Here is a 60,948-nt window from a genome sequence, read left to right on the forward strand (position 1 = left end):
ACTACACCCTCCTTGATAGATGACAATTCAGCCTCTAAATACACAGAAATATTGGGGGGGGGGGGTTTACTAGAAAATTGATATAAATTATCTCATACTACTATAAGCTTCTAACAATATATTGAAATATATTAATTTATGATAGTTCAGATTCGTTGTTTATCTATCTGAATTTCAGTATCTGTGCCTGAATTGCTTTTTGTGCTATTTGTTCCTTATATTCTTTTGAATATAAAATAAAGGTTTGACATCATCATCATCATCATCATCATCATCATCATATAATTGGAAACCATGTAGAAATATAATAACAATAATATAAAAATAAAAAGTGAATTGGGAATAATTTCTAAACGGTTTACAATTCAACTAGTAGTACTATTACATCTTGCATGGTGAAATTAAAAAGAAACCAGTTTAAAATATTTAAAATGAGTGTGAAAAATTCTAAATTCAAAGTTAAATGGTGAAATATAATCAAAGCCATAAACACATAGGAATATCAGTAATCAGATATGTTGCTGATATGGCAAACTGGACCCAGCTTGAATTAGAAAATTTAGATAAATTTTCTGAAAAGTGATTACATTGAATCACACTTTATATTCACAAAGTGATATTGATTGACTATCCTTAGTATGAAAAAATGGATGCTGAGGTTTACTGCAGATAAAACAAATAGTTGAAGAAGGAAAAGATGGATTAAATGATTGCATCAAGGCAAGCAAAGAGAAAATGCTCATTGCCATTTACAGAAGAGACTTCCTGAAAGTAGCAGAAGCAAAAAATGATTATAAAAGTGAATGGTTGGAAAACTGCTTAGAAAATTGGGAAAGTAAACCTTTACACAGCCAAAGGAAACTGAAAATAGTGGAGAAGACCAGCAACTGGCAATGACTAGAAGCTGGCATTTTCAAGACGGAAACAGAAATATGCCTACAACAGTCAAAGATTAGCAACATCAGCTTCAAACTTGCAGTGGAAGCAAATTTCAGCCTGAAAGCCAGCCTTTAAAAAAATAAGATAAAATAAGGCATCCCTTGGATTTCCTGTCCATGCAACCAAGCAGGCAGCCTAGACTTCGATAACATTTAAAATATCATTTCTACAGAAGATTGCTGCCATCTACAGATCAAAATAAGTATTTGAATGTCATAAATTACCTTTCCAAAATCTATAAAGGAAGACATAGAAGCATCTGAAGAAGACCAGCTTTCTGGTTTAAAATATATAATTGAATATACAGCTTTAAATATAGTTATTTTAAAAAATAAATGTCATAGTAAGAGATCCTACCTTAATCCACATTTCACTAGAGTATTACTTGTTTCAAAGTTGCAGAAAATGTATTGCAAGCAGGTTAGGCAAATGGAGAATCTTGAACTGCTGATTTATTATTCTTGTGGTTTTCCTTTTCTATCCCAATGGAGATGGGTTTCTTGATAAATTCATGATTTGATAGTGCTGATTTATGGGAAACTGATAGGTTATGGGTATTATAATGTAGCCTTCCTTATTGTAGAGGCCTCCAGTCCTTTTGGACTATATCTCCTACATTTCTCAACTAGCGTGGCCAACAATTCCAGCTAGGAAACCTAGAGATTGTAGTCTGGCACATCTGAAGGAAACCAGACTGGGGAAAGCAAATAGGTAGACCGGACACCCTTTTTGTCTGTTTCAGTTCTATCATTGTCATTCATTTTTATCCTGTCTATAATAAACAGTCTGATCAGTAATACTGGGATGTGGTAAATGAAGAATCCATAGAGATTATTTTAAATGCAAGAGATTTATGACTGACATCCTATAAAATCAAAAGAAAATGAATGCCGAATGCAAAAGTTTAAGAGAATTGGAAACAACCAATATTAAAAGATTTATGCCTCAGAAGTATTATTCCCCACTCCTTAAATAAAACATTTCAAATTAAATACTTGTTTACAGTTATATTTTCTATAGAAATCCAGTCCTGATAGTTGTCTTTAAAATGTAACATATGTTTTAAACATATCCATTTATGTCTAACTATGCGGCCATTCATTATAATTCATTCTGGAAATGATAAAAAATATTAGATATTAACTATCAAACCAAATGATATACACCATAGATTTAATCTATATACACATCCAGCTAGGAGACGTTGAAGGAATCCTGTTTCTCTGCCCCCCTGCCCCTCCAAATGGGAGGACAACCATTTGGTACCATGAAAAAAGGCCAATTATGGGTCTGTTACATTAAATTGATACAAACTGCACTAGTAACAATTGATTGGGGAGTTTAACAGACACCTCTTGTTTGCCACCTTATTTGAAAGCATGAAGAGATCCATCCTAATCTCCCACTGTTAGAGCACAGATAAGCTCTATTCTTTATGAAATAGAGCCATTTGCTCAACCTAGTCAACTGAATGCAAAATTCCCAGCTCAGTTATAATTTGGGCTGGCACAGCCTGCTTTCCTATGACTGGCTCAATCCTAGGATTTGCCCATGCACTGAACACAAGCTTCCAGTCATATACATTTATTGTTTTTATTGTCTTGGATTTTAATTGTAAGCCATCCAGAGTCACTCTGTGGGGTAGATGGGCAGCATATAAATTTAATAATAAATAAATAAATAAAATACAATACTGACTGCATCAGATAAAAGAGCACTTTATGGGATTTAAAACACACCTAACCATGGTGGGGGGCACATATCTTGCCCCTCAACATACTGCAGCCCATCACATGCACAATTTCACCCAATGGATAAGTGACATACTGTGAAGATGCAAGCGCCTGCTTGGAGTGGAAGCGGACCTACACAAATGTTTATAAATACAGTTAGCCTAACCTTGATAAATAAGTTATTTAGAAATGGATTTATGATAACAGCAAAGTAATTCATAGTTATAGATATATTATCATCTCTTTGGGGAGGTTGTCTCAACTGTACAATGGAACACCTGAAGGATTCCTGGTACGTCATGACTTTTGGAAGAATTACAAAAATGTTCATCCTGTGTATTTGATTTAAATAACTCAGAACACATTTTGTTTTATTCATGGCAAGAAAATAGTTCAACTGGCAATGCTTACACGCTTAAATAGAATTATTTCGATCAAATACACACACTCACAGAAAGACCTCACACAATCTCCCATCTCTCCCCTTACCTCCATTTGTTTGTTTTCAAAAATTTTCCCTGAATGTTACAGGTCATCAGTAGGTTACCCTGTTCACTCCAGAATGAAGCACATTTCTGGGTTTCTTTCTTTAAAATGTTCAAAATGATCCAGCCTGAGGGCACAGACTGAAAAGAATTCTTCTCATTTATAAATACTGAAATAAAATATGACATGTTTCTATTTGCACATCAGCTTTATTCTTGAGATAAAAAGCCAGCCTAAGAGATGACAGTGAAGGATTATTTAAAAGAAACAAAGCCTGAATTAGAACCTCTACCAAAAGTGAAAAGTGGAAAATTGTGCTTATAACCTCAAATACCTAACAGGCCAAGGCCCTCATAATTCAGGGATGTCTGTCTCCATGTGCAGTTGTCATCTACTTCACATGAGAAATCATTTTTCTATGGACTGAGGAATGAGGAAATCACAACCCATGGTTGTTCTTCTTTCAGCCTGCAGAGAACCCACGAGATCTGTATACATTTTGTACCAGCTAGATGATCACCATGCAGTTGAACTGCGAGGAGCAGCTACCTGGAGCAAGATCACTGGGAAGGATGAATGAGGCTCTTCCTGTGACACTCTCGCTCCCATGCATGTAAGGCAAAGCTCATCCACTATGGAAATCTACTCTGGCTCCAATTTAACAATGGATAAGAAAAAATCTGGTGGGGAATCAGCAACCACATTGATATTAGTGGAGCAAAACTCAAGCAGCAGATGAGGGACTGAAGAAATGTACTGGGTATAATGCAAAACAGACGGGAGCTAATAGCTGTCCAAGAAGACTAATTTACATAGAACAGATGAAAATGGAGACACTATGGCAGTGGTAGGGAAGTGGTAATGGTGGTAAGAAAGTACGTATCAAAGACTCCCTCCTCTTAAAATGCCATTAAAGCTTCTTGTATATTCTTGAGTAAGGCAGCTAACACATTCTAGCTGTAGATCAGTTCTCCCTCTGATCAATGTAATGTCTCCTCTATTTATGTTGACCAACCCCTTTGTGCTTCTCCCCATAATTTTTGAGCTGTCTTGAGTACTCACATGAGTAAAAAGGTAGGGTATCAATCAATCAAACTAACAATATTCCCTCTCTATTCCTCCCCTTCTTTATGCCTTGCTGCTGTGCATTCTGCATGGCTGTGTCCTTGAAAACTATTTGGAAAGTATGTACATAAAAAATAAAGTTGATAGATTACTAACTGGGTTGAGCATGGGTAGCACATTGTGCAAATGTTCAGAGAAATTCACAGGTCCTCAGCCCATATCAGAGCACAGTTTAATGAGCATCTCTATATCACTTGAGAGGCTGAAGGAGTTCCTGATACAAATTGGATTTTCATCTAGAGGCTTCTCTTGAATAATCCTGCAATCTGAAGTCTCTGAGATGGAATAAGAGTACCTTGTTAGTACTAGCAAAATCCATCTGGGATTGCATCCCCAAAGAGGGTCATTGGCTGCTCAAGCTTCAGTTGCTTAAAGATGCCTTAAGCTTGCTTTTTCTCACTCTTTTTGATAAATTGCTTCATGTGTTTCCATTGTTATGTTTAATGCTGGCAAGCCAGCCTAGAAACTTTGTTATTGAAGACATGGCATCTACAAGTGCTTTTACTTTGCTTAAAGGGCAGAACAGAAGTATCCAAAATCAACACCAATTCCTAAGACATGCGACTGGGAGAAATGAAACATTTTCTCCCAGAATGCATAGCAAGCAAACAACTACGTGGCATGCCTAGCAAAGCTACCCATTTCTTCCAGTGACATTAATATTACCAACACATTATCTAATCACTCAACTAATACTGGATCATAGAGACTCAGCTGTGTCAAATATATTAATTTTGGAACCAAATTCCTGGACCCAAATCAAACATTTCCTCATTTATTTGCAATTCCAGTTAACCATAATTGGTCTTGGTTCTTGCAGCAGCCAAAAGCGCTTGAATGAACTTAGAAGAGACCCACACCTATTCAAGCAACTGAAAGATGACAAAAATAGAATTGTGTTGCAATTATCACATATAGCTGGACTTTTTTCTTCAACACAAATGCATAACTGATGCATAAGTCATAGCCCCTTGGTTGCAGAGGTTTGGCTGAAGAGATTATTTCATTGGCAATCTGTTTTTGGGCATTGCTTGCTTTTACACTGACAATATACCTTACCACAAAGATCCTATTTGCAAAAGCAGAGTGGATGGGTGGGTGGAGTGACACCTAGGTATACACTTTGGGCTCCCAGGACAGTGGAGAAACTGTCTTTGACTGCCCCAAATATTTCAAATATTGTGAAATGTGTGCCCCCCAGATGCTGGAAGATGACTTGTTCCTATCCTTAGGAATCCTTTGTCAGGAAGAGCTGTGGAACAAGAGCTGTTGCTGCAAAAAAAAAAAAAGCACTTGGAAGTCAAGTTGCACACATGGATTCCCACAGTGATCCATCTCTGTATCTTTGCATGCAAAGCTTTTTGATTCAAACACGTCTAATTAAAACAGTCACTTTTTTAAAAACAAGATCCTCATGTTTCATCACTGGTACAGTGTCCAAATTATGAACAAGAAAAAGCACTTCAAAGGGAAGGAATGCTATGCTCATCGCAGAATAATTCCTTTTCTGTCATACCAATACAGAGGCAATACTCAGAAATCTTGGCCAGTACATTCTGTTCATTTTCTTTTGCAGCTTTCTCCTCATGCTTCATCCAATAATTGATACTAATTATTTTCATAATGTTTGTTAACTCTTCATATACTCAGCAAACCAAGAGAGAGAAGAAGACTTTTTAGGAAAAAAATGTTGCCTAAAACTATACATCTAGCCGCACACATCTTCTATTACTGAAACCAATTATCCTTTTCATAACAGGATCAAGGACAGCAGATTGTTCTGAGATCAGGATCGCTGGACTACTTTAGTAAGCTTCAGAAATGTGTTTTACAGTCTGTTGCTAAGTCACTCAGGAATGCCAAGAACAAAGTTCTGAGATATGCAATAGGAATGTCAGCTTTGGATTTTACAAGCAACATTTAGTAGGGCCTGGATTTCAGGGTGGATCTGCCTATCAAGGGCAACTTTATTTGGCTCCAGCATCTTAGGCAGGATATGCTGGTTAAGATACAGAATTAGGATCAGGGAGATCCAGGTTCAAGGCTGCCTTGAGTCATTAAAGCTCATTGGGTGATTTGGGGCCAGTTGCCCTCTTTCACCTAGCCCAACCTACTCATAGGGTTGTTGTTGTAGTGAAAAATCAAAGGAAGGAGAGCTATGCACATTGCCTTGAACTCCTGGAGGAAGGGCAGTTTCTAAATTTAACCAAAAATAAAATAGGCAACACATTTCTCAATATCAATTGCTAGAGAAGATGAAATAGGGATACTATTGTGCACCTATACTAAGATGCTTACTATAAGTGTCTAGCTGGGAGCAGATTAGATAAGTCAGTGGTCTCATCCAGAAAAACTTTCCAGGTGTCAGAGAAGAGCCACCCAGAATAATGGCAATATGAAAGCATTTGCTAGAATTGTTCCTGCCATATTGCTATATAATTACTTATACCCCACCCCTATCTCAAGAAAGCTTATTAGGTGTCACATACAGCCAGAGGTGGAAAGAGGATTGTGTTCTCTTTCACTGAATTAATTGTAAGCTAATGAAACAAGACAATACAAAGTGAAATGTGCAGCCTGTCTCTAGAGAAAAATTCTGGCAGTTAGACCAAATTTCTAGTTTCTATATAACATACTGCAGTGAGGCTTTAACAAGAAGCACACCCCACCTCCACCCCAAGTAGTGGAGTTTGTAGTAAGAGAAAGAACCTAAGAGATTGCAAAAATATTGGAAGCACAGAACTTTCCCAACTGACTGATGGAAAATAGCCACTGGGGATATAGACTGAAACCATCAGAGAAAGTGGAGTTGTAAGTACTAAATATTATTTCACCAGAACTGGCTGGGAATTCTGGGGATTGTAGTCCAACATATTTGGAAGGCAGATGGGGAAGACTGGTGTAGAGTGTTAGTGTAAAAAATCACAATAGCACTGGCATTGTATATGAGCCCTGAAGTGCAAAACTGCAAAATAAATCTGCTTTATACTTCATAAAGTGAGCTGAAGTACACTTCCATAGCTCCTTCTTTGTTTCAGTTCAAAATCAGAAGACAGGCAATTACTGCCATTTAAAGTTCATTTTTCAAGTCTTTTAATGTAATATCCCATTTGTTCCTAATTAATGGTGCCCATGTCTTGAAGCATTATGAAATTGTTCTTGGTATTTCTTAGTATAAAAGGGTTGATAGCAATATTACTGTTAGTTAGCTATCTCACACACACACATGACAGAAGACCATAGGAAGCAAGGGTTAATAGACAGATGTTTATCCCAACTATTTCAATGTATCCCATGTGAAGTATCCATGGCTATACAGTACTGGCCACATTCACTAATCCTGTTTATTTTGGGTGAAAACACGTTTTACAAAAATAGTTTTGGTAGATCATACACAAAAGGATTATCTCCATACATTTCCTACTTGGCCTTGGAGAAATCACTTAACCTCCCTTGGCTGCAGCATCTTTTCTATCTCAGCAGGCTTACTGTATGTTTCTGCACAAGATTATCTGACAGGTCTTCCTTGCAGGTGTCAGGTCCTTTATTTCCAAAAGTTTCCACAAACGCACCATCGTGCTCTTCTCTTCTCTTCCTTTTTCTGCACGTGGAATGTGAGATCCTCTCTCACTCCCAGCAACAGAATATTGTTGGCACCTACTGTATGTGTCCCATCTCTCCAGGATGACTCAGACTATAGAATGATTCAGCATAATTCCTAAATATTTTCAGTATCTGTTAATAAATTGAAAATGTAAGGATATAAATGTTTGGGCATAAAACTGTCATACTGCATTTGTTATAGGCTACTTACCTCTCTCAGAATATGAGATTATTGTTGCAGTTTGCATGGATTCCAAAAGAGCAATCTGTGGATTAACTTTAATAACTGAAGGGACAGCTTTCATCTAACAAGCATGCAAGATGTATCATATCACACAATGCTGTCAAGAGCCAAAACAAGACTGATACCATCTATTCAGAACCCTTGGGACAGAATGTTAGACAGGATATAGATCCAAGCCTTGCCACAGCAGGGCCTATAGCCAACAAAGAGGGGGGTTTTTTGTTTTTTGTTTTTACCTTGAAAGAGCCTATTAGTCAAACACATGCAAGAGCTAAGCAGAAACACATGGAACTCCTTTATTAGAACCTGCCACAGAAGCATTACTAGATTCTAAATCCATGCCTGCATTAGCAACATTAATAACTGTAGTCATGGGAATATTAGTGGAATAAACCAATTTTCTTTTTTAATGTAAGTCAGATGCTGGTTCATTGCTTTCAAGAGAGTTCAATTAAGAGCTGTACTGAAGTGTAATGTAAAGGCAGACTAGCTTGAACTGTCTACCTGACAGAGAATTCCTTGTTTTTTCACTCCAAAAGCAGTAATGCAGCTATTTTGTCTTCCTTTCTTTAACCGGCTTTTTTGGTGTGTAAACTAAGAAGAATCAGTAGATAAGGGTGAGGACTACAAGCAGAATATGATTGAATGATCTCTCTTAAAATCCTCAAATGAGACACAGTTGAGCTATCATTTTGAACTTTCTGAATCTCCTGAGCCATCTTTAATGGCAGTACCAAACTACAGTCATCCAATTAATTTTTCATACGTTTCTGCTTTTTCTCCCCCTTTTGCTATTAGGCATCAGGATAGTCTTCTAAATCAGGGTTTTTCAAATGCTGTTCCAAGAACTTGATGGGATTCTATGAGAGATTAAGGGGAGAAGGAAGGAAGGGAGGGAAAGAAAGGTCATTCTAATACAGCTAATTTTCTATTACTAGAACTTTGCCTCTGGATCAAGGGTTCTGGGATTTCTTTTTTTAATTAAGAGTTTTTGCAGCCTAAAAAATCAAAAACCTCTGCTCTAACCATTATGGGAAAATTGGTTAAAATGTGAATATTTTGTAAGTTAGTGGCTAGGTTCCCTTATTTTACATAAGAAACTTCTTGGGCACTAATCAGCCTTTTGCAGAGCTAAATTGCTCTCTGAAAATGTCACTAAGAATACGCAGATGAAGATTCTTGATGTTACTTGAAGGAGTTGGCCTCATTTATCTATCTATCTATCTATCTAATTTGTATGCCCACCCATGTCACAAAAAAGTGACTTTAGGTGGTGTACAACACAATTTTAAAAAAATCAATAAATACTGTATATAAAAACATTCATTATAAAAACTATAAAAAGCACAAGAATAAGAGAGGGTGATGTTAGTCGCAGTAAGGGAGCCATCACAAGATCTCCCCAGTCCCCTGAGACCTCCAGGCCTGATCACATAACCAGGTCTTGAGGGACTTGCAGAATGTTAAGAGGGATGGAGCTAACCTCATTTCCAGGGGAGAAGATTCCACAAGGCGGGCACCACGACAGAGAAGGCCTGCCTCCTAGGACTCGCCAAGTATAGTTCCCTGACAGACGGGACCAGCAGCATACCTCCTTTGCCAGAACTAATGGGACAGGCAGATATAATCAGGGAAAGGTGGTCCCTCAGATAACCCGGTCCCATGCTATGATGGGCTTTACAGGTTAAAACCAGCACCTTGAATTGGACCCAGAAGCAAACTGGCAACCAATGCAGCTTGTGGAGCAGAGGTATAACATATGCTGTTCTAGAGACACATATAACTGCCTGCACTGCTGCATTTTGCACCAGCTGAAGCCTCCGGATACTCTTCAAGGGCAGCCCCATGTAGAGTGCAATATTGTAGAGTGTATTATTATAAACTAATCCAAGCACAAATTGCAGATAGTGTCATCAACTGCCAATTCTTGTTTTCTCAGTTTTGTTCATAGAGTGGAGGACTCGATAACCAAGACATACCTTTTTTCTTTGAAGGTTCTTAGGAATACTAGATATTCACATGGTTCTTATATGCAGACCATGGCCGTGCTGAGGAAAGAAACCATTCCCATGAGTTGCAACCATTAGGGATTTCTTCCTTCTCCACAAATGCCTTCATTTATAGTTTGAAAGAGAGCAAAATCAGAGTGCTGCTAGCTGATGCAACCTATGCTTTGGGAGGGATGTTGAAATTCCTTTCTGACAAACCTGACAACTAGACCTCTATGAATAGAGATGTTTTCAAAAAGGCCTGTCCTGCAGATCATAATATCCAGGCAGACTCAGAACAAGACAGAAATTGCCTCCAAGATCCAAGAAAGCCTGTAAAGCTTTAAATGGCTTAAGACGAACACCTTGAATTCATCTGGAAAAGAAGTGCAGATCTTTCAGTAGCTGAGTGTTGTAGAAATGATAGGATGCAAAGGTTAGTGGCCTTCTGCTCTCACTAAAGCTTCCAGAGTGCTTGACTTTTTCTGTAGGCTCTACAACAGCTGTTACTACAACAGTGATTTATGCTTTTCCAAAAGTTTGAGAGAGGAAACATTAAAAACTGTAGGGCAAGCCTAAGATAGGTGCAACATAGTTAAATAAACAATGTGCAATTATGCCCTGCATCTGTTCACTGAGTTTTCATTCATTTCTCCAATGTGCGAGGCAGGTATTATATTACCATATTATTTTGAGAAAAAGGTATAGGAAAGAGCTGTTTTTAAAAGTAAAAAATTAGAACCTTGTCTGTACAATTTGTTTGAAAGTTCCTTCTGATATCTGAACATACTGTACATATATACAGGTACAGCATGCCAAGCTGGGAAGGTAAACCTCACTTGCTAGGCAAACCCATGTAATAAAACCCCATTCAAAACCTTATAAGTGGTGCAGCAGTGTTCAGATGGTGGCATTTTTATTTGTGATAAGTACACCTGACATATAGGTGCCTTTTTATTTATTTATATATTTATTTATTTATTTATTTATTTATTTTTGGTGCCTTCAGGTCAGTGTTGACTCCTGGTAACTGCCTGGATGAGTCCCTGCAGTTTTCTTGGCAAGATTTTTTGAAAGTGGCTTGCCATAGCCTGCTTCTTCCTAGGGTTGAGAGAGAGTGATCGGTCCAAGGTCACCCAACTGGCTTCATACCTAAGGTGGGACTAGAATTCAGGGTCTCCCAGTTTCTAGTCTAGTGCCTTAACCACTGCACCAAACCTGAAATATAGGCAATACTTCAATATATATTGAGAAGTTCCAACGTTTTTTTTTGTTTTCATTAGTGCCAGACAAAGGATCTCTTTGTATTTTATGCTAAAGCTAAGTACAAAGATGTCAGTGTTTGCATAGGTTTTCATATGAAGGACTGCAGACATTGTTCATTTTAGAAATTAATCAAGAGATTCAAAATCGGAAAAAAAATTGTGCATCCCTGTGTAAGATGGTTAGCTGGGTTTTTAGTTTTGTAGGCATCCTAATTATGCAAAGAGAACAGTTCAAATCTTATTGATACATATCTGGGACACAAAAATATATTGAAAAAAATGACTATTTCTAAAGATGAATTTGCAATAATGGCATATATGCCTAGTTGCAGCAGCTGAACTGCCTGGTTTTCACAGATTACCCATACAATCTGCATTAGTAGGACAAAAAAATTCCCACTGAGTCTTTCCCTCGGCAAGAACTGGTATTTTCCAGACATAAATTCCTAACGAGGAACATTCCCAACTCAGAGAGGAAGAAGATGAATTAAGGTAGTTTCCATTTTATAGAGCCAGTTCTGAATATTTATAAGATGAGAAGCTGGGTAGATCAAATTATAATTAAGCTAGGAAAGACAAAAAAATCTTTACTGGCAATCATGAAAACGTCAAAGGCAGGAATATGTAGGATCCATTGAAATTCCATTGTCAGCTTCAGATTTTTTCAGACCCAAACAGTAGATTTCTGTGGAAAAAATTTAGCTCAAATAAAAATACAGTCAGTTCACTGTGCAATTTATTCATCATTGGTTTCAGGGGGAAAAAATGTGTATCTATTTGCTCACAATTGTAATCCTTTATTGTTGGTACTCTGTGCATACCGATTACCAAACTCTCTGGTAAGCATAATCACACACAGAATTACAGGTTTTGCAACACATATTTATTACCTAGGAAGACAAAGATTAGTAGCCTGAATATTCTTTTTATATAAGTTACTAGCAGTCATCTTGCTGCGAATTAAGAGAATACTGTAAAGAAGTTAACCTAAACTGTAATCTTAAGAGGACCTATTTACATCTCTTTTTAAGTTATGTAATAAGAATAAATTTGAACAAATTGTATAACATTTAAACGAAGTGACTGTGGTATTCTCTACCTTCCCTACCTTCCACCAAGTCACATTTCCAGATCAGGAAAATATTTGGTGGTAGCAGCAACACCAATCAATTCCTTAGAGATCTCTTTGCAAAAGAATACCCACTATAGTTAGAGTAGGCCACGTTTAGTCATTCACACATACTGGCATTTTGTTTGAAAAGGATGGTGCAGTATTACAGATGAAGAAACTTGATGCTGAAGTGAAAATTCTGTGAAAATACAATTATTAGATTATAGTATTTTCTGCCTGGATGATGAAAAAGGATTCAGGATTAATAAACGGGAGCAACAAAGATATTGATAAGGCTATCTATATATTAGAAACAACATTCTCCTTCAGTTCAGCAGACAGTATCTGTATCTTCATCAATTCAACACACATAAGAAATAATCAGGGGTTTGATGCCATCTTTTTTTAATCACATCCTGCAGACACCACTGGAAAGAGACACTATATAAACATACAGATCACATTACATTAATTTATGGCAATGTCAGAAATAATTATTGTCACTATGACATTTATCATCTCTATATTTAAGTTTTATTTCAGTGCAAGATTAAATTATATATTACATTCAGTTTGACTTCATCCATATAAACCCACACTGACTTCCTCTCCATGATTTCAAGGAAAGAAATGAGAGAAATGGCCACAAGAGAAGGAAGTCAAGGTTGCAATATATTTGTTTCCCATATGCTATGGCTTACGTGGAAACATCATGAACATCATGACTGCCATTTTAAGCAAAGAAAATTTTCACACAGGAAAAAAAAGAAAAAGAAAATGAAGCCAATATTCCCAAATGCGTGGTTATCTCTATAATAGAAAACAAGTAATATATACAACTGAGCAGCAAATTAATTCTTCAGGACTGGGTGAAATTTACTTTTTCAATTATTCATTTGAAATGGGGAGGGTGGGCGGGGAGAGAGGGAGCTCCTCCAACAGATCATGAAAATTACTGTCCTAAAGAGGGTAGTAGTTGTGGGGAAAAATTGGAGGAGGGAGCATTACGAATAGATCTTGAGCTCTTGTACAAAAGGTGGGATATAAACCAAATAAATAAATAAATAGGGAGTGGAGGATGAATTGATGTTTATGTCATGTAGCTTTATGAAATAGCCAAATGTTTTACATGATTTTTCCAGAATTTTAACTTCATTTTAAAAAAAAATCCTTGAAATGCAAAGTCTACTCCATATTTCCCACTCTCTCACACACACTATACTTGTTGTAATGCCCTAGAGTGATGCCCCATCCAATAGCGTATTGTTGCTCCCATAGCCACTTGATAAAGTAATCAGTGGGAAGAGGTGTGAAGGTTCCTCCAGAATTCCTTGCTTTTCACATTCCTTGAATACCTTGAAAGCTACAGGAGACCAGAGAAAGTCTTTGTACCTATCATGTATGCTTTCCTTAAAAGCCTTTAGTAACTGTGTCTCATATCGTTCACCTGTTTGTACAGTAATTTCCCTCTGCTGATAGTTAGGCTTACTGGCAAAATAAATATTTAGGCTTCTAAGCGCAGTTGCTTGTACCTGCTCCTTCTGTTTTCTGAAATAACCAGGACTTCAATTTAATGAGAGACCTCTGTGCTCATGAGCTGGTGTGCTTACTACCAAAGATATAATATGCATCATATTTTTTTTCTTTGTGGATTTATTTGAGATAACCCAAGTTGAAGTAACTGTTGTTTAGAATGGTCTTATTTAGTTCTCTAGTTGTACTGATGCTTCATGTCAATGTTGCAGAGGACAGGAAATGTTGGGAGCAAAGTTTTAAATTGTATTTGACAGCAATGGGGGCAGAAGATAAGCCTTCAGAAAGTCAAATAATGATTTTGCTACAACGTACTGGTGAAAAAGCACTTGCTGCTTGTAATACAGCATGCTTTCAAATGTGGAAGGTTCTAAAACGATGAAGAAACCTTCATGCAGCTTAAAATGTACTGCATCTCATATAGTGTGCTTAAACCTTCTCTATTCATATTGATGAAATTGAGCAATTACATTGTGACTGAATGTAAGCTTAAAGCTAATAATTATCAGTTGGGGTCTCTACTGAGCATGATTAAAGACAAATTAGTGTTTAGCATTAAAGAAGAACAGATAAAAGCATGACTGTTACAAGATCCAGACCTTATTCTTGAAAAAGCTTTGGTAATCTGGCATACAACAGTGGTAACAGAGCTCAACTTCAAGCTATAGCCTATTCTTTGTCCCTAGATACAGATGTGCATGCCATCTGTATGAGGGAGGAGGCAATGAAAAGTTATTTCAAAAGAAGAGAGCAGAAGATTGGAAGTTACGATGCAGAGCTCAAAATACAAATGTTTGTTCTTGGTGTTCTAGAGAACGTATGCCTTAAAATGTTCTGCATTTGAAAAACTGTGGCATAAATGTAGTAGTAGAAATCATTTTTCTAGAGTGTGTAAGGTACAATTATTAGTAGACAGCAATGAGTAGAGAGAACATCAGCTATATGTTATTAAGGATGACATCGTCTTTATAGGAGAATTACTTAATACTTACTTACTTAGTTACTTACTATTTACAGTGGTACCTCTAGTTACGAACGCCCCTCCTTACGAATTTTTCGAGATACGACCAGCTCCGGCCCCAAAAATTTACCTCGACTTGTGAACTCGCCTCGACTTACGAACCGGATCCGCGGCCATTTTCCACCCGTTCCACGTGGTCCGCGGCCATTTTTCCACCCGTGCCATGTGGTCCGCAGCCATTTTTCCACCCGTGCCATGTGGTCCGTGGCCATTTTTCCGCCTGTTCCATGTGGTCTGCGGCCATTTTCCACCTGTTCCACGTGGTCCGCGGCCATTTTCCACCCGTTCCACGTGGTCCGCGGCCATTTTTCCGCCTGTGCCACGTGGTCCGCGGCCATTTCCCACCCGTTCCACGTGGTCCGCGGCCGTTTTTCCGCCCTGCTGCGTGGTCCGCGGCCATTTTCTGCCCGATACGTGTTCCGCGGCCATTTTTCCACCCCTGACACGTGTTCCGCAGCCATTTTTCCACCCTGGCGCGTGGTCTGTGGCCATTTTTCCGCCCCTGACGCGTGGTCCTCGGACATCGGAACGGATTAACGTTAATTACATTGAACCTTATGGGAAAATTTGCCTCGTGTTGCGACCAATTCGAGTTGCAACCAGAGTCACGGAATGGATTAAATTCGTAACTTGAAGTTCTACTGTATTTAATTTGTGCCTGCTACAATCAACAAGACCTTTGGCAGTTTACAGGAATTAGCAGCATGAAACAAGAGTAATTCCTACTTAACCATCTATAGTGAGAACCAAAACCTGTTTAAAACAGCCATAAAAAACTAAGCATCAGGATGGGCATCAGGATAAGGATGGGCATCCTATCTCTCAGGTTAGGGTGTAATGGTTCACTCCCTGATGGTGTATTTGGATTGTTGGGGATATGTCCAAGTTGTTATCTTTCACCAATGTGCAATATGCATTCTTTCCTTGGTTTTTTGAAACTGTTTTTATAATTCACTGTTTAAATCCTAGTATGTAAGCCACCTGGAGTCACTTCAATAACTGAGGCAGCATGTAAGCGTATAAATAGTAAATATATCTTCCAAAACAATTTGGATTTCAATCAGTTTTAGAAAGCTAGCAATGTGGGGGCCACCCTGATTTCCAAGAGGAAGTTATGCCATGATCCATAGTAGGCACTGCCTTCCAGTGGCAGCATCTATGAGCTTCCACCCCATGTTCTCCACAGAAGTGGGGGATCATCCGCAGTTTTCTCCCGGGATGCCCGGGTGGCGTGGGTGGATTCCTGCTGGAAAAGTTCCAAAGCTGTTCTGCAAGTACCTCAAAGCAAAACCACACCAGGTTTTATTGGCAGTGACCAGCACTTTGCATTGTACCTGAAGGCCAAAAGGAAGCCAGTGCAGGACCCAAAGCACAAAGGTAACCCGCTCACCATAACAAACCACAGCCAATAACTGGGCTGCTGCATTCTGAACTAGCTGAAGCTTCCAAGTGGTCTTCAAATGCACCCATGCAGAGTGCATGTTGGTAGTCCCAATGAGTAGGGGTGTAAGCCACCTATTACCAACTAAAAGTGAGATGGCCAGTTATACAAATTGAATGTGCGTGTGTATGCGTATGTGTGTATGTATGTCTATGTATTTGGTGGAAATGATTAATGTGAGGTATTTCTATTCACATTATTATAAACCAGAATTATTAGATATATAGAACATAGTTTATTCCAAAAATGATATATTTCTGTCATGAAGTTTCTTTCATGAAAAAAATTAAATATTGGAATGACACTAGCACCATCTTGGGGTTACAATTAAGAATACAGTAAGATCTTGAATTTCTTCCATAGAGTTTAAAAATTATATTTTAAAAAAATGTACAATACAGCAAACAGTACTTTTCTTCTCAGAAGAATTGCCTCTTTTTGATACCCCCTGAATTACATAATTCAGTGGCCCCACTTTGACAGTCGTCTCTAGGCAGGAGCTAATGCTAAGGTAATGTGATTACTATCACTCCTAGCAGCATAACAGAAAGATAACAGCAGTTGTAGAAACAGCTGCCAGCCTAGTACCATCAATGGACTCATAGCATGCCCAGGTTACTCCACCTCACTGGCAATTATATCTCTGCATAGAATGTTATACAAAAGGTCTCCATTAACCACCCTCACCACCCCCCTCCATATCAACTTTCACTATGAATGAAATTCACCATCCTTTAAAAAATCCAAGTCTTAAATTGAATCAATAGTTGTGGGTACTAGAGGGGTAATCATGTAAAAACAGGATGCGAGTCCAACTAAGAGAGCAAAAAACTGTAAAGCTACCCTTCCTTCGTACACAGATACAGCTTCTGCCCTATAAATAGTCTGGAGTAGTTTTATGCTATACATGAAACAGAACAAGAAATAAACTTTTGGATAGAAAGAATGGGAGAAGATAATGGTGGCTGGGAGTATTTCCCACCCCTGAATGCCATCCTTCTGTGACCTGGTATCCTCAGTTGATGTGATTACAGCTACCAAAATTTCCAAGCATTATTATCCCAGTGTTTCTGGAGGGCATTTATTTAGGGAATGCGGATGTTCTTTCAATAACACTGTCAGGGATGATCCAAGGTGTGAAAATCCTTCTTCTATATATGAGTATGTCAGAGGAAAGCCATGCCACACAACTTGCTCAAAGAATTTTGCCTTCTGAAACAATAGTGATACTGTAATGCTTCAATATAGGGTGCATCTGATTTGAGTTTGCTACACATGAAACTGTGGTGCATCATGATAATTATAATCGTCTATTCTTGCTTCTGAGACCCAGAGGCCCACCCTTGGTAGGAACTGTGGAATATTACTGATTCTTCATGCCAGACCTTTACTCAGGGCTTGGCAATAAATTTGTCTACAAACTCAAACCCACACTCAGGAGCTTATAGAGAAGAGTCAAAAACAAGTCTCAGAGAGATACATTGCTTTTTTTGCTGTTACAAGAATTCCTAATAATACAGAAGATCTTCTACTGCAGAATCAAGCAATCAAACCCTCTATTTATAACAACCCTGGGATTTAACTATTCTATCTCCTTCTCCTGCCCTCTAGTAACAGAATTCTTACTGCTCGCTTCTCAGCATTGAACAGGAAGGGCACCTGAATTGTGTTTGATAATAGTCTTGTCTGATCTTCAGCTTTCTGCTTGTCTTGCCAGTTTTAGCCCGCACAATTCAGACCTGATCGGCCTGAAATGTCAGTAGGCCATATATCCTAGACCTAAACCTATGTAATGTTCAGAAATCTTAGACAGAATGCCCAAGAATGGATTCGTATCCATTGGAATGGCTTTAGTCTCTCTGCATTATCCTTATTTTGTGGCTTGGGTTATTTGGGTATGGAGGACTAGTATAAACCCAATATCACTGAGATATTCTCAATAAAGCAAACTGAATTCACCAGCTAACTGGGTCGCAAGAGTCCATTGTAGGATCCTGTACACAAATACCAGAAAGATTAAACAAGGCCTCCCATGTACAGATAGATTGTTTAGTAATACAGCTGCTTTTAAAGCCAGAGAACTGCTCTTACCCTGTCTAATTTCACCTTAAACGTCAATGTTTTCTGAGCCAATATCCCTTCTATGGTATATTGTTTCATGCTTTCCTCTTAGTAGTAGTAATATTAGCTTTATTAAATGTCTGCTTATAACAAAGCTCAGTATAGGTGAGTCAAAATTATATACAATATAAACCAATATCATAATAAAACAATGTCATAATGTAAGAAAAGTACAATATATAATAATCCATATAAACAATCCTAATATTAACACAATTTTTGCATATATCTACAGTGGATTGTAGGACAGCTTCATAAAGATCTTGAAGAAAGAAGCATTTTAAGGATATTTTCAAACTTCAAAAAATCAGACTCAAAATCAAAATCAAAATGAAGCTGATTCCAGAGAGTAGGAGCTAAATGGGAAAAATGCACAAAACATGAGGTGGCAATTTTAACATGAGAAAAGAACTAATAAGTTTTGACTGAACTTTTGAGCTGAGCACACAGAAGCATGAATTGTGATCATGTTTCTCAAATAAACAGACATCTCAAAAGGCTAGTACCAACAATTTGAAGACATAGCATTCCCAAAGACATAACCTTGATGAAAAAAAGAGATAGTGGGTAGTGCCAAATCTTTCCATCTTTGTACATACAACAATCTAGCTGCAGTTATCATTTACAAAACAGTAAAAAGGACATTTGCATACATCCATTGGCCATAGAACATGTTAACTTGTTTAAATAAATAAAAGCTATATTTCAGTCTTCTAGAAGGAAAGTTAATTACACCTTTTCCTTAGATGATAAGAATGCAACTGAAATGCTAAGGTTTCACTGGAGACAAGGAAGGAATTCAATGCCAGCTGTATCAAATGATTTACTGCAAGAATAGTCACACAATTTTCATGTGGACGGAGTTAGACCCTTTTTTCAACTTTGGTTCTTCAACAATCAACAGTCATGATTGTTCAGATCCTTATGTATAACACCTGGATGTGCCTCCAATGTGGTCTTAGGATTGTTCTTCCAGAACTGAAGCCAAAGTATGACTCTTGGCTAAGGTTTAACCTGTGCCCAGTTGGACTGCTTCCATTAATAATATCTGATTACTTGGTGTGAAAACATCATAAGAATATTGCTGTCCTTAGGCCTATTGCCTGAATATTTGTTACGGTCTGGTCGTGAAAAAAAGGTGAGAAGCTAAAAAAAATTGACTGAAGACATATAATTCCAAAATTATCTATGTCAAACCACAAGAAATTATTTATATTTATTGAAAAATTTTCATAAAGTAAAAGAGAAATCTAAAGAAAAGGTAAAAAGAAGAAAAAAAAGTGCAAGAAAAGGGGGGGGGGGGAAGGAAAAAGAAAGAAAACTAAAGTTAAAGAATATAATGACTTCCAACCTTCTCTTCAACGGATATTGACAATCCTATTGTCTCCCCTCCTTCTTATCTCTTCCAGGAATCTCTTCAACCCCATATTAAATTCTCATCTTTTTCATCATTAAATCCATAAATCATTTCACTTTTTTCTTCTTTTAGCAAAAAGTCAATAAAAGGTTTCAAGTCTTTTATAAAAGCACTTGTTGTTTTCTCCCTGACCAAACAGGTCAGTTTTGCATTTCCACTAATTCTGACAGTACAATCCATTCCTCTGTTATGGGAATTTCAATATTCTTCCATCTTTGTGCATATAATAACTGTTACCATGTGCAAAATTAATCTTCCATGAGTCTTTTGTAATTCAGTATCCATGAGTGCCAATGAAAAAAGTGCTGGTTTCTTTGCAATATTAATCTTTAAAATTCTTTGTATCACTGTATGTATTTGTATCCAAAATTTCTTGGCTTTTTCACAAGTCCACCATGCATGGTAAAATGTCCTTCATGTTTTTTACATTTCCAACATTGACTTGAAGTACATTTATACATTTAAAAAATTTTTCTTAGATTATAACATAACATAAATGTTATCCCATTTACCCACATTCTTTCCCATGAATTTATCTGTATATTATAGCCAAAATTGGTAGCCGATTTTATCATACAATCTTGTTCCTCTTCAGTTTCAAATCTTAACAAAAGTTTATACATCTTTGCAATTACATGTTCATCATTTGTACATAACTCATTTTCAAATTCCATTTTAAGTTTATCAATTCCAGTTACCCTCTTTTTTATATTAAATCTTTCTTTTAATTGTGCATATGAAACCCATTGAAAACTATGTTCCTCTGCAGTGGGTTTGTACTTGTTCCATATTCTTAGTGTGGCATTTCTCACATAGTGATTTTTAAAATCCACATTAACTTTATCATACCATAAACCACAAAGAATTATTGATCTTTAAGAGATTATCAGAGACACTTTCCTGTAATGTGTTTAAGTTCACTTAATTTTTCTAAATACCACTGGGCATTTTTACATCCTGACTGAATGTATTAAAATTAAGATTATTAAAATTGTCTCTTGGCAATTTTAGAGGGTTAATATTCCTCCAGAGACTATGTCTGTTTGAATCTGGGAGTCAAATCAAGCAAATACTTCTTTTGCATTACAAGTTTTTGATTCTCAGTCTAAGTTAATTCTGCCCCACCCTGACCCTCACCCGCCCCCACAAAAAAAAATTGGCCAGACCACCAGAATGCATTTTACAATAATTATTTTCTGGCCATTAGAGTCTCTAATGTAACATATATAGTTGCAAAATTTTGCTCATTAGTGACAAGAACTCACCAGATTATGGTATCTTTAGGATAAGTCTGAAATAAATTATACTGTTTTAAGTTTAGTTACAATTGTATTGATCCATTCACTTTTATTTGTACTCTGGTCTATGATCTTAATAAGCTACTACTACATCTCTTGGGCACCTTGTAATTAAATAACTACCAGAACACCACGTTCCACCCATGAGAATTTCTCCATTGAAACAATTTCTAAAGCAACCTCTTTCATCAAACAGAATGGGAATTGGTAGAAAAAAATGTGGGCAAATTTCTCTGCCATGCACTAAAAATAATCTTTGCTAAGCTATGATGATTCTTCTATTCATAGCTCCAAGAGAGACTTCCAACTATTACCTAACCATGAGGGCTCATGGAAGAAATTATGAGGCAACTATTCTAAGCCATAAATAAGCAATATCCTTAACAAAAGAAGGCAGCTAATCATAAATAAATTATCAGTTTTTAAAAGAGTGAATAGTCATTTGGAGGAGAGGAAGCATTAAATTGCTAAAAGGGACAAAAGGTTAAAAACAGAACTGGTGATTTATGATTAAGCACATATATAAGTATTTATTTCCTTAGTACAAATTTTCTAGGATATAGACTAAAAGTAAAGAATAAGACCCATTTTTGCAACTTTCATTAAATTAGAAGTAGTTTTCCTGCTTTAACAAAAGGAAAAGATAGTGTTAGATTCTCATAGAATCACTAACCCCTCTTCGGAGCAATCTCCTCAATAAAAGTGGCTATTTGTAATTGCCAAATGCAAAATAAATGAGAAAATATCCTCCTTTGCTGATCTTGACCTGGTAATTTAACTGACTGAGCCAGAGTTCTACATGCACATTCACGTTTCTAATTTTTATATCACCATTTGGTGGTTCCCAGAACTCTATCTAGTGTGTAAAGAAAAAAGTTAAACAGCAGAACCAAATGCTTAGGGAGTTGACATACTCCCCTTTGATAGATGTGTTCAAGCACAGGCCACTTCAAGCAGTTAGTTACAGTACTTTCTGTTGACAAAAAGTGGAGATCCTTCCTATACAGCAGCATTTTAATTACCATATTTCTTTTTCTCACCGTTCCTTTGGTTTAATGGACATTTTACCTTATGTCTCTCAGCCTTGGAGCTAAACAACTCTTAGCTGTTGACCTAAATGTCATTTTGCCCTGAAAAACACTATCTCCCACTGTAGTTCCCACAAATGTTACCATTACAACAGCTTATGCTATGTGCAGGTTAGTTTGCCATTGTTACTGCTGTTAGAAACTTATTTTCATTACTATTTAGAGTGTGGTTTAGACATTAGAAATTCATACTTGGGTGACAAAGGTCAGAACACTGGTGAACTGTATAGAAGCTTAGGCCTTGCCAGAAAAAGAAAATCCAAATTAAACAAAGCTGCAACAACAGGATGGAGAAAAGAGAACTGACACTCCATCAGGGAACACCAGATTAACTTGAGAGTGAGTGGGCCATGCAGATAAAGGGGTTAAACATGAAAAAAATGTAAAGTTGGCTACACAAACCACTGATGGATACATGTTGGAAAGTTGTTTGAAATGACAGCATGTTCCAGAACTTTCCAGGTGGCCCGAGAAAAAGGACCATTTGGAACCAAAGAGTTTTGGATGGCTGTGAAAGTTGAGCAATCAGAAGAAGAACAGACTGAAAGATAAAAAGTCCAGACTTTGGGGGACAATGTTTCAGAGGGTGGCTTGCATCCATCCTCTCACTGCACTTGTATGCCTCTCTGCTGTGTTCAACTAGACTGATGATTGAACTGACTTTTCAGCTAAGAACATGCAAGCTGAGTAAAGATCTACGTTTAGCTTTTGTATTAATGTTATGTACTAACAACATTTATTCTTTATCAGCTAAGAGAAGCTTACCTTGTCTCTGCAACTGCTTGCAGAGCCACTTGGGGAAAGATTTCAGAAGCACTATTTGGAAATGGAATAAAAAAGTAAAATAAAATATACTGACAGCTGATAACAAATTCTTCCTAGCATTCTCCCTAGTAATACATTTCTTATTATAGAAGTAGGTCTTTGGCATAAATCAAACCTTGACTGAGTACCTGATATAAAGGGTGCTTTTTGGCCACAAGATATCTGAGTTCTGTACATCTATCAAGCAAGTCATTGGGCTGCTCATTCCAGTAAAGCATCCAGAAGCACACCACAGGAATCAAACACGCACAAATCTGTTAAGGTAACCCCAGAAAAGAACCCCTAAGGATGACAATGCTTGGAAATATCTCCTGAGTTCCTAGTGCCACCTCCTCCCATTACTATTGCAATTGCTAGGTCTACAAATCACCAACCAGTATTTTAGCACACCCTAAAAGCTTAAGAACATACACAAAATACCCATAAAGCTTAAGGAACCAACCAAACCCACATAGAAGTATTTTCAGTTTTAAACGTACCCCAGAGATCTACATCAACAAGCCACAGAAGCAAAGCTTACAAAACACAAAACAGCAAACCAAAATGAAAAAAACAACAGGAAGAGTCTTTTTAAAAGTTTTTGTATTAGTTTGGTTAGTTTCTTATGGGGTTTTTTTGGGGGGGGGGTTATGCACATGCTCTAATATCCTGTTAATGTTAAGCTTCAGAGTGCATCTCTGCTTTTTATCTTTCTCATTATGGATATATCTCACAAAAATCCTCCATACATTTATTGAAGTGGACTGCAGCCCATGAGATCTTATGCCATAATAAAATGTTGTTTAATGTACTTCAAAACTTGTTTTGGTTTTAATTTCCTGCATTGATCTTGATGTTTTTAATCAATACATTGGGAAAAATGGCAGAAACCAAGAAGTGTTTCTTCCTCACACAGGCATAACAACTCAGGAAGAGCTTCCAAGTTGATGGAACTCCCTTTCATGGTCAATTGAACGTTAACAGCAGTGGATGGTTGTAGGGATTTCTTGCACTTTGTCCTGAAATTATTCAACTGTTGAGGTTCTCTCCAGCTTTTGAAGTTCTTAGCCATAGATATTACACAAGTGAGGCAAGTAACAAAATGCGCATTGAGACATTTGGAAGAAAACTCCACCCCTGTTGTATTTGCATGCAATGTCATGGCACAAGTACAAAAGAGGAGGAGCTTGCACTGCAATATCATGATTCATACCTTGTCAGTTTGGCATCATTGGGGTTCAGAGCAGGTGTGTGTGCTCCAAGCCACAACAAACAACAACTACACAAAAATATAATAAGGCACAACAAAGAAAGAAATCAGCAAGGCATAATTTAGATCTTTTAATTAAGGCATCGACTGGCTCTTAGTTAACTAATCACTCTTTCTGGCAGGGAATTCCTCCTAATGGGATAACTCAATTGCCACTGAATGCAATTAAAACCTAAGTTAAATAAACTGGATGAGTGTAACTATAACACCTACATCAGGCCTGGGCAAACTGTAGCCATTGACCTAATTTGTGCAGCTTTTAGTCTCATTTCCAAAACCTCTCTGGAAACAGTCAGTTGTATGCCTGTCAGATCCAAATAATATTCCACCCTAACTCTAGATCTGGGCGCCTCATTCCTGCCCTCCTCGGCTCTTTTCTCCTAGTGACCATAACAACGAACTAAGAGTTATTCAAGTACATACCTAAGTAAACGGCTCTGCAGCATGAATACAACTACTGAACCAGCTAAGGAAACGGCCAATCTATTTATTATACACGAGTTCCCTACGAACACACTTAAATATTTCACTGCTGACAGTCCATTCCAAATTGAGTTTTATAGACAAAGACTAATTACGTCCACTTTAGCTCCTTTGGATTAGATGAGTATAGGATTGCACACGTAAACAGAAGAACGGTGGGCTGAAAGTTAATCTTCAGTTAAATGCCGACGTGTTTTCTCCGCGGTTGCTGTTCTGCGTTGCTATGGTGAACTCTCCATCCACACTGCCAACAGTACACAACCCCTCCCCCTTTTCACCTGGCGCGGGCGGCCCTTTCATTCTTATTAGGCGAACCCTTCCCTCATTGGCTGCCTCGGCTCGCTCTTTTGCATTCCAGTCGGTGGAAATTTCCGTCCCCCGCCGCACCAAGCCAATGGCGAGCCCGCGAGCCTTCTTCCAATAGCAGCGAAGGCTTCTGGCTGTTGTGGTTCGTGAGGGCCGCGCACGTGGTCCCGTTATGTAAAGGGCGGGGTGAAGCGGCTCCCGGCCTCGCGCGTGTGTCGCGAGCCTGCGCAGGCGCGCCAGGCGAGGAGCGATCGGCGCCGCCGCCGAGAGGAGGAAGGACAGCGGTCCGGATTGTCTCTGCTCTGCCCCCTCCGCCTAGCCACAATGAAGCAGCAGCAGCCGGTCATGTCGGCGGCCGCCACGGCCGCCGCCGCCGCCACGGCAGTCCCGGCCTTTCTGAGTAAACTTTGGGCGCTAGTGGGCGACGCGCCGAGTAACCAGCTCATCACCTGGAGCCAGGTAGGCGCTCTTGAGGGAGGCCAGCCGCGAAGTGGGTGGGGAGGTGGGGAGGGGAGAGAACCGGCCTTTTCTTTCTCCCATCTGGCCTGAAAGCCTTGCTTTCGTGGTCATGCCCCCTCTCTCGCCTGAACGGCCCCTCGGGCGGGACAAAAGGCCTGGCAAGAGGCGGTGTAAGAGGAAGGGGGCGTGATCCGGCGTGAGTCACGCTTTTTTCGGGCGAAGGCTTCTCCCAAGATCAGTGACGGGCATCGGATCCTGCGATTCCCCCCCCCCCCCACAAGCTCTCCCCATCAGTCATTTCCCCGGGCCCGCGCAGTACGCACTCGTCCTTCCCGGGAACGAGATCGTCAGGAGGCCTCAACTGTCACATGGCGTTCAAAGCGGACTGCAAGGCCGCCGCGGGATCCTTCTACTGGAAAACATCATTGCAGAAGGGCCTGGACCGGCACGGGCTACGTCTTTGGGGGTTATGCAGAACCAGAGAGGTCCCTTGGTGCCGATTGAGGGAGCCCTGACATGCCCAGTAGTCCTGGGTGAGGAAGCCGATCTATTAGCCAGTCAAGCATCCCTCTTGACACAAGCTGTTCCTGTGGATAAGGAATGTGCATGGAAAAGTCTGCACTTTGTGTATATTGTGCTTCCCTGTAGTGTTAACTCTGTACACAAAAGAGGGTGCTGAAAAGCACTCTCCAATTTAATGTTCAACACTTACTACATTGGCTCCGTGCCCTGAACCTCTGGATGAGAATATTTATTTATTTAAATAATGTATATGGTTGCTCATCTCATAGTAGTGACTGGGCAGCTTTCAAGGATTAAAACAGCAGCTACAAGCAGTGATCATTGACACTTGAGGTAACTAATAAATTCCAGTCATAAAAACCACATCAGCAGCAGAGCTTGCCTAGTCTCTGGGCCCAAGTACCTGGTGAAACAGCCTCCAGGATCTTTAGGATAGACCCAAGGTAACTGTCCTATCTCTGTACAGTTGGCCACAAATGTTCTAGTATGTCTCTGGTAGCTGGAAGAGTTCATTGTTCTATTAGGCTATCAACTGTTTTTCTTTATCAAGTAGGATGTAATTCTGCATTTTCAGTAATAAGTCTCTTCAGGATTTCTCAGTTTATATTCATTTTTCTTGTTCACCAGGTCAGTTTGGCAATTTATTTGAAAGGTTTTTTTTCGCCCAGCAAGCAATTCATCTTAGTGGAAGTCTACTACCATTATTTGGGCAAGACTGAATGTAATCTCCTCACAGTTTCTGCAAGAAAAATGTGTTTGTGTTTGAGAGTTTCTCCTTGTCATGAACAGAAAGTGGAGTTTGTGCCCCACATTCTTCTATTCTGCAGTTTTTAAACTGGAGCCCACCATTGATTGATTATACCTGTATTGATTGCACTTCCAGGCAGATCCACTCATTAAATATTTGCTGGAAGATAAAATTCCAAAATTTATTCTTAGTGGCTAACCTTCTGTCAGTGGCTATTAGAATGAGGAAGCAATTTGCTGAATGAGTGTTGTGTAGGATAGCACTGTACATAGTTATTTTGGGTCACTGTTGTGTTGTATTTATGTATTGTTTTCATGGCCTGTTTTTATTGTTAGCTATCTTAGCTCTGATCTGTTGACTAATAACATTTAAATGGGTTCAGATGTGATATTGCTCTGTCATCAGGAATGTCAGCTGAAGTGTCCTGACTTTCAACTTTGTTTTACTCTAGCAAGAGCTTATTAGTTACATAACTACATACATAATTGAATAAAATATGGTCAAACATAGTAGCTTTGATCACATTAATTACAATGGTTGGGTTCAAACCTCATGGTAAGGAAAAAGCAAACAAATCCAATTAGGGTTGGGTTATTGATAGTAGGTAGCCAAGCTGCTTTTCTATTGGTCACAGAAACAATTTGGGATAATAATGCTATCCCTTACCAATTTGTAAATAGATATCTTCATCAGCTTCATGTTGGGGGGGGGGGACTTGTATAATATCAGTAGGTTCAAGTGTCACAAATAGGGCTTGTTTCAGTAGACCTTTTTGTAGGTGTTGGAATATTCTGAGCATATGAGTGTCCTTGTCTTAAGTCTGATTTAATATGTAGAAATAGTGCAAATGTAGCCTAATTTAGTACTAGGAGAGGCTTCATAGATCAGTATTTGGTTTCAAAATGTTACAGAGAATAGAATGTAACAGTAACAGTTAAGTTACTGTTTTTGTTCTTAGGAATGTGCTTACAAATAATTTCTCGGATATTAAGGGTGAGAGAATTTAGAACTGCATCTGTTCCTGTGTCAAATGATTATGTTTGGGAACCAAGAGATGGTGTAACTGTTGTAAGAAATCTGTTTCCTTGTTGAGACTTTTCAAAGTTGCTTGTTTTTTTTCTCAGAGGAATTATATTAGGGGAAAAAAACATTTTTATGAAGTTATCTTCTACCACTTTTCTTTCTATTTCTGCTGCCATAGGGAATAAGAGGTGTGTTTTATTACTATCAAGATTATTTTAGACCCTGTACAGGTTGGAACAGAGGGATTGGAAACTAGGGCGATCAATTTTCATACATACTCTTTAGATTACTAAAGCAAACATTGAGCAGATCCTAGGAGACACTCATATTTTACATTGCCTTTATGTCATGTCCACTTGCTTGTGTCATCTTATTTATAGCATATGATAAGTTGGGTGTTTAACTTTTTTCTTGATCCTAATGTTTAATTTTGAGGTTAGTCACTAGTAGGTAAAAATAGGCTATTAGGTCATCTTAATAATATAAAGAAAAATAGGTCTATAAATTCTAGTCTTCTAGAATATGATTGTTTCTAAATACCCTTTGCTGGCAGAATCCATAATACACTGGTGTAATAAATCTATATCAATGTGATTTTATGATGGTGCTATTAGTAAGCAACTACAACAAAACCCATACACTGGCAAAACATCTCTGGTATAAAAGTAAAATGCTGATGATCATCTTGTCTCGTATGGAGGGGATATGGACTGAGTAGAGTAATCTTATTGTAGCATTTCTGCACTGTTGACAAATTTCTTCTCTGATATTCATAATGGACAGATGATAGGCAATTTACCTGTATTGCTGTTGGACTATCTGTCATTGCTGCTATGCCGATCCCTTTTGCATATGCTTGATTTTGTTGCTGGGACTGTTAAGGATCACAGCTGTGTTTAAGATTACACTGCCCAAAGATACAGTTCAGGGACATGACCAGAAGAATCTCAAGGTCAAATACTGGCTTGATTCAGGAAAGCCATAATGTTTGGCTCTTCATTTGGATTATATTCATAATATACAGTTGTGTTATAAGCCTCTTGCAAGAATTTAGTTAATGTATATGAAACATCCTGAGGAAGTGGACAGGATCCTGGGGACTGTGAAGGCCTCCACTTGCCATCTTGACCCATGCCCCTCCTGGCTGGTGAAAGCAGCTCGGGAGGTGACATGTGGTTGGATCCAGGCGATGGTTACTACATCCTTGCAGAAGGGAGTGTTTCCAGCTGCTTTTAAGGAGGCATTGGTGCACCCCCTCCTCAAGAAACCCTCCCTGGATTCTACTGTGCTGGACAATTTTCATCTAGTCTCCCACCTCCCCTTTTTGGGGAAGGTGGTTGAGAAAGTGGTGGCATCACAGCTCCAAAGGGTTCTGGATGAAACGGATTATCTGGATCCCTTCCAGTCAGGTTTCAGGCTCGGATATGGAATGGAAACGGCATTGGTTGCACTTATGGATGACCTCTGGTGGGAGCAGGATGGTGGAAGTGTGACCATCCTTGCTCTCCTTGTTCTCTCAACGGCTTTCGATACCGTTGACCACGGTATCCTGTTGGGACGGCTCAGGGAATTGGGGGTGGGCAGCACAGTCTTGTGCTGGTTCACCTCCTTTCTCCAGGGCCGATCCCAGTTGGTGGTGTTAGGGAGCGAGAAGTCCCATCCTCGGCCTCTCCTTTATGGGGTGCTACAGGGTTTGGTTCTCTCTCTGCTCCTTTTCAACATCTACATGAAACCGCTGGGTGAGATCATCCGTCATCATGGGATGAGCTATCATCAGTATGCTGATGATACGCAGCTATACATCTCCATCCCTGGTGAAGTAAGTGATGCCGTGGCCGCCCTTTCGTGGTGCCTGGAGGCTGTAAGAGTCTGGATGGGGAACATGCTTCAGCTGAACCTTGGTAAGACGGAGTAGCTGTGGGTTAATGGCTCCTCTGTATCTGGGATTTTGTCATCTTTGGTGCTGGATGGGGTGGCACTGCCCCAGACAGACCCAGTGCGTAATCTGGGGGTCCTTCTAGACTCATGGCTCCTGCTTGAAGAGCAGGTGGCAGCCGTGGCAAGGAGGGCCTTTGCACAACTTCTGGTTGTGTATCAGTTATGCCCTTTCCTGGATCGGGATGCCCTTCGAACAGTCACTCATGTCCTTGTTATCTCCCAGATAGACTACTGCAATACGCTCTACATGGGGCTACCCTTGAAAACTATCCGGAAGCTACAGCTGGTCCAGAATGCAGCCTTACGGGCTATTGTTGGAGCCCCAAGGAGGGCCCATGTAATGCCTCTGCTCCGCGAGCTGCATTGGGTGCCAGTTTGCTTCTGGGTCCAATTCAAGGTGCTGGTTATCACCTTTAAAGACCTACATGGCATGGGACCAGGTTACCTAAGGGACTGCCTCTCCCCTATGACTTCAACCCGTCCCACCCGATCACACACAGAGGGCGTACTTCGGACCCCCTCAGTGAAAGAACTTTGATTACCGGGGTCCAGAAGGTGGGCCTTCTCTGCGGTAGCCCCCGCTCTTTGGAACATTCTCCCCCCGGAGGTGCAATTGGCCCCCTCACTCCTGGCCTTCCGTAAGGCTTTGAAGACCTGGTTCTGCCACTTGGCCTGGGATGGGGAGGGAATACCTCAAGCATGGGGATGGCTAGCCCCATAGAGGCCTCCTGTCTTCAGCCTCAGATTTTTCATCTTCTTGGACTCTCCTTCCCCTTTTTAGTAATGTTTTTAACTGATGTTTTATGTATTTATATATATTTATGTTTTTAATGTTTGTGAGTCGCCCAGAGTTCCCCCATTGGGGGGAGATGGGCGGCTGAGTAAATAAATAAATAAATAAATAAATACATTTTAAACACTTTAAAATGATCTACACACCTTTTTTTTTCTTTTCTTTTTTTTGTGCTTTCAAGTCAGTGTTGACTCCTGGCCACTGCCTGCAGTTTTCTTGGCAAGATTTTGGAATTGGTTTGCTATTGCCTGCTTCTTCCTGGGGTTGAGAGAGACAGAGTGACTGACTCAAGGTCATCCAACTGGCTTTGTGCCTATGGCAGGAATAGAATTCATGGTCTTCCAGTTTCTAGTCTGATGGTTTAACCACTACACAAAACTGGCTGTCATACACACATACGTATACATAATAAAGTCTGTGCAATTGAAAAATTGATATCTGGCAATTTGCTAGAGATACTATAGCTGCTATTTTAAAACAGTTAAAAATAAATTGCTTATGTCACATATGCCAGGCTATGGCTATATCAATCCAAGGCCCAGTTGGGCTGTAATATTTGATGTGGCAAGTCTCCTTATACCTTCCTTTCCATTTTTTGTAAGTAATATACAGTTTCTTCATATACCAAAGCGTTGTCTGAGCCTTACAGTGATTTTATCTCCTCATTTCTTACTTCTATTATCCAGTGTTTCCTCATATTTTGCTTTCTGGTCCACCAGTTAATTTGTTTTGGTTCCTTAGCCAGCTGTTCTAGTACATAATTTGCTGTTAGATCCTCTACGTTCTTAATCAACTTGCTGTTCCCTTATTCTTAGTCCATTAATTAGGCTGAATTTTTGCTTAGACACCTTGCTTTATCCTTCATATATTGGTTTTATTCTCCCATTCCAAACTGTAGTTTTCCTCCTAGATTTATTCACGTACAGTGGTACCTCGGGATACGAACTTAATCCGTTCCGTGACTCTGGGCGTATCCCGAGTTGGTCGTAACCCGAAGGAAATTTCCCCATAGGGTTCAATGTAAATCTGGTTAATCCGTTCCGCCCTCTGAATTTGGTCGCACCCCGAGGCAAATTTCCCCATAGGGTTCAATGTAAATCCGGTTAATCCGTTCCGCCCTCCGCCCGAATTTGGTCGCAACCCGAGGCAATTTCCCATAAGGTTCAATGTAATTACCGTTAATCCGTTCTGGCGTCCACGGACCACACGGAAAGCGGCCGGGCGCGGCGTGGTGCGGCGCGAAAATGGCCGGGCGCGGCGCGAAAACGGCCCGGCGCGGCGCGAAAACAGCCCGGCGCGGCGCGAAAACAGCCGCGGACCACGCAGCAGGGCCGGAAAAACAGCCGCGGACCACGTGGCATGGGCGGAAAAATGGCCGTGGACCACGTGGCACGGGCAGAAAATGGCCGCGGACCACGTGGCACGGGCGGAAAATGGCTCGTACCCCGAGGCGGAGTTCGCAAACCGAGGTAAAATTTTGGGGCCAGAGCTGGTCGTAACCCGAAAAATTCGCAAGCAGAGGCGTTCGTATCCCGAGGTATCACTGTATATACATTTATTCACACGTATATTCCCTTTTTTCATAGTACCTGAGAATCATATTCCCTGATGGTCTGAGTTACTTATCTCACTACACAATTGATATTTCCCCAATTGAATAAATAATCCGAAAGGAAAAAAGCATCTTTTCTAGCTTGTCCCCTTGCCATTACTGTGCCGCCATCATCATTCTTCACATTCTTCCCTGGACACGTAATAGCAACAAAACAATAGAAACAAGTAGAAATAATAAAGATTATGTGTTTTAGAACCAGCCAATTATCCTGTAACCAAAATTCACTTTGTTAGGCAGTCATCACATAGTCAAGCACAATATTAAAGTGTCCTGTAAATTGGTCTGAGTTGATGTCATTAATGCATTCGTGACTTGCCTCTTCGAAATTCCATGTTAATCTTGTTCATAATCTTAACTATTTTCAGTGACAGCTCTTTGTAACTTTGATATTAATTATATATTTTTTTTAATTAGAGGTTATTTTGCATTTTAAAGAATGCTTCAGTGAGAAGTGATTTGCAAATATTTAGAAAAATGTTTTTCATTTTATTTAGATGCCAACCATAATTGTGTATGATTTCTTAATTTCAGAATGGCCAGAGTTTCCTCGTATTGGATGAACAAAGGTTTGCCAAAGAGATTCTTCCAAAGTACTTCAAGCACAACAACATGGCAAGCTTTGTGAGACAGCTAAATATGTGTGAGTTTTTTTAATGTTATACAGAATTACTTTTTAAAATCTACACTTAAAAATATAGAACATTTTACACTATTAATCTTGAAGTAGGTTCATTTTTTTGTTTTGCACTAGTACATTCTATCAGTCATTCAGATTAAATTGTGATCATGAACGCAAACAATTTTCTAAGGAATGTAGTTGCTGTCTTTCCTAGGAATTGCATTTGCTGTAAATTTTCAGTGCCCAGTGTTCTTGATCCTCTGAAATACTAAAACCAGGGAAGGATAGTTAATTTTTTTTTATGTTTTGTATCCATTATTGAGTATTATAGCTGCAGAACTATGAAAAGACTTGATTTTTTTAAAAAACATATCTGTAAGCATCAGTTAGGGAACATATTTTTTTCACAAGAATTTTGAGGATAAAATTCTATGATATTGATAATCAGTATCACCTTGGAAGGTTAGGTTTTGCTCTGCTGTAGCAAGGCCAGTTTATCTCCCAATTTTGGGAAGAAAATCTATTGAGTACATTATGGATGGATTTATCATAGTCTTCATGCAAGTTGGCAGAATACCTAGATTGAATTGGAAAGGAGGCAGTTTCTGCTGATTTCCCTCTGTCCTTGTAATCTTCTATACCCCACCCCCTAAAAAAAATCTATTCTAGAAGGCTAGGGCATTCTTTGGAATGTAGAAAAAGATAATGAGAGAATGGGAATTGATTAAAATCCATTTCTGTTCCCTTTTCATCAGTATGAGTGTGCTGAGTGGAATTTTTTGGGAGAAAGTTCTACTGGTTGGCTAAAATTTCAGATGAAATCCATGGTAGTAAATTTAACATCAGTGCAGCTTCCTTGCAAAAATATTATATTTGTTATATTATAATAACTGCATGCATTTCTTATACATATTTAGAACTTTATGCATAGTTTCTGTAGCTTACCACTGTTTAGTATATTGTGTCATTCTTATTTTTACTTCCAGATTTAGACTAACTGGCTCATAGCTAGCAGAAGAGGTGAACTATATTTTCATAGTATTTTTTTTAATATCAAATTGCAGTATAGTAAAAAAACTGCTGCATGTATAATTGCCCTGTATTTCTCAGAAATAGAGTAATACCTGTAAAACTAGAAGGGAAACAAAGAGATCAGGCACTGCTTCCTATGTTTCTCATTTGTCTTGTATAATGATACCGGCTTCTGTAGAAATTGAAAGTACATTTAACAGAATGGATTTTGGTGATAGCGAAAGATAGAGCTGTGAGCATTAGTGAAACTGTTTAGCCAAGAATTGCAAAGTTTGTTACATTGTATGTTTGGAAATTTTCACTGTTGAATGAGGACTGAAGCCTTGAATATTCCAGTTGATTTTTGCATTGTGGATATAATTTTTCAGATGGTTTCCGTAAAGTGGTCCATGTCGACTCTGGGATTGTTAAATTGGAAAGAGATGGCCCTGTTGAGTTCCAACACCCCTATTTCAAGCAAGGACGGGAAGACTTATTGGAGCATATTAAAAGAAAGGTTAGTGAAAAATTTTATAGAACATTCTTTTTCTCCATACAAACTTTTGCCAAAAATCACCTATATTAGATATCTCATAGTCATCATACCACTTTGGAATTCATTTCTGAAACAAATTTAAGTTTCTATTTGCGCATTGTAATTACCTGTCCTAATCTTGCAGGAGACCTATTTCAAGCTACAGGTAGTCTTTGCTTAACAACCACAATAGGGACCAGAAAATTCATTGTTAAATGGGTGATTGTTAAGTGAGTCGCACCTGATTTTAGAACCTTTTTTGCAGCGGTCATTAAGCAAATCACCCTGGCTGTTAAGCGAATCACACACTTCCGCATTATTTTTGCTTGCCGAAAGCTGGCTGGGAAGGTTGCAAATGACAATCACATGACCTCACAATGCTGCAACCATCATAAGTGCAAGCTGGTTGCCAAGCTCCCGGGTCATGATCATGTGACCATGGGGGTCTGCAATGGTCGTAAGCACAAGAACCTGTTGTAAGTCCCTTTGTTCAGCACCATTGTAACTTGAACAGTCACTAAATGAATGGCTGTTAAGTGAGGAATACCTGTATTATCAAGATGTATATTATTACTCATTTGTATCTGGAATGTTTATTGTTACAGGTTTCTTCTTCAAAGCCTGAAGAAAATAAAATTCGTCAAGAAGACCTGTCTAAAATTATAAGTAGTGCTCAGAAGGTTCAAATTAAACAAGAAACTATTGAATCCAGGCTTTCTGCACTGAAGAGGTAAATACATAATCGTTTGTGTGATGTAACTTCATTGATTATGAAAACTGGGAAAATTGGCCTTTTAATATCAGACATTTTAACATGAAAATTTCTAGTTTAACCTTAAAATTATCTGTATCATATTAGTGATTGTTAATATTATCTTTCAAGATATATTTCTAAGTATTCACATGCAAACACTTTAATCTAACTATAAATGTCTTGAAACAGAGAAAATGAATCCCTTTGGCGGGAGGTAGCAGAACTGAGAGCAAAACATCTGCAGCAGCAGCAAGTTATTCGGAAGGTAATTAATTTTTCTCAGATTCATTTTCATATATAATCTACAGTGCAAAGGAAAACAAAAAATGGCTTTAGTGAAGATAACACAAATTGGTAGATTAAATAATTTTTACTGACAGGAATTGGAAGTAAGAATTCAAGCAATTGGGAATCTTAAAAACAAATTAAAATGGTATTTTCCTGGGGTAAGAGAGGGCAAAAAAAGTTTAAATCACTGTTTGAGAGCACAGTTGTATGCAGCTATAAAGATCTTTGATGATATCAGTTTGTTATATATTAAAATGTTAAAATTAATCTACTATATATGGATTAATAATTTGAGAATCAGAAGGCAGAATCAAAATAAATTTATGCTGTTCTGTTCAATATGCACTAAAGATGCATATGAGCAAACCTTGTCCAAAACTGAACTGTCCATACAAAATAACTCAAATGTTGTATACGATGATTAGTTCTTTGGAAAAAAAATCTTTATGTAACAAAAATGAAATTGCAACCACTGGAATGTAATATTAATTTTTCATAAGACTTCTCCCAATTCTAAATAATGACAACTACAACAGCCTTAAAGCATTGTGTTTCAGATTGCAGCAGTAGGAAAAAATCCTATCTTTGTCTCTTCAGTTATGTGGGGTGGGGGGAGAAATATAACCTCACTACTCTTGGACTGACTGGGTTGCATCCATTTTGTTATTTTTTATCAATACAATAAGTTCTTAAGCACTACCCTGTGTATCCCAAAATTAGCTTTGAAAATTTGGGATATTCTCCAGAATAGATTAGGGTACATATGGAATGTGTATGGGGAAGGAATGTGAAGTGTTATTACTTCAGCAGAAATACATTTATATAACACGAGATGCTTTAGGCTACAATGTAATGTAGGAATTATTTCAAAGCTGTTCTTACTGGCGACCCATCAACTGCTCATTGCTGAAACCCCAGCTCAAGATATTGATGCAAGTGCTATAGTTGTGAATGTTGATATTATTAAGAAAATATATACACAAACAGAAATAAACAACACAGATAACTTTCTAAAAACTATAATGAATATAGAAAAAAGTAGTTCCTTGCTTGCCCCAAATGGCAAAATATGTAAATAAATAAAATTGAGTATCATCAACATACTGGTGATCTTTCCCAGCAGCTTCATTCATGTACATGTTAACAGGGGCAAGAGATTCAATCCCTGTGGAAGCTGACAAAGGAGCATCCATGGAACCAGCCTTTTCTCCCCCATTACTATTAACTGGAACTACTTGTTTTGGAAGGAGTGGAACTACTGTAAATTAGTGTCTCAAATCTCCAACTATAGTAGGTAGTCTAGAAGGCTCCTAAGAGGTTAAGTAGGACCAAGAAGGCTGTGTCCCCCCCCACCCCATAGCTCTTGACAAAGGGCATCTACCAAAGCAATCAGTGCTGTCTTGTTCCCACACCTAGGATTGATTAAAAGGGTCCATATAATCTGTTACCTCTAAAGCATTCTGCAGCTGGAGCCACATCACTTTTTCAACAATCTTCCTAAAAGAGGAAAATTGGAGAGACGACAATAGTTACCTAATATTGCTTGCTTCAGGGAAGGTTTCTTCAGAAGGGACCACACCATTATCTCTTTAAAGTTATCAAGGGACCAGAGAATGTGTTCAGCTTCCTGGACCAGCTACTGTCACACATCCAAGCCCCCTGAAGCAGCTAAGAATGACATAGTTCCAAAGTGATATTGCTCATGCCACAGAGCACCCTATCTTATGTTATCTAAGTCTGCAAGCTGGAATGAATCTTGAGATATAGGCTTTGATATTTGATAATTTGCTGAAGAAATTTCTGTTTCGTTTTTGCAAAACTTGGTTAACAATTTGTTCTCTTATGTACAAGAAAATTAATTTCCAATGCAAGTTAACAAATTTGGTTAAGTTCAGACTTATTTCCATGGAGATAAGTATTTTTGTTTGAGATTGAAATGCAACAGAACATTCTGGTTTTTTCTGTAGATTGTGCAGTTCATTGTTACTCTCGTTCAGAATAATCAACTTGTGAGTCTGAAACGCAAACGGTAAGCTTATTTTTGGAAATTCTGGAATAAGATTTTTTAAAAAGAACCTGCAGCTTTTAAGACTGAATTAACATATTTTATTTTTTCTGATTTAGCCCACTGCTTCTGAATACTAATGGGGCTCCAAAGTCCAACTTATTTCAGCAGATAGTCAAAGAGCCAGCAGAAAACAAACATCATGTGAGTTAATTTTAAAGTATACTTAAATAAAACAGTGAAAGGTTACTACCTTAGTGGAACTATCTTAATGTGGCTGTTTGAGACACAAGTGAAACGCAGTTTAAAATGAAGTTTTGCTTTACACTGAGAAGGGGAGGTTAGTGATTGCAGTTCTAAGCAGAGACTTCCAATGAGCCAATTTGTCTGTAGACTAGCAAGATTATGGCAAAATCCAAGTTGTGCAGATGCAAGTCACTTTGCATGGACAGACTTCTTCCTCCCCGCTGTTCTACGTATTCCCTTAAATCTGCCCTTGAACTTTGAATTCTCCATGACCGTTTTTCAAGATGCAGGGAATAGAGGGCATCACCTTCCCTATCGTTTTATCAGTAGAAATGGTTTCCACTGGAATAAACATGCCTGGATTCTACCCATTTTGTTTCTTTTCTGTGACCAGTCCATTTTTTAATAACACTGATGGCTGGTCCAAGTTTGGGCCCATTATTTTGTTTTTAAGAGAATACAACACTTCTTTCCTCTGTTGAATATGAGAATTCTCCTTAAACTATAATGGCATGAATTACAAAGACACTAAATAATGGTTTATATTAAACCATAGTATACCATGCAATGCAAAAACCTTAGTTCCAGTAGAGAGAAAATTATAATGTAAAGATCATAAAGTTCATTATTTTTGTGTGTGTGGCATGTTTCCATTTCCCTAACTAAGGTTTTTGGTTTCTTGGTGTCTTGCATAATACCCATAAATTCTTGGGTTAAAAATTAATTGCTTTTTTTTTTTTTGGCAGTTTAAAAGACAAATTTAAAAGGGCAGTTTTATATCTGGTAAAATGTTAGTTCGATTCCAGTAATCAAAACTGCACCACCTTTACAAGAGGGAGGTATTGATAGGCTTTAGTTAATTTTGATGGTTGTAGCATATAGAAACCTTCAGTACCATAAGCAGAAACCTCAGAAGAGTCTGTTAAATTAATGGCATAGAATGTTAAGAGATTGAAGCTTTATTTCAACCTGGAACTGGAATCCCACTATCAAAGTTTCGACTCAGTGTGAAAGACTTTGCATATAATCAGAAGTTCCTCGTTACAAACATTTCAACTGTACCCCTGGAATTTACAGTGGGGCAAAAAAGTATTTAGTCACCCACCAATTGTGCAAGTTCTCCCACTTAAAAAGGTGAGAGAGGCCTGTAATTTTCATCATAGGTATACCTCAACTATGAGAGACAAAATGAGGGAAAAAATCCAGAAAATCACATTGTCTGATTTTTAAAGAATTTATTTGCAAATCATGGTGGAAAATAAGTATTTGGTCAATATCAAAAGTTCATCTCAATACTTTGTTATATATCCTTTGTTGGCAATGACAGAGGTCAAACGTTTTCTGTAAGTCTTCACAAGGTTTTCACACACTATTGCTGGTATTTTGGCCCATTCCTCCATGCAGATCTCCTCCAGAGCAGTGATGTTTTGGGGCTGTCACTGGGCAACACGGACTTTCAACTCCCTCCAAAGTTTTTCCATGGGGTTGAGATCTGGAGACTGGCTAGGCCACTCCAGGACCTTGAAATGCTTCTTACGAAGCCACTCCTTCGTTGCCCGGGCGGTGTGTTTGGGATCATTGTCATGCTGAAAGACCCAGCCACATTTCATCTTCAATGCCCTTGCTGATGGAAGGAGGTGTTCACTCAAAATCTCATGATACATGGACCCATTCATTCTTTCCTTTACATGGATCAGTCATCCTGGTCCCTTTGCAGAAAAACAGCCCCAAAGCATGATGTTTCCACCCCCATGCTTCACAGTAGGTATGGTGTTCTTTGGATGCAACTCAGCATTCTCTCTCCTCCAAACACAACGAGTTGAGTTTAGACCAAAACGTTCTACTTTGGTTTCATCTGACCATATGACATTCTCCCAATCCTCTTCTGGATCATCCAAATGCTCTCTAGCAAACTTCAGACGGGCCCGGACATGTACTGGCTTAAGCAGGGGGACACATCTGGCACTGCAGGATTTGAGTCCCCGGCGGCGTAGTGTGTTACTGATGGTAGCCTTTGTTACTTTGGTCCCAGCTCTCTGCAGGTCATTCACTAGGTTCCCCCCATGTGGTTCTGGGATTTTTGCTCACCATTCTTGTGATCATTTTGACCCCACGGGGTGAGATCTTACATGGAGCCCCAGATCAAGGGAGATTATCAGTGGTCTTGTATGTCTTCCATTTTCTAATTATTGCTCCCACAGTTGATTTCTTCACACCAAGCTGCTTGCCTATTGCAGATTCAGTCTTCCCAGCCTGGTGCAGGTCTACAATTTTGTTTCTGGTGTCTTCGACAGCTCTTTGGTCTTGGCCATAGTGGAGTTTGAAGTGTGACTGTTTGAGGTTGTGGACAGGTGTCTTTTATACTGATAACAAGGTCAAACAGGTGCCATTGCTACAGGTAACGAGTGGAGGACAGAGGAGCCTCTTAAAGAAGTAGTTACAGGTCTGTGAGAGCCAGACATCTTGCTTGTTTGTAGGTGACCAAATACTTATTTTCCACCATGATTTGCAAATAAATTCTTTAAAAATCGGACAATGTGATTTTCTGGATTTTTTTTCTCATTTTGTCTCTCATAGTTGAGGTATACCTATGATGAAAATTACAGGCCTCTCTCATCTTTTTAAGTGGGAGAACTTGCACAATTGGTGGCTGACTAAATACTTTTTTGCCCCACTGTAGCTGTTAATTGATGTCACTGGGATGTCAGGAAAGGTTGATCACTGCTCCTTGTGTAGTGAATTGTAAATAGGAATGTAGCTGGATGAGGGATGGAGGAAAAGAGACAAATAAAAGATAGACAGAACCATCTCATCTGTAGCTTGAATTGAGAAACTTAATGTCTCCAGGACAGAAGTGAGAACTACTAATAAACACCATTGGAAGAATCAAATATTCTTCCTTTGGTAGTTGGGATTAGGTGCAAGTGTGTTCACTTCCCCTCCCCCAGAATCCACAAATCGAAGAAGAACCTCTGTGTACAATACAGTATTTCTTTTACTCAAAATGCTACTCTTAAATGATTTAAAAATAATTATCCTGTTAGAAAGCATATTTCAAACAATTTTTTTAGTATGGTGTTTGAACTAATGATTTCTAAATCAATTTCAAATACATTCTGAATGTAGTCCTTTTAATTGTTTCTCATCCACTTTGAGGAAGTGATATTTCTATCCTTATTTTCTATGTTTTATCTTTATGTCTTATGCAATTATGTTATTACAGCTTGTAAATGGGCAGGTTTCACACAACAGGAATGATGGTTTAAAGCAAAGAGAACAACTGTCAGATGACATTATTATTTATGACATCACTGACGATAGCGGGGATGAAGAAAAGGCTCCTGTTACTCCAGAAACCAGTGATGACACTGTTTCAGACTCAAAGTAAGAAACACCTATATGTTACGAGCATAATTGCAATTTTGGGCAATCCTGCATTGATGCCTGCAGTTGTACTTTTATAAATAAGTTATAAGAATCCATACATTTTCATTAATATAGGAGTGCTAATATCTGGCAAGTGTTTCAGATCCAGATCATATCAGTCATAACAACTAGTAGCAAATAACTATATTAAAATTACTAATAATCCTGGCTTGCTTTGCAGAGCTGTTTTGGGAATTGCTAACCTAAAAAAGCTGGGTTTCTGTTTTTCATTTTGTTTTGATTTTTGCAGCAAAAACAGTAAAAACTCTAACAAATATATTGTTGAAAACGCTTTGTGGATCTAATGAAATGGATTTTGATTTTTTTTAAAGAAGCCTACACAAATATACATTAGTTAGTCTTTAAAGTGTCACATTATTTAAGAAAATGTGCATTTGAATGTGTGAAATTACATCTGTTGTGTAAGTCTCTAGTCTCCCTACTGTTACCACCCCAAAAATATGTTGAACTTCTGATTATTCAGAGGTGAGTACAGAAACAGAAATGCTGTCTAACACCACATGCGGAATACAATTTCATAGTTTTTCTTTATTTCCAATCAAACTGCAAAAGAAAGACTTTCTTTTCTTTAATCTTATGTTTGCATTGCAGCTATAGTCCTGACATTGTAATAGTAGAAGATGATAATGAGGATGAATATACTCCTATAATTCAAGAAAATACAAATGCTGAACCAGTTGGTATTTCATCTGATGAATCTATGAGTCCTTCCACTGATGGTGCAAACCCATTAATGTCTAGTGCTGTTCAGTTAAACAGCCAATCGACTTTAACAGCAGAAGACCCAGTCTCAATGATGGATTCCATTCTTAGTGAAAATGGAGTAATCTCACAAAATATCAACCTTCTTGGAAAGTGAGTTATGTGTTACTTTCTTTATGTTATTTTTAGTTTTAAAGTTCATGCACCATCTTATCTCCCTCTTTTAAAAACTTTTGCATTGGTACATATATTTTAAATATGCTTATTATTTGTTCTCCTTTTTGGAACAGGCTAGATGCATAAGATTCCAATCTGTTTACCATAGAATCTTGAATTCTGAATTTGGTGGTTTTAGTGTAATTGGGTTGTTTGAATCCACAATAACAAACATGTATTCTTAGTCTTTAAATTCCTAAATAATTAGGGTTTTCTGTCAAATCAATTTCCACGGGCAATATGTGTCTCCATTCTTGATAAATATCATGGATCACTTACAGATTAATTTCAGATAGTCTGGGTGGTTGTCTCTAGGGCTTTATGTAATTGTATTCATACGCTGCTGTCCTTGAATTTCATACTTTGTACCAGCTGATACTTTGGAAACTGGAGAAAAAAAAAATCAAATATTTTTACATTTTATGGAAAAGAGCATCTTTTTCTTAATTTTATTTTAGAAGTCCAAGGTGGCAAGTAGGGAACAACTTACTGCTCAAAAAGCTAGGGTGTCATGGACTTCTCTTTCTTTTAGGGTGGAACTCCTGGATTACCTTGAGAGCATTGATTGCAGTTTAGAGGATTTTCAGGCCATGCTTTCAGGACGGCAGTTCAGCATAGATCCAGATCTTCTGGTTGATGTAAATATTGACTGCTTTTTGGGGGCCTTCAGTTTTATAAAGTAAAAAACTGTTCTATTTTTTAAAATATGCTAAGGATCTATATTAATGCCAACTGCAAAGTTTAACATTTCAGAGAAAACAAAAAAAATAGTTTGTACTTAAGTTTTCTGAAGAATATTTCTAATATAGACATTTTCAGAAAAAAAATTGGTGTAGTTTAAAAATAGCCAACTTTTTATTTAGAATGTTTTTTTTTAAAAAAAACATGTATATTTTGTCTTGTTCAGCTTTTTTCAAGTTCCGTGCAGATGAACCCAACAGGTCATATCAGTAGTACAAAAGTAAGTTTTACATTAGCACAGCAGTGAAATATGTTAAAACAACAAGTTCATATTTTAAAAAATCTGAATCTTAGCAAGGTCATAATTTAAGACTAGTTCAAACTGTTTGTTTGAATTGCCATGCTTTCTAGTACTGGACTCTTCTCAACCTCTTTTTACATTACACATGCTTACTAGTTTCCATGTTCTGTATCTTGCCTGTCTAGTACAGCCTTACAGGAATGTGCTGCAATTGCATAGCAATGCTTCTAGAACTATCAAAGTAGGGAGGTGTGTAAAATGGAGAAATTATTTTGGTTTGAACCTGGAACAAACTATTATGTTCCAGAAGCTCTGCCATACAATTTCAGGTGACCCACAGTTTGGCAGTACTGACACCCTGAATGAAGTTGTTGTTTCAAGTTTCAGATGAAACACAATCTGGATGGGCAAATTGGGCAAAGTTCCTCTCTCTGCACCTTACTTTAGCAGCTCCCAGCATTGCACATCCCACCAGCCTGCCTCCCATGCCACCTTTCCAAGGCCTTTTCTTTCCTCCTTTCCTTCAGCCACTGCCAGTATTCCAGCACAGCATATCCCACTGGCTGACCCATATCTCACAGCCTTCCAATAACCCTCCTTTTCTCCCTGTCTTTCCTCCTCTGCCAGCATCTTGGCTTTTCCCCTCTTCATTCCTGTAAACCATTTCTGCTCATACCAAAGCAGCCCTGTTTTGTTCCATGAATGGACCAAAATACCCCAAATATGTATGTTTCGGTTCAGGATCAGACCATCCAAAACAAGCTGCTCTGTGCACAGAATGCTTTGCACATCCTAATGTAAAGTATATATGTGATTGAAATAAAATTACTCTTTGTATATTATAGTATTAATGTCCCAGTCTGTTTTTCATATGTGTAGAGGAAATACAAATAAAGGGCTCTAAAATTCCAAAACTTTACTCCTAAATACATTGCTGAATGTTAGCTTGTCACTGTGTTCTATTGTTTCTTCTAGCTATAGCATCTCACACCTTTCTGAAGACTACTGCAGAATACAGGTAGTCCTCGGTTAACAACAGTAATTGACTGGAATTTCCATCGCTAAGCGATGCCATCATAAAGCACGATGTTACATGACCGCATCACTTAGCAATAGCAATCCCAGCAGTCCCCATTACCATCATTAGGCAAGAATCGTGGGTCGTTAAGCAAGGACCTCCTTGAGACTTCCTGCCAGCTTCCAACAAGCAAAGTCAATGGGAAAGCCGGCAGGAAATCACAGGTCCCAGGTGGCTTGCAAGTAGACCAGTGGGCAGGTAAGTAGCTGCTGTTGCCCAGTGCAGGCACAGCCAGACACGGGGTGGCTGCTGCTGCGGGTGGGAGGGCACTCAAGCTGCTCTACACTCCACCACTCCATTGCCCCCAACTCACCTTCGCTATCTTCTTCCTCCCGTTGTTTTCCCCCTTTTGCAAGGCAGCTGCTGGCTGTGTGTGATTTCAGGAAGGCTGCATGTGGCCTTGGGAAGAAGGTGTCACATGGCCAGCAGCTGCCTCGTGAAGGGCCAAGCTGGGTGCGCCTCATCAGCAGCGGAGGAAGAAGACTGAAGGTCAGCTGGGAGCGGTGGAGCACAAGGCAGCAGAACACAGGGCGGCCAAAAGGGCAGAGATAGGGGGAGATAGATGGGTTGGAGGAAGTTGAAGCACACCCTGTGGTCATAAATGAAGGCAGGTTGCCAAGCACCCAAATTTTGATCTTGTGATTGCAGGGGCATTGCAACGGCCGTAACTTCAAGGACTGGGCATAAGTACCATTCGTCCAGTGCCGTCATAACGTCAAATGGTCGTGGAACAAATGGTCATTAAGCAAGGGCTACCTGTATTTTACTTTGATAGATTCTGTTCTCATTTTCTTCATCTCATCTTTTTTGTAGGTGGAAACAAAGGGAATTGAAACTATGAAAAGTAATAGTCCTCAACAAGACTCACAAAATGTGCCTAATTCTAACCCTAAAGCAGGTGACTATGAGTTTTCATACTGTAAAATTGTTTGATTGTCCAGTGTTCACATTTTATAGAAATTAGTTTATTTTTAGATATGAACAAAATGCAATTGTCAATGTTTGCTGATAATGCTCTATATTGAACATGTTTTATTTTTGTTCACTTTCATTCTGTAAAAATACACAAATGATGTTTGTGGGTGTTTAAAATAATTACTTTGGTTTGGCTTATTTCTTCTACTGTAGATAAACAGCTCATTCAATATACAGCCTTCCCCCTCCTCGCATTGTTTGATGGAAACCCAAGCACAGCAACAGAGAGTACACCAGAAACTGCAGCTTCTGTAGATAAGCCAATAGAAGTGGATGAACTCCTTGAAACCAGTCTGGATCCTCAACCAACCCAAAGTAAACTTGTTCGTCTGGAACCACTGACAGAAGCAGAAGCCAGTGAAGCTACATTATTTTATTTGTGTGAACTCGCTCCTGTGCCAATGGACACTGATATGCCATTGTTGAACAACTAACCCAGTATGTTTAAGACAAACTATTTATTTAGGCTGTGTTTGGGGGTCTATCTTTTGTAAACATTTTGTGAAAGCAGCTAATGGGGACTTGAAAAGATTCTATTGCTTCTACAAAATCAGAGCAGTTTAAATATTTACACAAACCATCAACAGTTCATTTACACTAGTTCATTATACTTGTGCTGTTGTACTTGGAATTACCAGCTATCTTCTGAATACATATAATCAGATGCTCTGTATTAACCACTGTGGTATCTCTTGTTCACTTTTGGTCCTAATGTATGACTGATGCAAGTTTTTTGATTTTTTGATGGGGGTCATGGACTTCCAAGTTTTATTCATTACTTTTTTATTTTTACAACTTTGTTTAAATAAAACTGTTAGGCAGACCAGAACTTAATGTAACGTGTCACTTAGCCTCCAATCCTTTATTTAAGCACTACATATTATTTAGGGACATAAGAGTGCTGCCTGCAGAGGAGAGGTTGGGAGATTGGGAGATTCTCTCATGCTCTCAGCCTGGGGTTAATCTTTTCCACTAGCAGTCCTGAAAAGAACTCTACATGAAGATACTTCTGGTTATGGGATAGAAGAATCTACCTAGCCAAAAAATGTAGCTGGATTTTCACCTCAGACATACAAAAATCTATGTCCTAATAAGCCATTTCTTAGTGGATCATCTTCCCTTTCCATACCAACCCTGTTGCTGGAAGGTTGGAAAAATGTTTCCAGGCATGTGGCAGAAAATAGAACCTTTATCTGAACTTCTGTCTGCAAATGCAACACTACATATACAGTAGCTTCAGTTTTTGTGTGTTTAAAATAGCTTTAAAGAAATGGAGGCACATCTCTCTGAAATATATGAGTATAAACTACAATTGAGTAAATGTCATAGCTAGCCATCTGGCACACTTTGCTCTAAACAAATTATGCATGCCATGAAACTCTGAGGACAGTTGGGCTTCCATTAGCCAGAATGGGCAATCAAAACAATTTAATTCTTGTGCCTTTTTTTCAATAAGAATGATTTTCCACCATTTATTAAAATCTCAATTTTCATTGGTAAACTCTTTAGGAGGATTGTGAGTAAAGCTTTTATGCTGTTGTAGCACCTGCAAAATCTTAAAAACTAAAGTTAATGATGCACACTTAGTTTTCATTTCTAAGACATTGTAATGTAAAAACTAAGTATGTAGTACAGATCTATATTATTTATAGTATTTAAAGTGTTCTGTCTGACATAGACAGCCATTTTGGTCTAGTGCTAGACTTTGGGTGGGGAAACTCAAGTTTTCTTCCTTCCTCAGGCTTAGGGCCAAATAATTCACTGTCAGTCCCAGAAAGAAGGCAATGGCAAACCACTTCCAAAAATCATGGCAGGAAAACTATCACCAGGAATCAGGATTGATCTGAAGGCACAAATCTGCCATATACTTAAACCATTGTTGCATCTGACTACATTGTAGGCTAAATGAAAACATTACCCTATTCTATCAGTTATATTCAGTTAGAATACAAGAGATGGTATCCAATGCTATATGGCATATTCTTTGTCCTTTCTATGGAATCAACTGGAGATCTAACATGTAGTACTAGACACGCTTTTAACTTCCTTCCATCAAGATGCTACATGTTTTCTTTTAAGGTTGATAGAAGCAACCTGACTTAATTATATTCTGAAACACCACCATTCTTAGTTTAGTATACAGGTTAGAAAACTAACCAGTGTCACACAATCTGATGGAGAGAGAAAATTGCTTTGAGCGAAGCAGTTTTAAGAGTGTCAAGTGCAAGGACACAGTAGTTCTTAAGTAAATGAAAAGCTGAGTGCTTTCAATGTCAAAGAATAAAGTTGAAAGTCTTGCTTGTAATCATATTGTGGATAATTGATCTTCAGCTTTCCCCCAGTATAAGCCTGTTGCTGCATTAAATGCTCTAGTTTTACCAATACCTATCATAAAAAAATGCAGCAGCACAGGCAGTTATAGGTACCAGTTGTTTGGCACATGTGACACCTCTGCTCTGCAAGCTGCATTGGCTACCAGTATGCTGCTGGGTGCAATTCAAGGCAATGGTGGGGAGCTTAAAGCCCTTCATGGCTTGGGGTCAGGCTACCTATGGGACTATCTCTCCCTGGCGGTATCTCCCTGTCCTGAGATCCAGCAAAAGTATGCTCTGGGTCCTGAGAGAGTGAGAACGCCATCTGGTGGCCCAGGAAAAGAGCATTTTCTGCCATGGTGCCCACCCTCTGGATCATCATTCCCCCAGAGATTAGATTTGCCCCGACTCTGCTGACTTCTCGCAAGGTATTAAAAACCTGTCTTTGCCATCTAGCCTGGGGCCCTGGCAATATGGGTGAGCCCGTCTCATAGCTGATTTGAATATGGGACATTGCAAGTGTTCTTGGCAGCTATGTTTATGCTATTGAATTTTTTTTAATTTTGGCTGTTTTATCCTGTTTTTATTTTGCTTTCAATCGTTAGATGCCCAGAGTCATGTATATGGTTTAAATGAGTGGCCATATTAAATAAGTAAGTAAGAAAGATTATGGAAGTGCCAAGGTAGAGCCATACCTCTAAAAATATATTGAAACTATATAGTCACATTGTTATAATGGATCAAATAGCCAAGATAAATCAGGTTGAGGTCTCCACCATTAAATTCTTAACAGCTTAAACTAATCCCAAAACTGCATCTTAAGAGATATCAAGATTAAATAGCCAATATGAATGTTTATTGATAGCTACAGCATATACACTCAAAATAACTAAGCAGTAATTGCATTTAGGTTCAACTTCATCAGCCTTTCTGGGTATTACAATGAATTGAATAAATGTTAACAATTATGAACGCTCAGGAATTTGGAGAAGATACCTACAGCTGAAATTGAACTGGAGAAATCTGAAGTTGTAGCAATGTATAAATGTATTTCCGCTTCAAACAAAAACCAGAAGTTGAGTATTTTCAAAGCATTTTGCAAAGCAGAACCAATAGCTTCTAAGTATATAGTTCTGGGATTTTGCACTTGTAAAGACTGCCTGCACTGCACCCAACAGGACTAGTAGCAAGAGATGAAATAAAAATACTTAAAAGTTCTTTAATATCTTGTGCAGAAAAATCAAATGGCGTCACTGTAGATATCAGCTGCATAATGCAAATGTTTTTAAGAATATTAATACTTGTCAATACATCCAGCAAACTTATTAAAATGAGTCTCATTTTTTCTTACTTGCAAATAACTAATGTTCACTAAGCCAAAAATGTACTGTTCCCACCTGTTTTGTCCTGTTTTTTATATTTTATCAGCATTTCCTACGTTATGTTAGTTACTATGAGTGAGGGACCTGAAACCCTTAGGCCTCAGTTTCAATTGCTTTCAAGCGGCCTAATAATACATTTAAATACTTAAAGGGTTTTTTTCCTAACTCAGTGGATACAAAAATAACTTCAATGACATGCATTATTAATAGGACCAACACTGCACTCCACTTCCAACACAATGTGTACAAAAATGCAACCATTTTTCATGGCTAAAAAATTCATGGTTTTCAATCCATTTTAAGTAAAACTACGAACATTTCAGAGTCCTTTAATATAAGCCCTGTAGTTAAACTAAACAGCACGTAGAGAAACACTCTCTTTTGGCAAGGAGCAAAGAACTGGTTTCTCAGATGCTTGTGTGACAACTATCAAGTCCTAAACAGAATGGTTATTCGTGTAGAATTTTTAAAAGGAGAAAATTCTGTAAAAATAGCTTCTGAATTATAAATGCCGTCTATCTGTACTGACTATCCTTGCTTTGTTCTTCTCACTGTAAAATTAAAGTCAATCCCTCTTTTTGCACAACATATTTTCAAAGGAGGAGCAGGGATCACCCAACAAACTAATGCCTTTAACCTGGCTGCTTCAGCTATTATAAGATAAAATATATATTTAGTGATTACTAATTTCCAATCCTCCCTTGTTCATGCAATCAAGAGGGCAAGGACCGCACCACACATCCTAGTAACATTGCTGGTGACTCTTCAAATTGGTCTGGTCCCTCTAAAGAAGATTTATATCCTACTTTTAATTTTCTCCCTGAAGGATCACTGAAATGGTTCTTCCCATTTTGGCACAGTCCTCATATAGAGCAGAAACGGCCAATACAGATGAAATGACTACCCCTTGATGTGTTAAAAAAAAATAAAAAAGGAAAAATCCCCTTGTGTGGAAATCAGTGTGTATCCCCATTCTAAAAGCGTAACAGGCATAAAGATGAGGAAATCAAATGCTTCTGCTACAAGTTTATCATCTCTTAGATCCTCTCCCTGCTTGTCTGCCTCTTAGACATATCCCATCAAGTATCAGAACTGCTCTCGAAGCAAAGATGTCAAGGGAGAAATAAATGGCAAGCAGGTGAATCCCACACACCCATTTTGCTTTTAAAGGTCAAATACCTCACTTCTACAAAATCAGGGAATTCTTTAATTAAAACACTACAGCTGCTACTTGCTGAACTTCCACCCTGCGCAAGTAACAAACCAAATACTTTGATTTTGCACATGCTTGCCACAGCACTTTTGCAGCTCGTTAAATCTTAATTACACTAGGTAAGTGCAAGTTGCTCCACAAGCACTTTAACAACTGCTAACAGAATATGCAACTGCTGGTGGAACACAGCAAACTTCCTATTTTGTTTCCCGCTTGCATTTTGTTGAGTAAAGCCTGTAGAACTGCTGTCGACACTTCTAGTTTGGCCCTGAATCTAGCAGCAATCATGTTCAAGCTCAAGTAGGAAACAGTAGTTGAAATGGCAAGATAACCTGATTTAAAATTATCATGCATAATAAAGACAGGCTAAACTATGCTGATAGTAAGTACACAAACACATATTTACATTATTTCTTAGTACAGAGTAGCATTAGCATCAAATAAGCAACGAAACAATAAAAGCCTTCAGAAAAGATGCTTGGCTTAGTCAAATTCACGGTTTGTTAAAACAAGCGGAGCCACCAGAGTCCACACATACAGGATGATGCCAATCCAGCTAGAAGAAATCTTCACCCAGACAGGCGGCCATTTACTAGTTATTGATGCAAAGGTAGAGTCAGGACTGAAAAAAATAAAAAAATAAAATAAATGTGGAAAGGCTTTTCAGATTCAGTTGTGGGAACAAGGTAATCACTTTTTTAAAGAGAATTCACTTAGTTTGCAGATATTCCCCTCCATCGCTTGTCAGGGATCCATCCATTTCCCCCTCATTCATCCCCGACCACCATCCTATGATTCTCAGCGGAAGACTGATGGGGGACGGGCTAGAATAGGCTGCAGAAATCAGAAGCTCCCTGCCTATTCTACATGCAGGGTTCTGGAGCCAACTCTGGAGTCCAGTACTTCATCTGCTGTCTCATTCCAAGCTTCATAAATGAAAAGCACTTTCAAAGCCAAGAGGAGTGGGGATACGCCAAAAAATGTAGGCACAAAAAAGGGTTATCTTTTCCCAATTCTCTATAAATCTACATACCTGTACCAATTGGTTAACGTCATCATGATGTAAAGTGAAGCAAGAAAAAGCATGAAGTGAAAGAAAGAATAACTGTAAGTAACTCCATCTCGCTCATTGTCAACCGCACGGTGTAAATCATCGCCATCGTCAAGGGAGCCTTCACTCCGAGGAAGTCCATCTTCTATCAGCGTTGACTCATCACTGGTCAGGGTAAGTTTGTTTACTTGACTGTTATTAGATGTTCGGATACTGCAAATGGAAAAGTGGGCAGTCACTAAATATCCAGCTGATGGAGAGTTTAACAGCTGAACATGGTAAAAGGGATGCCTGAAAGTTCCACTCACCTTGAATAGAGAACACACAGTAAGAACAGAATGAGCCCCACAATCCCTTGGGCATCCCACCAAAGTACAAGCTGACCCTCGCCTGGAGGGCTGGTGGAATTATCTCCAATTATGCTCAGCAAACTCGGATTGCACTGTCTGTCTAGATGGGTAAAGGCATAAGAAATTGACATTAACCAAATATGAATGTCTCACTGAAATTGAATGTGTATTTAAACTAGACACAATACTTCATGTAAATAATGCACAGACAATAAAGAACCATGCTTATGAACAGCCTTCTACATATGCATTATATGTAGACTTACATTATACAGTCCCCAGTTTAAGAACAAGTTCCATTCCCAAGGTCTGTCCTTAAGTCAAATTTGTATGTTAAGCCAGAACAGTATTATTGTACAGTATTGTATAATACTGTATAAGCAGTGTCCTGAATTGAATCATTGTGTATTTAACTCAAATTTTGCTAAAATAGGCTCCGTTCTTAGCTATGGGTTATCTGTAATCCGGGTGTTCTTAACCTGGGGACTACCTCTCTATATAAAGGAGAATAAGAGAATGATATGCCTATTAAATTAGCCTCTACCATGAAATCTGGCTAGACCAACCATGCTCATTAACATGCACAATACCTCAAGTATCATTAGGAGCAATAAACAAAAAGGTTCTGCTAGAGCCATTTTTACTGCAAAATTGTATAGAGAATATGTTTTCAAAATTGTTTAGTCTTCTTACCTGGCTCATTGGTCATTGCTGCCCAAGTAAGGTACATTGTATAAACTGTGATTACAGATGATTGCAACAAGCCAGATCTTGGTTGTGATTCCTATATGCAGAGAGAGTGCAAAACAACCAACTAGGAGTTTGAAAAAGATTGCTTGAAAAAAATCTTCAAACGTTTTCTGAGTATTGGTAAAAAACTCATACCTGTATTTTGGGTAAAATTGACATTACAGATGCTCCAATACACAGCATCATGTTGACACTGATAAAAGCCTTATTTTCAGAACAGCCTTCTGGATGAGTATAGTAGATATAGAATAAGACAACTGCCACCAGAGACAGGAGATAATTTAGGGCTGTGGCAGACAGCAATGCTGTGAAAAAAAACAAGAATAAAAGAGGATTCAGATTGTATTAGCATCCCTGAAGAAGGTTTTGTTACTGGGCTGTTTTAAAAATAAAAGCTAAACCATGCTACTATTGTAACTGCTGAATTCCCAAGGGAATCTGGTGCCTTCACATTTTTCCCATGATGGTTGGGAATTTTAAATGTAACACAGCTCAAAGGCACCAGGCTGAGGAATGCTAGTCTGAAAGGGTTAGCAAAATGACATCTGATCTTCATGAGTAGCAATGCATACATTCAGCACATTGGCAACTGGCCTTTCACAAAAACTAAATCTATAGAAGAGGAAAATTCATACAGGGCAACCGGTACGTGGGAGGAAAGTTCTTGTACTATTTGGGGCTAAAATACATTCCCACAATTCTCCTGTATCAGGTATCATGAGGCTTGTGAAAAATGCAAAATCCTTATTTTGGGTTTGGTGATGGGTCTATATTATTATTTTGCAAGTAACTAGGATATGAAAGTAGAGCCAGTTTGGTGTAGTGGTGAAGGCATCAGGCTAGAAACCAGGAGACCCTGAGTTCTAGTCCTGCCTTAGGCACAAAGCCAACTGGGTGACCTTGGGCCAGTCACTCTCTCTCAGCCCTACGAAGCAGGCAAGGGCAAACCAATTCTGAAATCTTGCCCACAAAACTACAGGGATTAATCAGTCATTTAACAACAAACTGTGGCATACCTGCATACCAGCATCTTGAGTTTCCTTCCTCCATTTTCTCAACCCACGATTCATTCCAAGAGTGGGCAAAATCAATAAGTAAAACCAGCTGAATAAGAATGAAGCAGAAGGCTCCAGCCATGCCTACATAAAACCATACTAAGAAAAATAATAGAAGACATATTAATTTTGCATTAGGATTATTTTTAGCATCAAATCATTATTACTGTCTGATTCAGAGCAAACCTTTGGGGGGGGGGTGCTTAAGAGGCTAAGAAATAGTTAAGTGTACCCCTCATGGACCTTAGGGAAAACACAAAATGAGACAGGAGAGAGAGGGAGAAGAGAGAGACAAGGATTGTAGGAGAAACATGATACAAAGCAGTTACAAATATTTATAAGTAGCTTAATTAGGAATGAGAATTGGGGTTCAGCCAAATGGTCTGTTCATCCATCAGCAAAACAGCACAGAATAGAAAAGGGATCAAATAACATTTCTATAGAGTCCAGGAAAGCCACCGGAAACTACTTTTGCTGAAATATTAGAGACCTTAGTGCAATCTTACCAGTTGTAAAGGGTCCTTCTGGAATAAAAAATGCTCCCACTGTAATTGAAACTGCTGTGACAAACTTGAAAAACCAGAATCTGAAAGAATCACCATATATAATCTAAGTGACAGTAATTCTTAACAACATTTTAAAATCTATAATATTCAAGAAATATTTTAGGTTATCAACTCCATTGTATTTGATGCAACAGCAACAACATTATTTATATAACTTGGGTAGAAAATGCTATAAGACTATAACAACCAACCACATGTAAATTCAGCAGACAGCAGTACAGTAGATAATGTCTGCCTTTTATAACATATTCCTCTGATGAGCAGTTGAGTTCCAGCACAGAATCTCCCAAATAAAAAGGCATTATATACTATACCCTGGCTTAATCATGGCTTCAACAGATACAGAGTCATGGGTATCAAATCCTATTTGCTGTTTCTCTATAAAAGGAACTTATCTACACAGTCGTAGCCCTAGAGAAAATGCCTACATCTACAAGGTACAGGATACACAATGTAAAATGTTATCATTAGATTTATATCCTGACTTTTGTACAGGATCTCAAGGTGGTGTACATAGTTCTCCCTCCTCCAATTTTTCCCCACAACCACCACCCTTGGGTTGGACTGAGAGAAAATGTGACTGACCCAAATTATATGACTGAGGGTAGACTACTTTGAATGCTACAGTTATGCTACACCCAGCACTAAAGATTTAGTGCCGTGAAAATACAAGAATTATTATTCAGATTCAGACCAAGTGGCTTGGTCTTACATTCCCCATGGTAGCCAGGTGACCATCTCAAGGATGCATACAAGCAATCATGGTGTAGAATAGGGTAAGCAATCCTTTCTGGATGGCAGTTGTACTTTCTGATGGACTGATGGTCCACAGAAGGCTTACCAATCACCTAGTAAAACTACCCAAAGTACGGGCCTATCTTTCAGCTGGGGGAGCAGGGAGAGACATATGGGAAGGTTCTGTTCTGTCATACCCATTTTTATTTTGTTGTTTTAACCTGAGAATTGTACTGGCAAATTTAAATGGCATCATTTTGGCCTGTTTTCAAGTATTTAAAATTGGGAATTGGAGCATTCCCATTGTTATTGACCATGCACTCCCCCCCCTTTTTTTTTTTTTGCTTTGGGTGCCTGGGCTAGAAATTGTTCACCTTGGTATAGGCTGATAGGAATCCCTTCCTTTGTCCTAGGAGTTTAAATTTATAGACGCTCTTAGACAAATGGTCCCTACATTTGTCCAGCCATAATGCATAACCATAATTCAGTAAGTGGAAAGCTAAAAGTTGTTTTGTGTATCTTGAAACTTACATCATTGTCATACTGAGTTCTACTTTTTTGAGACTGGTTTTTTTTTTCATTACTGAGCAGTAATATTTAATAAGACATTTCATTTGGCCATTTTAGTCATCTGAATTCACAGACCAACAGGATAAAAGTTATAATTCTGCTGGAAGTGTTTTGCTTCTACCAAAGTTATGTTGGATCATTATTGTGGGTTTTGAGCATTTTGTAATCTCTAATTGTTTAAGCACCATGTCTAGCTGTGACACAGCAGCTTCTTCCAACCTCATATAATCCATTTGTGTTGGGACTGCAACTCTCAGAATTTCCAACCAGCCTGATTCTGGAATCTGCAATCCAAAACACCTGGAAGGCACCACGTGAAACACACACAGAGACACAAGTACACATACACAAGGAGTTATTTCCTCCTTACCCATTGTGGACCGCTGCCCTTGGATCACTGCTGCTCTTTACCTTGATCATCAATAAGGAAAACAAGAGGAAGAACATAGCCATACCAAAGCATACACGATACACTGCTTTGTACCCTACTAGAACATCGCAATTCACCTGGCCACCACAGAACCCAGGAATCTGTAACAACCAGCATAAAATTTATTAAAATAATTCATGAAGAATCCAAAATGTAATGCATAAATATCAGTGACTATTTCACGTGTTCACTATAGAGCAAACTGGAGACCTTCCACATAAATAGACTGGTTCCACTAATTTTATAATATTAAAACTGCACATCAAATAGATACTGTACTGTTTTCAAAATCCATACATAGCCACATATTTGCAATCAGGTTCTGAAAATCAGGACATTTCCAGGAATTGAGTGCTTGCTTCAGCGGGGCTATGATACTATCACTTTTGTTTTAATTGTTGCTGTTTAGCTTGAGCTCTCCAAGCTCCCTCCTTATCACTTTAAACATAAGCTTTCTTCTCTTAAATCTTTATGCAAGCATTATGGCCTTTATTATTCTACCATAGACAATGACTCATGTTTGATCAATAGCATACCATAATACTTAGAGCAAGAATTCTTCAGAAGAGATAGATGCAAGACACCAGTGTTTGTACCAAAATAATTTTACCATATTTGTCTCAATAATGAACTGACCTTCTTCAGTTGTTCTTCCATTCCTGGTATTAACATCACACATGCAACGCTCACTCCAAGAAGCAAGAAAAGTGCATATATCAACCTTGTTATGGTGGAGTTATTTCCACTGGGACAGCATCGACACAAAAGGCAGGGGGCACTACCACACAAACATGGTATCTGATAAAAGAAAGAAGGAAGGAGAAGACAAGTAGCAATACAGTCAAAGATCCCTGGTCACCTACTTGATTAAATGTTCACTTAACTGACTTCATAATATCTGAAAATAACATACCATCAATTAACTATAATTTGTGACCAGCAATCCTAGGTAAGTCTTTCCTACCTAGAGCCATCTGGATGTGCTTCACAATCTGGTAGCTGAGAGTTATGGGAAGTATATTTCATATATCTGATAGGCACCCAATTGGGCATGGTTATCCTAAGATATTTCAATTTGTCAACTAGAGAAGACGTGTTTATGTACTAGAAATCTGAAATATGAACATGTGTTTACTGGGCTCTTAGAGCATTAAGTCAGAAGCAAGAAACAGCAGAGTTGATGTTGCAATATCAGCCCTTATGTGTTCCCATGCCAGTTTATGGGGAGGGAAGGAAGGGACTATTCATAAGAAGCTCTTAATTGTTCTCCTCACCAAAAGTACTGTTCACACCACAGTCAACAAAAAGTGGAATCTCAACCACAGAGCAAGTGCCACTTTCATGTAGCTACTGTTGGATTGTTTTAACTTAAGTTCTTTTATGTTTAAATTGGAGTTTATAAAGATGAGAATTATAGGCTGCTCAGAATGGCTTTTAAACCTTGTAAAATAAATATTAAAAATAAGTTTGTGTTTATTTTATGCTGGGTTTCAAAGATATAATCTGAATTACAAACTTTATATTCATATGTTGAAAAGAATGCTTTGGAGAAAAAGCACATGGGAAGCTTTGATTATGTTCATTTTGTCTTAAACTTAAATTCAACTGAAATAATCATGACTGCAAACTGTCCATCACCCCATATCAACCTTTTATTCCATGATACTTACTTCAATACTTATTTGAATACAACATAGATATTATGTCTTTGGTAAACATATTTGAGAGAATTTGCAGTCCAACACAAACCCTCACACTAAGTCAAACAATTTTTCAGATATTAACAAAAACTGAAGGAACGTTCTATTAAATTTCCTAGTCTGATCTTTTTATCTTAGCCTCAGAAAATAGTAACATATTTCAACACAATCCAGGCAAACAATTACTCTTTTGGGTTATTTTTAATATTTTTCCTGCCCCCAAATATCACAAATGATCTATAATTTATTTAGCTTTAAGATATAAATGGATGACTCTACTCAGTCCAAAGACTGAGTAGTTATTGATGTAACTTCTCATTGTCATCCCAACACATATTAGAGTGTGGTGGTCATGATGGGACGTATAAATTGTATTACAGTTTGGGACTGAGCCGGATGTCCCCTTTGGAACCATTCCACACCTGAAATTGTATCAAATGTCAGCCAACGGAGTGGAAAAGGGCCAGAGATTGTCCTTAGAAGAGGTAAGACTTTTTTTTTTTTTTTGGTCTGCCTACAATAATCATTTATCATACCTGACTATAGATTACGTTGCCAAATTATGTCAGGGACCACAAAAAGAAAGAGTACCAATTTTAATAAACTAAGGGCCTTTCCACGCAAGGATTCCACACCAATTCAAAAACAATTCTGGATGTGTGATCCAAAGAGCTCCACCGATTTATTTCAAGCTCAGCTGTGATACCTTCAAAACTGCAGTAAAATTCTTTTTTAAAAAAAAAAAATGCTGCTCCCTGTGGAGCTGGTATACAATCTGTTCTCCACTTTGCAGGAACTCCAGCTTTATCCAACCTCCCAGACCTTGAGCTTCAGGTCTTCCAAGGGTATGTGACATAATGTCTTGTTCAGCTCCCCTTCCAAGGAACTGTTGAATTTTCATTTATTTATTTTGTGTATATGACTAGACAAATGCATGCAGCATGAAATAAATACATGGATGGAAAATCCAAGCAATTTCTCTTTGGTGAAGAGTAGGAATGAGAGGATTTTTGTGATGGAAAGACATGACGGATTCAAGGTATTATGGTGATTTTTTACTCCTTGGTCTTTGCATCCTAAGGCAGTAGATTAGAAGATGAACATGTAATTGCTTTTAAATCATCTGTGAAGGATATGGGAATGGAATGGAAAATGGGCCAGAAGACTGAAGTTGGAACTCCGGAAGCATCTTGAAGATCCTGACTACAGCATTCTCTTAAAAATCTAATATAGGATCTGTGAATTGTGTACATCTGTCAGATGACATCTACCTATAAATTTGTACACTGAACTCAAATATTATAAAATATCATATGCTTTCTGTAACCCATTCCAAAGGAAAACAGGCCCAGCTACAAACTGCATTCAAGCACTACTAGTAAATAACCATTATCCTAACACACTACAGCTAAAAAGTAGTATGAACATTTTCAAAAGGTCTTTAGGATAGTTTTGTCTTGTCACTCTAGCAACATCAGGCAAAGATGCCGCCTAGAGTTACTTATGTAGTGAGATGGGCCCATATATACATCTGAAAAAGGAGGAGGGAGGGAGGGAAAGCAAGATTCGGTATCTCCGTGGACGGGCAAGTAGGAACAAATAAAACAAATTATGCCTCTAGTACACAAATTGCAACGATCAGGAGACACCACGTGTTTCTTCCCCAGCAAAGCCAGGGAGAAAGAAATGTCAAGGTACCGCAGTGGAGAAAGAAACCGACTTCACCTACCCCTTCCCCACTAGCAAAATGACTTTGCACTGCACTAGCATTTTATTTTATTAGCCACGCATGAAGAACGCCATTAAGTTCTACCTCGACAGCCTTAAGAGATTTTCTAAGCATTCCGAGGCGGAATACAAAGAAAAAATGGTAATAATCCCATAACCGGGAAATATGGAAAATAAAGCCAAAAGAGCTCGTCTTATTTTAACAAAGAAGGGAGGGTACGCGAGGGCGAAGTTGGGGAGAGTCCAGCCCTGCAGCGCGCCTGCGCCACTAGAGACACTGCCTGCCCGCCATCGCCGCCGCCGCCCGCACCCCGAGCTCCACCGGCGCCGGGAGAGACGAGAAAGAGGGGCACCGCAACCCGGCACCTCCTTACCCAGCTGGTCAAGGAGCACAAGCCCAGGACCGCCCCCATCTTGTTCCTCGCTGTGCGACGGCCCTTTAAAGATGGAGACGGCGAGACGGATCAGCAGGGGCTTGTTTACTCTCCAGCCCGTTTTTCTAGCAGCAGCAGCAGCAGCAGCAGCAGACGCGATAGCGGCTGAGCGTCATTTCCAGGTCGACGGAGAAAGAAACGCCCCGTCGCCGCCTCCTCGGGCTCAGAGGGTTAATGTCAGAATTGAGAGAGAGGCGTTTATCTTCCGGGTTCTTGTTAACCGGTTTTCCCCCCCTGCTTTCCCGCACGATACAGAAATACAGGATCAGCTGCCGCTGCCGCCGCAAGTGCCAAGTAAAAGCAAAAGGCGAGAATCCCCTTGATGCAAATCACAGAGGACCAACGCAGTTGAGCCCCGCATTGGGTGTGTGAGACTCTGACAGAAACGTCCGGACGTTAATCCGTTGCTGCAAATTGCAGGAGCTTTGGGCGAGACCCTTCGGGCTAGTAACCGATTCTCCCCAAATTGCATTATCATTGGAAATTGTAATGCATGTTTGATTTTATACTTTAAAGATGTGCCCTAAAGAACATCTGATTAAAAACAAAAACAAAACGTTTCTTTCTATTATCCACCCTCTCTTTCCCAGCACGAGTATAAGTTGCTGTTTAGTGGAAAGAGGAAGTGAAAAAAATGGAACAGTTTCTCTCCTTTTTTATACACACACACACACACACACACACACACACACACCCATCCATCCATCCATCAGGGGAAGTTATTTTAATGGCGTTGTACTATATCTGAAATAGGGCCATTTTGCAGAAAGGTGATGGCTTGGGATCCAGCATACCTTCAGGTTCTGTTCTTTTGAAACTAAATCCATTGCAGTGGTTAGAAAAAATAGATGGTTAGAAACAGTACTCAAAATGGTTTGCACAGCGCTCTCTTTGCTTTAAGATATGCACATCACTGAACACGTGCATACCTCAACAAACAGGTTGGTAAACAAGTTATACCCTTGCTCTCTTAATAGTGTCCACCATGGCTGTGTTCACAGAACAATTCTGCCTTTCAGATTTAATTCTTCCTACTAGTTCTGCCTGTCCTTTAGAAGGCAGTCCCCAAATTCTTTCTTCAGAGTATCAAGAGTTTGGTAGCACCTTTTCTGACTAACAGATTTCATTAAAAAGCATAAACTTTCATGAGCAGCAGTTTGCTTCAGAGAATGCAATTCTACCCTACTTCCCAGAGGTCAGTATTGGACAAGAAATAAACTTTTGTTTCAATGACTGACTCACCCGCCTGAAACAGATTTTTTCCATTCAAAGTATTAATTTCAAAAGACATCTGACCTCAATATTTCTACTAATAACTAAGGTGCAGTTGTGTAGGCACATTTCCTTATTTATATAAATGCTGTTCACACAGCAACCACTTTTCTACACAGAAAAGGTGATTGTGAGCATTATCGACACTAGAATCACTTCCATGACAAT

The 60,948-nt window shown here is 38.7% G+C and overlaps 2 protein-coding genes across 2 annotated transcripts; one reads left to right on the forward strand and one right to left on the reverse strand.

The window, feature by feature from the left end:
* Positions 1-25,478: 25,478 nt before the first annotated feature.
* On the forward strand, positions 25,479-46,481 carry HSF2 (heat shock transcription factor 2). The gene is made up of 13 exons (XM_088140014.1): positions 25,479-25,735; positions 32,906-33,014; positions 34,394-34,521; positions 35,145-35,269; positions 35,483-35,558; positions 37,549-37,610; positions 37,706-37,790; positions 41,056-41,216; positions 41,871-42,134; positions 42,730-42,835; positions 43,105-43,158; positions 45,071-45,155; positions 45,386-46,481. The coding sequence occupies exons 1-13, from the start codon at positions 25,601-25,603 to the stop codon at positions 45,664-45,666; spliced, it is 1,671 nt and encodes a 556-aa protein (XP_087996140.1). The 5' UTR covers positions 25,479-25,600; the 3' UTR covers positions 45,667-46,481.
* Positions 46,482-48,372: 1,891 nt separating this feature from the next.
* Positions 48,373-59,631, reverse strand: SERINC1 (serine incorporator 1). The gene is made up of 10 exons (XM_007429952.4): positions 59,449-59,631; positions 56,283-56,444; positions 55,587-55,747; positions 53,852-53,931; positions 53,307-53,444; positions 52,426-52,595; positions 52,234-52,324; positions 51,499-51,640; positions 51,173-51,403; positions 48,373-50,761 (listed from the first exon to the last, which is right to left on the reverse strand). Exons 1-10 carry the CDS (start codon positions 59,485-59,487, stop codon positions 50,623-50,625), a joined length of 1,353 nt encoding a protein of 450 aa, XP_007430014.1. The 5' UTR covers positions 59,488-59,631; the 3' UTR covers positions 48,373-50,622.
* Between the last annotated feature and the right edge of the window lie 1,317 nt (positions 59,632-60,948).

Source organism: Python bivittatus, unplaced genomic scaffold, assembly GCF_059951505.1.
Source record: "Python bivittatus isolate LINGU-HERP-01145 unplaced genomic scaffold, Pbiv_v1 ctg000020_np1212, whole genome shotgun sequence".
Classification (NCBI taxonomy): domain Eukaryota; kingdom Metazoa; phylum Chordata; class Lepidosauria; order Squamata; family Pythonidae; genus Python; species Python bivittatus.

Coding starts and splice junctions, on each gene's coding strand:
- HSF2 (XM_088140014.1), top strand. CDS start 25,601: ATGAAGCAGCAGCAGCCGGTCATGTCGGCGGCCGCCACGGCCGCCGCC. Junction 35,270..35,482: donor AGGCTTTCTGCACTGAAGAG/GTAAATACATAA, acceptor GTCTTGAAACAG/AGAAAATGAATCCCTTTGGC. Junction 42,836..43,104: donor ATCCAGATCTTCTGGTTGAT/GTAAATATTGAC, acceptor TGTCTTGTTCAG/CTTTTTTCAAGTTCCGTGCA.
- SERINC1 (XM_007429952.4), bottom strand. CDS start 59,487: ATGGGGGCGGTCCTGGGCTTGTGCTCCTTGACCAGCTGG. Junction 53,445..53,851: donor AGAAGGACCCTTTACAACTG/GTAAGATTGCAC, acceptor TATTTTTCTTAG/TATGGTTTTATGTAGGCATG. Junction 52,325..52,425: donor CAATTTTACCCAAAATACAG/GTATGAGTTTTT, acceptor CTCTGCATATAG/GAATCACAACCAAGATCTGG.